Source organism: Echiichthys vipera, assembly GCF_963691815.1.
Source record: "Echiichthys vipera genome assembly, chromosome: 10".
Taxonomy (NCBI): domain Eukaryota; kingdom Metazoa; phylum Chordata; class Actinopteri; order Perciformes; family Trachinidae; genus Echiichthys; species Echiichthys vipera.
In genome coordinates this window covers 15,279,584-15,351,672 of record NC_139835.1, presented here as the reverse complement: position 1 = coordinate 15,351,672, position 72,089 = coordinate 15,279,584, and the positions used below count along the sequence as shown (strand labels likewise).

At 39.3% G+C, this 72,089-nt stretch overlaps 1 protein-coding gene across 2 annotated transcripts; it reads left to right on the top strand.

The window, feature by feature from the left end:
• The first annotated feature begins 33,117 nt into the window (after window positions 1-33,117).
• ikzf2 (IKAROS family zinc finger 2) lies at window positions 33,118-61,073 on the top strand. 2 transcript variants are annotated; one of them, XM_083922167.1, is made up of 9 exons: window positions 33,118-33,297; window positions 34,547-34,627; window positions 36,059-36,105; window positions 42,751-42,852; window positions 45,557-45,727; window positions 50,426-50,593; window positions 54,361-54,498; window positions 54,931-55,062; window positions 55,994-61,073. In XM_083922167.1, the coding sequence occupies exons 3-9, from the start codon at window positions 36,078-36,080 to the stop codon at window positions 56,803-56,805; spliced, it is 1,551 nt and encodes a 516-aa protein (XP_083778293.1). In that variant the 5' UTR covers window positions 33,118-33,297; window positions 34,547-34,627; window positions 36,059-36,077; the 3' UTR covers window positions 56,806-61,073. The 2 variants fall into 2 exon arrangements, with proteins under 2 accessions (XP_083778293.1, XP_083778292.1); XM_083922166.1 differs by lacking the exon at window positions 33,118-33,297 and having other exon boundaries at window positions 34,221-34,627.
• The last annotated feature ends 11,016 nt before the right edge of the window (window positions 61,074-72,089 follow it).

Here is a 72,089-nt window from a genome sequence, read left to right as displayed (position 1 = left end):
GAAAACAATATCTGTAGCGTCTCTTGTGTTTGCCTTGCATACCTGTGTGCACTCATTAGTACGGGACACACAGTGGTTGCATCACTGCTCAAAAACAACAAAAGTGCGACGCTTGTCGTAGTTTATCAAATGGCTCCAACACAAACACTCACAGTCCTCAGAGGATCAATCTTAATGACTTTGGTGATCCTCAGACATTTCCCTAGGACCACAATATGGTTGACTGTTTGGGTATTGAATTGAATATCTGAAGAACTATTGGATGGATTGTCATGAAATTTGGTACAGATATTTGAGGGCCCTAGAGGAATTATTTTTGTTTTAACAGAGGCCACCAGGAGAACAAATGTATGACATGTCCATTGAAATACATTCAATATGCTAGAATGATTGACACAATATTTGGCACAGACAATCCTTGTCTCCTCTGAGATGCAGTGTCAAAATGTGAGTACACTGAAGATAGAAAAAGAACAGGCTTGTAAGCCATATAATACAAAAAAATGAATTCAAATTAAATCTGTGTAATGACTGCTTGCTTCACCTGCAGGTTTTGTTACTCGACACACAGTTCCCACACATACATCAGACAGTCTTCATTCTGTAATAATTGTTTCCCAAGGGTTAAATGCCATAGACGAGTATCTATTCAGAACTCCGACTTTAGATGCAAGAGTAAGTAAGTAAAAGTCTTTCTTCTTAGTTTCAGTATATCTGTCAAGAATCCTCACGCTATTTATTACCCCTCTTACTTGTGACAAACTTGGCAGCACGGACACAAAGGAAGAAGCCCATATCTCCTTTTCCAGCCGTGGTCAAAATTTGCTCAGTGAGCAGAGACATCATCATTGTAACTCCGTGCAATGTGCTCCTCGTGATGCCTTTGCTTGCCTGCAAGGCTATTTACAGTTTGTTTTTTTCATTTCCAAACAATCTTATTTTGATGTGTTCCCATCACTTTGTCCAGCACTATCAGAACATTACTTAAAGGACTGTTCCTCTGTGGGGGTTTTTTTGGTTTGTGTTTTTTACACATGCAGAACACTGTGACGTGTCCTGCAGAGTATGACTGCACCTGTTATAGCAGTTGTATAATGTTTTGGCTCTACAGAGAGTTTTCCGAGGTGGTGAAGAGGATGTCATCATAAAAAATTAAATCTCAGAAACTACACATTTTTGACAGAGTGTCTGCATTATAAACTCAGTTTGAAACACATGGGTGTTTAAAGAGCAGAAACACTATTGAGTTTCATTAGAGGAAGTGTAGAATTCATTACTTTTGGATACTGACCCACCCATCGCTTTTGGACATCGTTTTTTTATTTTTTTTTATCTGTGTCTCGGAAGCCACATCATTTTATTGAAGTGCAACATTAAATCACAGAAGTACCTTTAATGTCACTGTTGGATAATTCAGGCAGGGAGCTTTTTACTTTTCTCACCCACAATTTCACAAAGTAAAAATTGACCTTCAGTTAAACTGAATAAAATACTTGGACAAGAATGAGCAATGGAGGTTGAGTTAAATGTCACTCCTACGACTTAAGTCCTCCACAGAGCCCCTGTCCTTGTCCAACAAAGACCAAAGCTACTTATATTATCTTTAATTTTCCTTTTATTGCCATCTTCATTTTTAACACTGACTTTCCCCTGTAATATCTTATTAATACAAACTTGCAGCTTGTAAGAGCAAACCAGCTTTTTACTTAATTTAATGCATTCTGATTGACAGGTTACTGGCAGCAAGATGGCAACGCTTGTCTAGTTTATGAGGTTATCTCATCAAATTATTTTTTGACAAGCAAAATAAAATTACTCAGGAAGTATCTCACCCAAGATGTGGGAGCATTGTTGTTTGATATGCAACATTACATAACTGTAAAACTTGGAACATCTCATTGCTTACTTTCAATGACAAATCATTTCCCCTTTCCTCTATGACATTCTCTGTAAACCCTCCACACATGAGTCTGGGTATTTCTCACAGCTGGTGTGAGGTCATTGACTCTGAGACACTGGACCAATTTTGCCCCCTACTGACACATTTAAAAGATGCTCCTGTCCTGCACTTTATTGGCATTTTACCAGGCACATCTCAGCCTTGAAATGCAAAACCAATAATGCTTCATTTCAGATACAGCCAAAAGTTACCTTTCATTTTTTGCATGGTTCTAAAGCTAAAATGCTTATTATCACAGTGAATATGTCTACTGTCCTAAAGGGTCATTTGGTGTGCCATTGGCCTGAATGACTTTGAGCCGGAGGTGCAAACAAGGGCAGAATCCTATAGTGCACCTTGGACATTTAACAGAACAGCTGGCCATGAAGAGAACCGAGGCCAATAACTTCCACTAAGCATCACAGACAAGTGGCAGTCAAAAACATAATTGATGAGTTTTCACTGTTAAGGAACATCAGGATATTATACAGCAGTTTACCAATAGTGTCTTGAACTTTAAGCAGTCAGGATTACACATAAAATGCCAATTCTTCTGCTCCAGTCTGTCCTTGGTGTGTGAGTTGTGACAGCATATTAATGACAGTGGCTTGGTGCTGCTGGTTTGGTGTTCATGAGTTCAGCCGTGGTGTCACGCATGTAGCACCTGATCCAGGAAGAGTACCACAACAGCGATAGATCACATGCTAACAACCAGGACAGAGAAGATGACTCTGCCACGACCTGGGCTTAACAATGATCTATCGTTTCTACCAGCTTTGACAAGGGTCGTGATTGAGGAGTAAAGAGTCTATATGGAGCCCTCAGGGACAGGCTACATCTGAGAGAGAAAGGGAGGAGGGGTGTCTGAGGCAATGTTTCCTTCAGTGAGCTGTAAGAAGAATGGTTTGAGTCAGAATTGTGTAAAGGCTTGCTGATTGAGTCAATATTTCTGTTTTATCGTAATGGGGACCTCAGTGTCACCCACCAAATAGTATAAATACTATTACAGTATGTGTCTCAGAGGCTTTTATTGGTCTGCTAGAATAAAATACTGGAGAAAACACTTAAAGGAGATATATCATGATTTTTTTCCAGGTTTCATACTTGCAGTTTGAGTTTCTACTATGTTATCTAAGCTGATTACATGCTTTAAATGTTCTGTACTCAAAATACTGAAAAAGAAAATCAGTATGGGCCTTAGATTGCCTCCACGTGGTTCTCACAAAGAGTTTGATTAACATTCAAATTTTGGGCAAAGAATGGCTGCACATGACTCTTGTCTCTGACGTGACAAACAAATACGGAGCTGGCTGAGCAGTGCCAGCAATGTTGCTCCCACTGGTTATCATCCCTGGGAGAGCAGTGCTCAAATGGAGCTCTTATACCACTGAACAGGGGATAACGAGGGGAGAGCATGAACATACAAAAAATAATTGACAGAGGACAAAAAAATGGCACCCATTAATTCCTATGGAAAGCTGCTCAGAAGAGTTGTTTTGCTGCCAGAGCCTTCACTGGGCTCCACAGAGACGGGACCTAAGCTGCTGAATGTGTTTCATTATGTTTAGCCGTGCACCCTCCTTCTCCTGTCCATAACTTGGTTTTGGTAGGGTGGATGAGAGATGGTGGAGAAAATGGGGAGAACTAACAGCTCAAATAGCTAAAGTGCAAACAGAGAATTAATTAAATCCATGGTTATATATCCATTATTTGAAGAAAAAAAAAGTTAGTGAGCTTTCTTTGAAAAGCTTTCCAATGCCGCCCAGGTTTTCAGAATGATGTAGCTATTTTAAGATAATATTTTTAAAGAGCACTTTCCTACCAGCATGTAAAGAGAAGCAACCTTTACAGACGTCACTACTATTCTCTTTTTTAGTGATATTAGCTTATGCAGTGTAGATTATGAGAATAAGAATATCAGTGTACTTAGGTATCTCAGTAGCACATTGTGGAGGTGGGCTTCTCTGTGACGTTCTGCTGGGCAACATGTTAAAAAGATCTCGACTCTACCATGCTTAACAAACAAGTGAGTAACTATACATTTTTCATTTAAACAAAGGGAAGCATGCCAAGACATGGCTCTAGATAGCATCTGACAGCGGCAGTCATGTTTCTTTGCAAGCATCAGCTACAAAGCCTGATAAGGAAGCTGCTAAAACAAACCCACTTTGTCAATTTCATATAGTAAGAGTGCTATTTGCTGTAATCCCTGTTGTCAATCATGCAGCAGAGTGTGTAGAGACCGGGTTTTTGAAACACTGAGCAAAGATGTACACATTTTTACAACACAGGGATCTTTAAAACAGGATTCCGACTTGAACCATTCAAATTGCATGGAAGTACAACCCAAACAAAAGACCCCTTGAGGGACCTTTATTTCTGAAATGACACATAAGTCTGAAAGAATAGAAGTTGAGTTACAAAAAGTACTTATGAAGCTTATCATCTTAAGCCCTTCATAACCCAGTGTTCAGGCCTGTAATAACTTGATGTGATGTACTGTAACATTTGTCAGAAGTGCTGAGGTGCTGGTAATAATAGGAATTTTCAAGAAATTCCATCCAGTGAATGATTATGGTGGTACTGTGGGAGATAATAGTGATTTTCTTCCCTATGTGATACAAAAGTCTTTATTGGATCTTCTTTTACCTTCAGGGGTCGGTGCCACTAGTGGTTTTCCTAATTAGCCCTTCCACTCTTCCTGGCTCAGCCATCAATAACATCTCCTCATCGCTCCCTCCATCCTCTTCATCAACTCATCTGCCGCTTTTTAGCTGTCAGGCAGAGATAAGAGTCCCCCCCCCCTTTCCTGGAGATTGACAGGCTGACACACCATCTTTAAGGTCAGCCAGCCTAAGTGGTTTGTGCACTCCTTAGATGGACCATTAGGGCCACACAACTACTAAACTAAAAACCTCTCTCTCTCTGTCTCTTTGTGGGTAGCTAACAGAGCCTGTGATATTGGTCCACTAAGAAGTAATAACGGCCACTAAAATCTGTGGCTCACGTATGTGTGTGGCTGTCTTTTGATCCTTTTCCTTTTTATTTCCTGTTCTAACAGAGGATATAGTGTTGTGGATTGGGAGTTGGGTGTGCTGTGAATTAAATTGAAGCTGGACTTATACTTGATGCAAGGGGTGAGTTCTGTATAGCTTTGGTGTATGTTTTGATTCATAGCAGTGTAACGTTACGGGGGGGGGGGGGGGGTTCTGCAGGCTGTCTTTTTTTAAAGTCTAAGTCAAGTGAATAACAAAAATGCGGTCGCTATTGATGGTAGTTTTGCACGGTATACCGATACTAGAAAACTACCGCCGTACCCAGCCGTTAGAAACAATACTTTTTTACATTTTATTAGTATTGGTACTGTATGAACTTTGTGCAGCTCCTCTCTGCTTCCTCACTGCCTGCAGCCAGAGGGGGCCTTGTTTCATAGTAACAGACAGTCAGAGAGCGCGACAGACATGAGTGACAGTGGCTAGAGTGCTCCTGCCGACCATCCTCGGCTTGTTGAAAAAACAGACACACGGAGCGAAATATGGAAGTAGACTTTGCTGTCAGAAAAGGCAAGCCCAAGGACACCTCTTTTGTTGGTGGAAACGATGTCGGCTGTTGGTTTTTCCTTCGTCACTCATCAGTGTCACGTATTGGTTTCGATGTGAGTGGTTGAAGTAGCACGTCAATAAAATGACGGACAAGTGGTTATTCCAATCAAATGCAAGGATTTTTGATAAGGCCCAGCCTCCTGAAATCGCTTCCCAGTCGAGAGATCATAGATGGATCAGTGAAGCAAAGCGGAACGAAATTCATCTGGCTAGAGTCAGGTTATGAAATGTGCTATATAAATAAAGATTCCTTGCCTTGCCTTGGTGACATTAACGTTGCCATAATGTGCTGGTGTTCAAGTATGCTAATAGACAACTAAACGCCAATAACCTTACATTGGCCAAATAATTGTCCAGATAGTAACGAACATGTCCATATTCTGTGACAAATCTAATTCAGCAGCTTTAAAAAAATACATGTTTTGTTTTTACTTCTTAGGTTTAAGTGTTTTAATTAATTAAAATAAATAAATAATTTTAAGTTCCATATTCTGTTGCAATATTTTATTCCATTACTTTTGATGATATTTTAGTTTTACGCCGTGGTATCGTTTCAGTATTGGTATCGAGATATGTTAGGCAGGTATCATAACCTAGTCATATTTTTGGTATTGTGACAGCACTAATTGATGGCAGTTTAGCTATTTAGAGTAACACAACTGACAATTCTAGTGACAATTCTCTCTGACCAATCAGTGATCTGCAGTTTTTTAACTCTAGTGGTTTAGTGTTTTAGCTTTAATGGAACTGTGTATCCGGAGTGTTAGGATCAATTATTAGCCACTAGCCACAGCTTCACTCTGTCCGCTTCCAAAGGTCACATTCTAGTTTATGAAGCTGCGCAAACTGTAACTTGACATTTTGTTGGCACGACTCAGAAATGCAAAAACACAAACCATTGTTTTTTATTAAAAGTCTTTAGATACAGTAACACAGATCTACACTTTTTGTACTCCAACACAAAAAAATTATCCCCAATGGCGCTCCTCTCTCTTCCACTCAAGTTCTGCCATTTATTCACCACCAATTCACCATCTTTTTATAATATAGTCAGATGTTTAAAATAACAATCACAACCTGCCAAAAAAACAAGCCCTTTTAAAGAAATTCTTACCTTTCTGGCATTTTTACTCTTTTCTTTTGTAATCTTCAGATGCTCCTAATAGGCATAGGGCACACTAAAATGTAAACTCATCAATATTAAATTCATATTTATTTCAGATAAATGTCTGACCAATCATTTTATTCAGTCCGAATAAAATGATTTGCTGAGCTTCCTACCGGTTATGTGTCGCTCCGTTTCACTTGCCCTGCTCATGCTGTGTTCCAGTGCCATGGGAAGTCTGAAATTTTGGACCTCCAACTGGGCAAAGTGCACTGGAATACCTGTCAAAGTGTAACCTCCTGCTGGTCAATTCCGGGGAGATTGACCTACCACACATTCGCTAGTAAGAGGTTCACTTTGACAGGCCTTCCAGTGCACTTTTTTGCCTAGTTGGAGGTCCAAAATTTCAGACTTCCCATTGCACTCGAACACAGCATTTCTCTCAGTGCATGTGTCTGGGGAGCGTCAGAGGTCAGGCAGGGGGAAGAGGGTGGGACTTTGGAGGGAATTGCTTTGAGACATGCAAGAACAGTAAGAATTGCTTTAATTGATGTATATTATTGGTTTGCCTTTAAAAGGTTGTTTCCATATGCCACTTGGACACAAATACATAGGAAAATAGAGTCCAGGTTGACAAATACAGAAGTTCTCTTTAAGAAGGCAGAATACTCAGGAAAGTCACTCTGCAACAGCTGCTAGTGTCCTTCTACTGCTGCTCCATTGAGAGTTTCTTGAAACATGGGATTTTATGTGGGTATGGCAACAGTTCTGTGGCTTACAAGAAGACTCTGCAGAGAGTCATCTACACAGCCCTGGAGAACACCAGTAGACATCTGCCTGCACTGGAAGAAATCTATAACTCGGGTTGCCTGCAAAAATCATCCTGCATCTTAAGGACCCAACTCACCCTGCCCATCACCAGTTTGTCCTTCTGCCCCCAGGAAAGGGCTACAGGTCCAACAAAGTGCAAACCACTAATGATCAGTTTCTACCCTACGGCCATCACCACACTGAACTCTACACTGAAAGCACACTTCCGCTAGACAATATATGTACTGTACAATACTGCAGGACCACACGCAGGCTTATAGAAAAAGAGATACAAAAACTGAGCTTGCAAGGGGGCAAAGGTAACTTACCTAATCTCTATTTAGGGATTTTAAGACCTTTGGAGAGCAAAAATTAGATAATAATAGCTTTCAAACCATGTCATTGGGCACTAGTATAAATTATCTGTAGAAACATTAGAATCAGGTTAAATGTTGCAAGGAATAATGCACAATCTGGAAGTAAAGAAAAGGCTAAAAGGATTACAAGCACATCTGCAAATGAATGTTGACAATGACTTGTTAAAATGTTCAAGTAAAGAGAAATTATCCCTACTGTCTGCCCCGTTCTCTGGGATTCCTCACTTGTCTCTCCAGCCAAAGTGTATAAAAAATAATTCCCATAAATGTCCATCTCTCCCCTTCAAGGAGGTTTAGGTTTGACTGAAATAGTACTTTTATACTGTATGTGTCTGTATGTGAAGAAAGTTAGGGTCAATTTATATTGGGGTACCTCCAAGACGCAACCTCTAGTTGGCATGATGAATTATGATAACTGTTCAACATAGCCGGACTGCACGGGAACTGTATTCACCAGATGATGCCTGCGGATGAATGAACTGTGAACATCCCACTTGTCAAATTCTCTAGTTAGCTTACCTGTCACTTAGATTCAGCTCTCTGTCCAGTTTCCTCAAGCCTGTGTCATGCCATGATCAGGAAGCCATCGTGTTGAGCAAAGATTGTGTAGTTTTTTTATTTTGTTTTTTATTTCATTTTTCTTTACATTTTATTCAAGTTATATACAATATAAACACAGCGAGCGGGTGACATGAATAACAGATAAAGAAAATAACAAATACAAATAAATAAATCACTAGACAAGCCAGACCTGAGCCCAAGCCCTGGCAGCAGTTTTCAAGCCCTGAGCCTGATTTCCATTGCTCATTTATAAAGGGGATGGCATTCACACACAGGGCTACAAAGGCCCACACATGACATTGACATGACGTTAAACAGACAATAAGGTCTGCATTTAAAATTAATAAATACAACAGGGAATTTGTGCAAAACTCACCCAATTCAAGCTTGAGGGAATTTTGAGAAATTAAAGTCTGACCGACGGGTCAAGTTGGGTCCAATTGGGTTCATGCAGAGAATCAATGATCACCAAATGTTATCTCATGGTTAATACAATGCATTTTGCCACACAAAAGTTAAGTTATCTTTAGGTGATTAGTTCACAGCTTTTATTACACCTTGGAAAATAATACCAAAGTCCAGACCTCAGTGACCTCAGTGGTGAGTAACACCAAGACGTTACCTACCACCTCTGTGTAATACTGATATATTGATGGATAATGTTTTTTATAATTCTTAGTCTGTGCAATATCTTATAATATGATAAGGCGGCATACATAGGCACATTGTGTGCATGTGTGAATGTATGAACAGTTTCTATGTTTTTTATTATTATTTTATATCTTGTACATTTGGCAGCAGGTGGTGTGGTGTGGTTATCACCATCACCTCACAGCAAGAGGGTTCCTGTTTCGAGTCCCGGCTGGGGCCCCACTGTGTGGAGTTTGCATGTTCTCTACATGTCTGCGTGGTTTCTCTCCTGGTTCTCTGGCTTCCTCGCACAGTCCAAAGACATGCACGTTTTAAGGTTAATTGATGATCCTAAATTGGTTACCTGGTCTCTGTCTATGTGATCGTCTTGCTTCCTGTCCAGGGTGTACCCCGCCTCATGCCAAATGTCAGCTGGGATGGGCTCCAACCCCCCGCAACCCCGTTAGGGTCAAGCAGTTGAAGATGATGGATGATGGATGGTTGGATCTTATGCATTTGAGAGCCACTATGCATCCGGAACAATGACAATGAAGACATACTATGTTCAACTTTTCACTTCCTTATGTATAGTTATTGGTTGAGCACATTGTTTTTCTATGTAATGAGGAATAGAATTTGAAAATGATCACTTTTGATTTTTCCTCCAAGAAATCTGGCTAGATGTCAGCAATTACTTGAGTAGAATGTTATAAATTACATATAGCAGTTGTAATAATGCCAGAATTTTCTTTATAGAAAGTTTTAGGCTGAAAAAGGAGGAAGTGAAACACTTGCATGCAAAATAAAAAGACTACTGCTCAGGCATTCCTTCTGGCAAACACAGCCAACCTAGTGATGGGTATTATCTTTGACAGGCCGCCACTGACCATTGGTGCCCTATCATTGGCAGTTTGAGCCGTGCCTGGTGGCCATGAGGAAACACTTCTCTTGGGGCAGCAGTAGCTCAGTCCATAGGTGACTTGGCTGGGAACTGAAGGGTCGCTGGTTCGAGTCCCTGTGTGGACCATGAATGGAGCGTGGAATTGTGGCTGGAGAGGTGCCAGTTCATCTCCTGGGCACTGCCTCGGTGCTGTTGAGCAAGGCACCGAACCCCCAACTGCTCGGGGCGCCGGTCACTGGCAGCCCCCTTGCTCTAACATCTCTCCATTAGTTGCATGTATATAGGTCCTGTCTGAGTATGTGTGTGTATTTCGGGCCTGTGTGTGTAAAATTAAAAAATAGAGTGAAAATTGAATTTCAACCCAATCTGTTGCGTTACACAGCAGATAAATGCAGCAGGACAGATGCTCTTGCTGCCTTCACATTCAACTTCTACAAAAGTGAGTAAGCTAATTGATTAAATTGACAAGTCAACAATGTATTCTGGGTGTTAAAATAGTTCTATACTAAAATCCTGAGGCCTGTGTCGATACTGTGGCATAACCACTTTATTAAGTTAATAGTTTTATGGGGGTATGCCACTGATATGCAGGTGTGCCTGTATTTGTCAACCTCACTCTCAGTTCCACATCAAAGACTAATAATACTGCACTCCACCACCCCAGCCTCGCTTCCCCCCTGGTCATCCACCTCAGCCCATCAGGGAGCTGCAGCCTGTAATTGGGTGTGGAGCCTGAGATGCCATGTAGTAGACGGTGCAGCACAGACTGCAAGAGTCAATTACCAGAGCTGACAGTGCTGTGGAGAGAAAGGTACACCAGACACACTGTAGTGATCTATCTGAGCAGGATAAAGAAGACGGGGTGTGTGGTAATGTGAGACCCACATGTTTCATTTCTCAGTAGCAGTGACAGCTGTGTCGTATTTCTCACTAATGCTCAGGGGTGAGACACAAGACACAGAAAAGGAAAAGTCATTAATACATGGCCATCTCTTTCAGTGAATCCAATTAGTCCATGTGGTTGACTAACATGCCGATGAGAAGTTTTTCAATGATTCACAGGATACAACAGGTAAATATTTCATATGCCCTGTCTCAGTGCTGGTGTTCCCTTGGTTTCAAAATAGATTAGTGTGCCAGTGATTTAACATTGCCATCATTTTAATCAAAGAGGAGCCAAGGAGTCTCTGGTTCAATTCGCTCCTATCACATCAGACAGAATTTGATTAGTGAGGTCTTCATTCTCCATGTGCTCAGACAGGAACGTGAAAGTGAATCTTGGCTTTCGCCGGTCACTCTGACATTGTCTTCTCCCTCTTGAATTTGCGTCCTTTCTGGGACTGCGGTACAGTATAGCTGCAAGCATTCATCCAGGTGTCATTATCTCATTTTCTTTTTTTTGATATTCTCATATTCAAGCAAGCTGCTGAACTACATGTACAGTATGTGCATCTTGCATCAGTTTACTGTGAGGTAAAGGTCCACTGAATATTTTCAGCAAATCAGTAGACTTCCAACCAACCATCAGCCATCAAAAATATAAAAATAACTGAACCAGTTTGGACACGCTTTCTCATTCACTTGAATGGGAAACTTTTGACTGGTACTATATATATATATCTACCTATCCATTCACTATTCTCTATCTATCTATCTATCTATCTATCTATCTATCTATCTACCTATCTATCTATCTATCTATCTATCTATCTATCTATCTATCTATCTATCTATCTATCTATCTATCTATCTATCTATCTATCTATCTATCTTATAGGTCTATTGTTTTATCACTGACAGCAGTGGAAACTCCTTATCGTTATTTTTAAATGACCGGTGGTCGTCTGTTATTCACCCCACCCCTCCCATCCCTTCTTAACTTTGATGCAACCTAAATGCAATGTAGCAGCACTTGGCATGCAGCATGGCTGCTGACCGTTCTGTCAGTTGAACCTTCATACCCTTGTCAAGACAGTCCGTCCAATGCCTGACAACTAGGTGAAATGAACTGATCTGAAACTGAACTGATCTGTTTTCACGATCACTGACATGATTGCAGTTACAGGTGCATACAGATCTGAAACGTATTAAGCCTGTAGAGAAAAATACATGTTTTAATCCTGGCTTCTGAAGTCAGGTCTGGCATGTTGGTTCTTGCTGAAGCTGAAGCCACTTTCAAAATAATGTACATTTGAACAATAAGATCAGGCTGTGTGGAAAATGATCTAATGTGGCAATGTGACATGGCCTTTAATGGGTGTTATTGCTCACAAATAGCAGAGCATTTGTCTGGGTGGTGTTTCACTTGAGTGTTTGAGAACATGTTTTCTCTACCATTACTGGTCAGCGAAGTGGATTTGTTGGTTTTAATGATAAATGTAAGCATGGGGTTCCTTTATTTTTATACTGTAATAAGCATAAAGGTCCATACAGGGATAAATAGAAACTTTTTCATAATAAGATGCAGCAGTATTAGTTACAGCATGGCCTGGCTGGCGTGTGTTTGACAATTCTTTTAATATGATAATGATTCCCTTTTGATAAAAACATGTATACTTCAATTATACTTAGAATGTATACTTGAAGTGTAAATAGTATGTTAAATTAAACAACATTTTACAAACTTTAATTGTATTAGTGAAAATCATGATTTGGGAGCATTTGAAACACTCTTGCAGTACAATTGAACATATTTAACATGAATTGAATGAATTTTAAATGCACTTTTATAGTAACTTTCTATTACAATTCAGGTATCATAGAGGCATGCACTTTAAGTATAATATTCTTTAATAATAAAAGTTAATTTGCAGTGTATTTCATCACTGCGAAAAAATGGAAGTATATTTTAAGTAGAATAATTTTAGTGCCACAGAAATATACTTATAATATGTCACTATTATAATTCAATTCAATTCAATTCAATTTTATTTATAGTGCCAAATCATAACAAAAGTTATCTCAGGACACTTCACAAACTAGGTATAGACCATACTCTATGACTTATTTATGTTTTACATAGACCCAAAAATTCCCCCGTAGAGTACGGTGGCAACGAAAACCTTCCCTATTACAGGCAGGAACATCAGACAGACCCAGCTCTATGGAGGACGGCCATCTGTCTTGACCGGTTGGGGAAGAAGAAAAGGAGAGAGAAAGAGAGAAAAGACGGACAGATGGACAGAGAGAGACAAAGACAGACAGACAGACACACTTCCAGAGAAGCAAGCAACCAACAGTAACTATAATAATATCTATAGTAGTGTGAATATTAAGCAGAACAAAATCATTTAAAAAATAACAACAGTGCTAAGGGCTCGTAAGCCCTAGCTGTAAGCTTTATCAAAAAGTTTTAAGTTTACTCTTAAATATGGGGACAGTGTCTGTATTCCGACTAACACTTGGGAGTTGGTTCCACAGGAGAGGAGGTTGGTAGCTGAAGGCTCTGCCTCCCATTTTATTTTTGGAGACTCTAGGAACGACAAGTAGCCTTGCATTCTCAGAGCGCAGCGATCTAGTCGGGTAATACGGTACTATGAGCTCTTTAAGATACAACGGAACCTGACCAATAAGAGATTTGTACGTAAGGAGAAGGATTTTAAATTATATTCTAGATTTTACAGGTAGCCAGTGCAAAGAAGCTAATACAGGAGAAATATGTTCTCTTCGATTTGTTTTAGTTAGTACACAAGCTGCGGCATTTTGGATCAACTGGAGACTCTTAACAGACTTATTGGAGCCGCCTGATAATAAGGAGTTGCAGTAGTTCAGCCTAGAAGTAACAAATGTATGGACTAGTTTTTCTGCATCTTTCTGAGACACAATGTTCCTAATTTTCACAATATTACGCAGGTGAAAATATGCATTCCTTGTCGTTAGTTTTATGTGAGAATCAAAGGACATATCCTGATCAAAAATAACAGCCAGATTCCTTACTGTGGTGCTGGAGGACAACACAACATCATCCAGAGTAACAATGTCTTTAGCTATTGAGTTTCGGAGGCCTTCGGGGCCAAGTACGATAACTTCAGTTTTATCTTAGTTCAACATCAGAAAATTGCAGGTCATCCAGCTTTTTATTTCCTTAACGCACATTTGAAGTTTAGCTAACTGATCTGTTTCTTCTGGTTTGATCGACAAATACAATTGTGCATTTACTCCATAAATTTATGGAGTGCTTCCTAATAATATTTCCTAAGGGAAGCATATATAAGGTGAATAGAATCGGTCAAAGGACAGAACCCTGTGGAACTCCGTGACTAACTTTAGTGTGCATGAAGGATTTGTCGTTAACATGTACAAACTGACATCTTTCTGATAAATATGACTTAAACCAGCTTAATGCGGTTCCTTTAATGCCAATTAGATGCTCCAGTCTCTGTAGCAGGATGTGATGGTCAATAGTGTTGAAGGCAGCACTAAGATCTAGTAAAACAAGTACAGAGACAAGTCCTTTGTCTGAAGCTATTAGAAGGTTGTTAGTAATTTTTACCAGTGCTGTCTCAGTGCTATGATTGATTCTAAATCCTGACTGGAAGTCCTCAAATATCTCATTATTATGTAAAAAGTCACACAGCTGATTGGCGACTATTTTCTCAAGGATCTTAGAGAGAAAAGGAAGGTTAGATATAGGTCTATAGTTGGCTAGAACCTCTGGATCAAGACTGGACTTTTTAAGAAGAGGTTTAATTACAGCTACTTTAAAAGACTGTGGTACATAACCTGCTGACATGTTAATCATATCTAATACAGGAGTGCTAATGTTGTGGAAATGGATTTCCTCAATAAAAGATCAACAAACAGGATCAGCTTTTTCTCTGTGGTTTATTTTGACAAAGCATTTTCTTCTGCAGACAAAAATACGTTCATCCCTGCCTCCTCACAAAACCCAGAGCCTAACAGAAATGACACCGACCCAACTCGTGCCCTGTCTTTTAGAGGAAGAGACAGGACGCGCTAAGCCTTGGTTGGGTGACGTCTTTAGACCAAACAAAAACATGCCTCAGACATTACAATTCTGAACATTCTGAACCTCTCTCATCACAAGGGGCCTCATTTATCAATCTTGCGTAAAAACAGGCGCAGATCTGAGCGCAGAATTGGTCGTATGACAGGACCCACGTGTGATTAATGAAACATTCGTATCTGACCAATCTCAGCGTACGAATGAGCGGGCCTTGATAAATGCGGCGGCTGAATTTGATCGTCATTAACATGTTACGCCCTTAAATATTCCTGTTTTGGAGGCCTCGCCCACTGAGGTCAAACATGGAGAGAAGAAACACTGGGAAGAAAAGAAACTTTTCCGACACAGAGATCGGCATCCTGACATCCGAGATGGAGCAAAATAAAGATGTGCTTTTTGGCAGTCTTAAGAGTGGAATAAAGGGCCCATAAAAACGCTGTATGGAAAAGAATAACCGAGGCAGTCAACCCAAAGCAGTGCTCCACTGAGACCCGTGTGCGCAGTGTTGGACAGGTGTTGTGCCGTATTCAGCACCCCTGCCGTGAAATGCACCCCCTCGCATTATAGGTGATATTCTGGATCAGAAGGCTGTTGTTTCCACCTATAGGAGTAGTTTATATATAGGTAACCACATTAAAAGCACACACTTTTGAACCCTTTTAGTTGCAAGAAAAACTGGAATTATATTTAGGAAACGCTAAGTCAAATACATTCAACTTGCTCAAAAGATCCATTTATTTCATTTTGTAATTATGGCTGCAGTATATTTCCACAGAACATACAAAAGGTGTTGTATTGTGTTCGCTATTACCCAAGTTTGTGATTTTAAACTCTTTAAAATAGTTTAAAGACTGTAAGTAACCAATGTTCTGACCGTTGTGGGTTACCTGTATATAAACTACTCCTATAGGTCGAAAAAAACAGCCTTCTGATCCAGAATATCACCTATAATGCGAGGGGTGCTGAATACGGCACAACACCGGCGCTCTTGCTCTGTAGCGGGGTTTGCCAACAGGGTTATTAGGTATTCTGTTAGGGGATAACTTTTGTCAACTAGAAGAACCATATCAAGATGTTAATCATCTGATACCTTGTTTGATTTAATGCAATTTATCGAGGGTAGCCACGAACCGAGGAGATGAGTTTGGCTCTGCAGTGCGTCTTGCTGCAGCCGCGCGCCAACACATTAATACATTAATTCATCTTCAATCGCTTGTCCCTGTCGGGGTCGCGGGGGGCTAGTGCCGAAGAATCGTGTTATTGCTCCAACCACAATTTTTATTTTTTTTATTCGTTTCAAGAATCTGTTTTGATCTGTATTTAATATGTGACTATTTATGCTTAATGACAGCTGAGGTTTGTTAATTATTTTCAGCCAGATTTTTCTGCACCGCAAATACACAGGCTGAAATTTGCGTACATGACCTCAGACCAGAGGTGAGATTTGATCGTAGCTCCCGCTCACGTCCAAATTGATAAATGCCGAAGTTTGCCAGGAAATGGTCGTACGCACGTTTTTCTGCCATACGTTCGTTTGATAAATGAGGGCCCAGGTCTCTAACACAGAGTGCAGATGCACACATATGCCATTATACCATCATGAATTAGATATTTGCGTTATCCATTAAGAAGGTTAGACAGAGGAGACACTGAACTGTGTCTGACCTGACAAAACTATGATTATGAATTACAAATATCCAAAATTCCCACAACACTAACTAAAGGTAACACTTCTTTAAGTAACCTGGTTAGAATCGAGTCTAGGAGACAAGTAAAATATACTTCACATGCACTCTATTACTTTGTGGTACTAGTTGACACTTGAATAGAGATTAAAATAAACGTATCACAGTGCACTTTCTGTATACTTAAATACCGTACAGGCTTTATTAAGCATACAAATAGTGTAATACAAAGAACTCTAAATTACTGTAAGTATTTGAAGTATTTACAATACGCATACAATAAAGTACACTTTTCATAAGTACACTGAAATACCACTTTAAGTAATGCAGACTAAGAGTATTTATTTTAGTACATTAAGGCTGAATCTATTTCGAAGAATAACTTTTGTATGCTTAAATACTATTTCTAATACACTAAAGTATAGTACTTTTTGATCTTGTTAAACAAAGTTAATGCACTTTCTAGCTAACCCAAGTCTGTGGGTTTTGTTGGTGTGTGTGTGTGTGTGACCATGTATGGTCTTCATATAAAATTATTTCGTCAACATCTAGCCTAACTATAGTGAGTGGGGGTTTCATGCATAAACCTACATTTCATGATATACAGCACTGATAAATTGTAAGTAGAGCTATTTTTATTCTTTAGCTAAAATCTCTATCTCTTTGGAACAAAACTGGAAACAAGTAGTCAGTTTGGTATGCTGCCGTCCAGGAATTATCTCACCAGGATTAAGATTAGTGGAATGTAATGAAAGATTACCTGAGCAACCTGGATTTCTGAATCCATTAATGAGATTATCCGCATACAAATCAGTATTTATTTGCTAATCCATCAGGGCCCAGCAGCCAGGTACAGCACAGCACAGAAAATATCCATCTTAGAGCTGCACACAGCAAAATGTCTGATCATCATTTTGATATCTTTTGGTGTAAAGCCCTTTAAACAGGCCAAGGCAAATAAAAGTGTGGCATCACATGGTAATATTTTTATAGATCTATATGCTAGCTCAAAAGGTTTGTAAACAGAAAGTGGTTCAAAAAGCAAGCACAAGGAAGCCTTAAAGTACTATTTTCTCTGAAATCCGAAAAAATGCTTTTTGTTCATGGTAAAATGACTGAATGATGTTCTTGAAAACAGCTTTTAATGATGAAACAGACAGTTGTTTAGAATATTCTAGAGACTTGCTACTTGTTTTTTCCCTTTGGATTAAATTTGAATTAAGGTACATAGTGCTATTTTCTTTGCACAGTTACCATTTGAGTGTCTCATTAGAACTGAGAAGAATATATATTTTGAAAAACAATATCAATTTACTTCTGTTTCTCATTCTACCTCCCTCTGCACACACACACACACACACACACACACACACACACACACACATACACACACATACACACACACACACGCAGGCACACACACACACACACACACACACACGCACACACACACACACACACACAAACACACACACACACACACACACACACACACACACACACACACACACACACACACTAATATGCCTGCAGACCACAAAATATCTTTTATGTCAGGTGGTGTTTTTTGAAAGATTTTAGGATAAAATTGTCATGTGCAAACCCGGGTGTGCAGGGGAAGTCAAGAGAAGGTGAGAAGGTTTCACTTGTCATCACAGTATATCTCCCAGTTGTGCACTAGGGAAAATAATCATTTACTGTACAGGAAGTGGTGGTCCACATATTGTCAACACCCCCACTTGACAACATTTCCAGCATGGTTTCTGTGGTTAATGAATGCACAAGTGCAAGCATATTTTCTCTAACCAAAGATGTGTAGACATGTTATCAACTTTTCTAAGCCAGAATCTAACCCCTCTTACACGCCTACACAGAACAACGCTGTGATTGTGTAGAACCAAGACATTATCATCTGCATTATATATGAAACCTAAGAGAAGATACATTTTATTTCAAGTTAGTGCCCACTAGTTTTACAAAAGAATGGGAAGAATAAAACATGTTTTTTTTCAAAGAATGGGGAGATAATCTATTCATCTCCTCAGAGACTTCTAACCCATTTTCAGGTATGATTGCATGGTAGTTGATTGCCAAAATAAATGTATGCTGAACGTGAATATACTGATGTTACATTTTTCAGCTAGTGATGACTTTTGTGCTCCCCTGACTTCCCATCATTAGGTCAAAAGTTGTCCAGTACTTTGGTTTATGATTAAACATTTGCTTAACGTGACCTTTTCATCATCACACTCAGCAGCACTTTGTATTCAGCAAATTAGCAAATGTTAGCTGTCTAACACGCTAAGCTTAAATGTAAGACAAACTGAGGATGCACTAGCATGTTTTAAATCGGAAGTGTGACAGCATTTTGACTTGAATAAGTCTGAAGGTGAGAAGACAGCAGAGCAGACCAAAACAGTGTGCAAATATGCCACGAGAGTAACGAACTGCACAAGCAACTCAACCAACATGATGCATGATTGCCACTGATAAGCCAATTTGCAACCCCACTCAGCAAAACAAGTGCAAGATCCAAAGAGATTAGGAGGTGCATTGGTGTTCTATATGAGGCTGTGTTCTATAGTTGACTATGAAGGATTTCCATCTTTGTCCCTGTGAAAGGTTCGACAGTGGGAACAGTGTGAATGTGCAGAGATATCAGTTTCTATATATATATATATATATATATATATATATATATATATATATATATATATATATATATTCTAAACTAGGAACAAATGCCAAACTGCCAAAGTTTGTTTGTTTTTTAAACTCAAGTATTTCTTTTGTTTTTTGAAACAAAAAATTTGTTCAGTTTCACTTTTAGAAATAAAAGGAAATGTTCTTTAATTCAAAAAAGATAAGAGAAAATATATTTTGAAGATTTTATTTAAAGGGATTTTTTTCAGTCATAATTTGTCTTCAGTATCACGAATCGTATTTTATCGAATCGTGAGTTCAGTGTATCGTAACATCCCTAACACTGAGTGATCTCTACTTTGGAGAACAAAGTGCTGTTTTTGCAATTCCTTTGAGAAAATGTGTTGAGTTTCATCATGTACATGTTGGATAAATGTCTTTCTTTTTCAAGATGTAAATGAAAAGCGGATTAAAACTTAGCACAACATATCCCCGTACATGTATAACGGCCCAAGCTGTGATTTTATGGCCCTATTCGCAAATATTACTTATTAACTTACCTAATACTCTTCACTCTTAGGGGAACATAGGGTCTCAACAAGTTTGGTCCAATTGACTCAGTTTTGAGATGCCCTCTTGATTTGTTCCCCAATCTCTGATGTTCTTCCTTGACAGTTCTCTTCCACGATTTCTTAGGCCGTCCTCTTTTCCTTTTTTCCTTGAAGGTAAGGGTTCCACTCTAGGGCCTGCCGTGTGGTGTTGGTCTTCGGTTTCCTTAGATTGTGCCCTATCCACCACCATTTCCTCTGCCCTGATGGTGACTTCGACCCTCTTATGTTCTGTCCACTGCCACAGATCGTTGTTGGCTATTATGTTCAGCCAGAAAACACCTAGAATGTAGCGTAGCCTACCATTGATAAATGTCTGTAGTTTCTTTATAATGTTCAAGGTCAAGTCGCCATGTTTCAGATTTCACATTGGAGTGTAAATATTCGCAAATATAGACCTACAACAATACGGATCAAAAATAAGTATTTCTTGTTTATTTACTAACTGATCATAACTTGCTAATATAACTGATACAAACGGCCACATCGTCCTCAGTTTATTGCAAATGCACTGTAAATAATACTTTTACATAACAATAGTATGTCATCCCCATGGTAATTCCCTCATTTAAAAAAATCATTGATCTCATTTAACCCCAGTTCAAGCCAGTGCAGCACTCTGATGTTGTTTTGCCACATATGTGGTGTGACCAATCAGATTCACAATGCTAGTGTAATGACATCGCTTATCCCGTAACCTTGAGCGACTGCAGATGACTTGTGCGTGCTAAAATAGATTCTTCTCAAACCTTTTGAAATGTATTTCCCCTTCACTGTGAGCCAAACCTGATAACAGAGTTACAGCAAAATGAATGAAAAAAAGTAAAAATGTCTTTGGTCTGTTGTTTATATCTATAATGGAATAAAGTTCTGTTGTGCGGTTCAAATGTAATTGTTAAATTTAATGGATTCATACATTTACAAGCTCCAGTACTTAATTGATCACAAGCCGAAGTCTTCTCCTATCATTGTGAGAGAGAGTGCAGTGCTCTGTCTTAAACTACTGCAGTACTCTGGCACAGTGGAAGGTAAAAGTAATACTCTGAGGTGGGAAAGCAGTGATCAACAGAAATGAAATGGTCATGCTGTCATCTGTGAGTGCAGATCAATCTGGGATGTACATTGCTAGTGCTGTATGACAGAGAGGTGATGAGATACTCCAAAGCCCCGCCAACAAAGAAAAAGACTACTATTAAAGTTGTCATTTCACGGAGTTGGGTGGAACACACATCTTTCTTTTTTTTTTTCTTTTTTCTTTAATTTGGTGGGCTTCTTGACCTTGGCCACAATGAAGAATCTGCCAGTTACCTCACCATGGTAATTTCTGTTTGTCTGACATCTAAGCCTCTCACTTGATTTGCTGAGCCCCTGTAGGGGCACTGAAGTTATGATTATAAATAAACAGTGGGCATCAAAAAGCCATAACAAATCCAGAGAATTATTGGGGTGGTAATACGAGGCCATTTGTGATTGGAGTCTGATGTTGTACAGAGTCAGGTGATATGTCACCCCTTTCTCTAATCTGTAAAGCATTTTTCCACAAGGTCAAGGATGACTGACTGAATGTCTGTGCATGTGTATGTGAATTTGTATGTGTGTATGTGTGTGTGTGTGTGTGTGTGTGTGTGTGTGTGTGTGTGTGTGTGTGTGTACAGGGAGGGCCTCTTGCACCAAACCAACGCCCACATACAAAACACAAGTCAAAACAACAACAAATGGCATAAATGAAGGGGGCCAGAGCGATGCAGGGCACACTCTCCAGGTAGATGTGCTCTCTGAATGTTTTCAAAGTCTCTGTATTGCTTCAGTTGCCGTTCTGCAATTTCACAGCTCAGGGTGTGCAGACACGGTTAGAATAAATTAAACAGTCTATTGACCTTACTTTGTCTGCATCCAAGTTCAGAATTGCACTCAATGAAAAATAAATCAGAGAGCACCAAATAAACGTCAAAGAAGGACTTGATTTTTATTGCAGGAAATAGACAGGTGCTCTACAAATTGACCAACAAATGTACAAATAGTTCTGCAGAGATCTGTCTGCGCCTTGGCTGTTTCTTTCCCCTCTCACTAATCACAGGCTCTTTTTCAAAAAATGTGAGCAGATTTTGGAGGACATTTTTAGTGTGACAATCTTTTGCATAAAGTCGCATGAAAACAGTAAGGGTTAGAGATTAAATTCAGAGCAAAACAGTGTAGCAAGTCAGTTCTGTTACATTTAGCTGGGGACATTCCCAGCACCTCTCATACAACCTCAATGAAGGCCAATGAGGGGTAAATTAACGGTTCACAGAGAGCTTGAAAAGCCAACCAAGTATTGAATTCCAGTTGAATCATATACAATATAAACATAAATCACAATCAGCCTTTGTACACAGTTAATAAAAAAACAGATGTAACTGAATTGTTATTGTATTGCAGCGGTCTCCACTCCACTGTATATCGACCTCTTGTTTTCAGTTAATAGATTCAGTAAAAAACCCTGGTGGGGCTTTGAGAGGTGTTGGTGTTATATGGGGTTGAGTGGCTGTCAGTGACTGGGAACAGTAAGTCAGTCACCCGTGCAGGTGTTGCTACTGAGACTTGGTACCGGTGGAGAACCCAGTGATTGTCTGTCGGTAACAGTAACGTCTTCTTGCCCTGTATATCTTGAACCTTCTGTCTAAGCATTTATCATTATGGAGTGTATATACAACATACATCCATTGACATTGCTATTATTTAATGCTCTTGTTATGAGAATTGATGACTTTGTCGGTCAGTCGGTTTGTCAATCCACCACTTTGGTCCGAACTATAAACAACTGTAGGACAGCCTGGCATCGTCTCTCAGTTAATTTCCAAGGGGAGTCATCAACGGTGCAAAGCAAAGTACCTCTGGATGCAATTAGACCTACACAGAATCACAGCAACAAAACAACGTAGCACTGCACAGCAAATTTGTGGAAATCCATGTATTTTTTTCACCTGTTTATAACTAGGAGCAAATACACTGCAATTAGTGTGTTTTCCACATATTTATTCTATGTGTATTCCATGTAATAAATTTAAGTGCTGTGATATAAGATATGCATAGTGAGGAAGGCCGGGTGCGTGGATGGGTCCTAAAACACAGGACTTTCACCTGGGGCACCACTGTCTATGACCCGGTAATACTTAACCTACCCACAGCCTTTTTTTTATTCTAACCAAGTCATCTTGATGCCTAACCCAAATCGTCATCTTTTGTCATGTCATGGTAGTTTCTTTACCCAAACCTAACTATCACCTTTTTGTTTCCTAAACGAAACGAAACGTAACTATTGCGATCCACTTCCGGTCGCTGTCTCAGGCATTAAATAGAGCCTCATATTTAGTAAGATAACATACAGGTTTTTGTGCATTCCTTTTCGTACAATATCTTACGAATCTGTTGATGAGAATACACTTGGTCTGTTTTGATGCAGGAAAAAATGTCGGTGGGGTCACAATCTTTCCAAGTTACACCTAAACAGTACACTAAAACACCGTGTTTCTGGATACATTTGAGGCTTGAAATAGGCAATACAGTAACATAATCTTGATTCATATTTGATCCGAGCTGCCTCGTTTGAAAGTTTCACCCGCAGGGCTCCAGACTAACTTTTTTCACTAGGAGCACTCTGGTCCCCAACTAAAAACTTTAGGGGCGCAACCAGAAATAGATAAGAAACGGTGTAATTACCGCCATTCACTCATCTCACAGAACAGATACGTTTCCATTTTATTAAATCAATCCACTCACCCGAGTTTTTTCCCGCTGTGTATGCGTCTTAAACATATGAACCGGATTAAGATTGACTGATCAACTCAGTCTGTGTGTCACCAGCTGCCGGCTGATAACCTGTAGTGATTGGGCTGCCCTAGATCTGGCCAGCTGAAAATCTGTCTGAATGTGAGACGAACCAGACTTATCTTCCAGAGCAAATGAAACATGAGCTTGCATATCTTGTCTGGTTTGCAGGCTACTTATAGATATAGATGGGGGGCAGTGACATCTTCCCTACCCCCTACCCCTGACCCCCCTACTTCCACAGCCCTTGCCCGGACCACACCTGTCATTGAACTCAGCTCTCATTTTGATCTCAATTACACACACAATTTTTGTGACTGTCTGTGGTAGTCATAACATTTTTTAATAAAACCTCAGACAAGAAACAATTAGTGCTGGCAGTTTGTATAAATAGCCACTCACTGCAATGCTGTGGAATTAATGTTTTACATGATATGTGCACAACGTTAGCTGCAACATGGGTGGTTTACCTGACAAAATATGCCAACTCTGCATCAGTATGACTTGCATTTTTAATGCGTCTAAAGCTCTCTCCCCCTTTGAAATGCTGCACCAATATTCATGTGAAAATATGTTCACAGAGCACAGCGGGTAGTTCAGGAGGCCTGGGTGAACTATCACAACAAAAACAAAACTAGACTGCCTCTGCCTGTTTAGAAGTTCTCAGAAGTTGTTGAGTAAACAGAGGATTGGCCAGCATTGATCAGCCCCGATTTCACTGGTTGTCTATACCAGAATAACACATTGAGTGTGGGCAGCTTAAATAACCACCCCCTCTCCACCTACACACACACACATACACATAAACAAACACAAACACTGCCCCACCTCCATGATTACCAATGCACACACAAAGAGATTATCTTAAGATTTAAGATTGTGTATGTAAATGTTGATTCCTTTTTAATGAATTGATTTGTAGCACATGCACGCTGCCAACATGCTCGGTGCTTTCCTATACAAAAAATAAATATATATATGATGAAGTAACACCTGCAGTTTCTTACAATGGAAATTAATAAAATAAATGGTAAAATAGCATGTGAACCCAAATGTATCTAACCTATAAGTAAAAACATTATCATACCTCAGCAGAGGACACAAAGCTTAACTGAGGAGGGTTAATGTGGTGTTCTTCAGTTTGAATGTTTTTTATTAGTTTAATGTGATTGTGAGTTGTTATTACAGCAGTCAGGATAAGATCTTTATAAGTCCTGCACTGGCCTTCTGTGTAGAATATTGGATAGACCACCAGTGCCCTCTGTCAGCCTCAACCAGGATATCACATATTTAATGTTTTCCTTCTGTTGGTTTTTACCTTTTATATCAGTTTTTGTGTTTTTACGTTTTATATGAGTTGTATTTTATTTTAAATTTCCGGCTTTTCATGGTGAAACTTATTTATTTGTTTTGTTTTGTTTGATAATGGGTTTTTCTCAGTTAAGTGTTTTAATGTAATTAGTCTTACCTTAAATTTGTTATTATAATAATCCATCTATGGCACTGATTAAAAAAAAGTTACCTACTTTAATGTTTGACATTTGAATGTGGAATACCCTACCTCAATTTGTACATTGTGTAGTTGTAATGTATAGGCTCCTGTATGTGAGAGTACATTTTCAGTAAGAAAAGACGCATTTCTCAGTATACTGTTACTCCTGTTAACCTTCGGTTAGCATCACCGAACCCAACACTTAACTCAATGCTTATCATCTTCCAATATATATTTATATAATGTGGGTTTTTTTTTTCAATGTAAAAGTTCAGCAAGATCAACGAACTCTATAAAGGACATGAAAATTAAAAATATGTATATTCAAAATAAAATATTTCTTGCAGTTGTAGATGAGGATATGACAAGTTACCACAGAGTAATGCAATAACCAAACTCGTGGGTGTAAAGGCAGAATGCTCATTTTGAGGTGAAAGAGTCCTGAGAAACATATTACGTAAGTGTCACGCTAGACATTTTCCAGCATGGGTCTGTTGCTGTCATTTTGACAGAACTTCTGACTGAACAGAGTAGTCAGGTCACTTTTATAAAAACTGAAAAGTTTTTTTCCACTGAAAGAAGAGGATGGCACTGAAGGCTTTTTTGATGAAAAATATGTTTTTTCTCTCATCCCTTGAGTGACTTTGGCGAGAGTTTGATAGACAGATGGTTCATCACCTGCTGGGTACGTTTTGAAAGCGCCTTCCCTTCTCAGACAGTTCCGTGCAACAAAGTTAATGGTGGATGATCAGTGTCATTTGGCTGAGGTTACACATATGAAGATATCTTAAAGGTGTCAGGAGGTTTTTACAGTATACAGTATAACTATAGCAGACTATTTACCACTTTACTGTAAGAACATCACGTAAGCTGAGATACAACGTTAACATAACATTAAAGTCTAAACTTTGGCAAAATATCAGAAGACACTGGCAACACTTTTCTCCGACTTCTAAAACTGTGTACCTCGCCTTTACAGAAACAATGGTCAACTGATGCTGTCTCTTTTTTTTTTTTTACCACAGGAGGGAGCTGGAGTAAAGGACAAGCGATCTGCAGTGCAGCATATCACTCAACATAAGAAAAGTATACAAGGAAACATGGAAGATGGCAGGGATGGACACAATAATGAGAGGGGTCTTACTGTTCAGGTTACATAAAACATCCTGTAGAACTGAATTAATAGTCTTCCCTCTATCAAACAGCAGGCCTACTGTTTACAATGACTATTACTAATGACACAGCACTTCTCAGTTGTTCTGCTTCCCCTTTGATTTGTACTATCTTGCTACAGTTTTACAGCTACAAATGCTGTAAGGCATTAAACACCGTTAAAACAATATTCCCACTACTATAAGTACAGTAGGACTTCTGCCACTACTGGTAAATTACTGGAACCTTGTGCTTTATAGATGAGTAATTTAATTAGCACCAGTAGCCTACAAGGGAAACAAATTCATACTGTAGATTAAATAGGATATTTTGTGTCCAGCTCGCTTTGTATCAATTTAAAACAATAAACAATATGGATAAACATTAAGTTAAATATATGGATCCTGAAGTAATATATGTGGGGTAACTAAAGTCTCCTATTTATATTATTCCATTGGCAGGGCTCTGAGAAGCTTCATGCAGACATAGATGCACTCATACTCATAAATAATGCTGCCCTCTAAGTTCATGATAAGTTTTTGAAATGTATTGTTTTTTTCCCCCAACAACAGGGTTTTAGCAACAATATTTTTAATAAAAAGATGTAATTCAAAAGTAAAATTACCTTAAGGTGTTGCTGAAGTTTTTTTGATCCATGGAGGGTTCAACTTCTCCGTTGCTGGATGCTAACGTACGCTGAGGCTGCTGCAGGGAACATGGCTACCAAACATAGTACATTCTTTAGCTTTAAGATATATTTTGTATTTGACCAGGTGTATCTTCAGGAAAGACATTTTGCCCCGGCCAGCTTTGCCTTTCGCATGACAAACACTGCAGCAAGTATTGTTTGTGTCCAATTTTAAATAGTGTTAGAAGAAGATAAAGTGCATGCAGCATGAAATTCCCTGCACTGTTCTGGTGGAATTTAGCTACTGCATGCTGGCTATAACTATGATGAGTTATAGCTTATCCATAGACTGTATAAAATATGGACCTAGTCTCAATGACGTCACCCTTAGGTTTCTGAAGAGACAAAATTAAACTCAAAGTGGGCGGCTCCTTCTTGGAAGCGCCATTACTCCGCCTGCTCCTGGTTAATCCAAAAATGGACAAAGAGGGGAGTCCATTAAGTCAGTTTAGTCTTAACTATGCATTAACACCAAGGCAAGGGAAGGGAAATTTATTTATATAGCACCTTTCAGCAACAAGGCAATTCAAAGTGCCTTATAAATTTCAAAAGTAATTACAAACATTTAAACTCACATAGGAAATAAACTCAAGCTTAATTAGAATAAGACAAAAAATGCAAGAATAATAGTTACAGTGCATTCTAAGAACTTAATGATAATTATTTGATTTAATAAAATATATCAAACAGAAACGTTTTCAGCCTTGATTTAAAAGAACTGAGAGTTGCAGTGGTCTTTGGGAGTTTGTTCCAAATATGTGGTGCATACAAACTAAACGTTGCTTCTACATGTTTAGTTCTGAGGGACAGAAAGTAAGACCTGACTTAGAAGACCTGTGGGAAATTAGCTATACAGACCAAAACATTTTTTTGGACCAAGCTGGAAATATGTTTATTTCTGCTGCAGAATTGGGCATTTTAACATGAGGCTCTATTGGCATTATAGTGGCTGCTCGATGGCCTGCAGTTTTTGGCACTTCCTTTTTCAGACCTAGTATGTCAGTATGTCACTCGGTTATAACTGGGCTGTCTGATATGTGTAGAGGTCTCAATGGTGATGCTGTAGAGCCTGGTGTCATTTTTACTTCTAATTCTATTTTATACTGAAGTAGGATATTGAATGAAGAACTATTACTTCTGTACTACTGAACTATTGTGTTGGTACTTGGTGAATGAGTCAAACAAAGAACTCAGGGGACCTTTGTTTGTGTTCTATGTGAAACCAAAAGTCAATGGGGACACTTATTGTGTTAGACAACTTAATCCGTGATGTAGTTATGTGAATGATTCTGATGATTTTCCCAACCCTAACCGAGTGTGTTTGTTATCTTTAAGATGTACTCCGTAAGATTGTCATCTATTTAATTGTCTTTTAGGTTACTATCTATCAAAGAGTGAGTTAAAAAAATGAGGATTGATCATATGAGCCACTAATGAACACACTTCTACTTGCCTTTTTGCAGAGTATTACAATATTTGTGTCTGTGGAGACATCTGCGGGCTAGATGTAAATAGATCAACCGCTGTCAGCAGCATCACTTACAGTCGGTGTAGCTCGTCTCTGCCGGTTATGCTACATTCACTTGTAATCAGAAATCAGGAACTTCCAACTTATGAGTCAGGCTTGCAGTATGGCCAGAAGTATAATAGAACATGTATGTGTGTGTATGGATTTAAGAGGGTAATGGATAGGGGATGGGCTGGAAGTAGAGAGGTGAATGTGTTTCAATAAAGTTTACTGAAGAGCAAAAAACAACAACCCAACAACACACATACCGTGAACATGACAAGATGGAGGGCTCTAAAAAAAGAGGCCCACCTGCAATTACATCTTACCACCAAAGAGGCAGCTAAAAACAAGGTATCTCAATTCTTATGGAGTACAACTTTAAGTACTATGACTTTAATATTTCACATTGAATATAATGATCACATGTGGTCACATGTTTAAAACTGTCACCATGCAGCACAAAATTAAATAAAACAATCATACAGTTTACATTGTTTTGGGAGTCATTGGATATTGCCCTAGTCTGTCATTTAAGCATGAGGATGTGTTGCCGATTTGTGCCGCCATTGCCTTTGCTTCTGACCTTTAAAATTAAAGATCACGATGGTTCATCTGAGAATGTAGTATTCTAAACGTATCCACTAAATTAAATAAGTGTCCAACTACATTTGAGGAGAGAAATAGGACATTTAACTACAGAAACCTTTCTTGCTGATTTGTGTGGTGCATATCTGACCGGGCTTATTTGAATCTTGAGTTGTTGTTTTCAGACGTAAATTTCATGGTGACAACTGAGCTCATGAGGTTACCTCTGGCTGGGTGTCACTTCCTCACAGTCTGAATAAAATTGTCCCTTTTTTAAATCAAGTAAAGCCTTTGTTTTCATCCTATAATTTCTGCTGTATTATACCCTGGCCTGCTACAGCCAACTCAACCCCTATTGCCAGCATTAACACCAATACAACTGGCTGATGCTTACTACTACTGTTGTCTAAACAGTGCTTATACATATTAAATAGTTGAAGTGGAATGAAATTGGAAGCTTATTACCATAATTAGTTACACCTTGCTAAAGCTATACTGCAAACCCTGATTTGTGGTACTGAATTCATTAACAAAGACCATGCCAACAAAGATATGGGTTAAGAATAGTTTAAGGCACACTGTAGGTGGAGAGCCATGATGATGTAGGACTGATGGGTTAAGGGTTTGGATGGAGGGATAAATGGAGGTTGGGATGAGGGGTTGATGGGATGAGATTTAAGGGCTTAAAGGCCTATTCCCACCCTATGGTAAATACGGATACAAACCCTTTCGTCCGGTCCTTGAGGTTGTTTCGTCCGTCAGTGGGTTCATCGCCAGATATCTTATTAATCCGGAGTGCTCTGGACGAAACGGAGAAATACCACTGGAAATTGAGGCTGCAGTATAGAGTCAGAAGTCCAACCAATTGTGAAAATCGACGAAGAAGAGAGTAGTGGACAATTAAAATGGCGCATAATTTGGAGGAGAATATCTGCGAGTTAGCGATGGGGTACATCCAGCGCTTTCATCGGCAAAAGCAAAGAAAATAACTCGGCATTAAGCTGTCCGTTGTGTCACATGCCACCGCCGTGTACAATTTTTGGGCCTTTTTTGCCGATTTCAGATGACACAATAAGTCGATGAGAGTAATTTGCGACAAGGCACCGCCATTTAGAGGATGTAGAGCTGCCCTAACCAAGGATTTTCTTGGTCGACCAGTGGTCGTCATTTAGAAGGATTAGTCGACTAATCGACGCATATATATATATATATATATATATATATAGATAGATAGATAGATAGATAGATAGATAGAGATATACATATATATACAGTATATATGTAGCGACTGAACAACATTATTATTTTAAGTTTTATTTATTTTACAAGTGCGCACAACCGAGCTATAAGTCTTCCGCCTGTTAATGACACCAGCAAATTATTTCAGATTCTAATTCTGAATGTGTCAGAAAAAATCAGCAAGGAGACTGTTGAAACGGGCTAACGTCACTTACTGTACATGTTTAAGATGGAAGGTCATATTCGTCGTGGACGAGTGATGGGGCAAGTTTGTCTTACAAAGTTTGCATGTGACCTTCTTGGGGACTATCCTTGTTCTTTTCAAAGTGATCCTATACTTTAGACGTTTTTCCCGACATGAATAGCTATCAACTGTCAACTGTCTAACCGGGATGTACAGCCAAGGGAGCTGCCATGTAAAAAAAATTAAGAAAAAATAAAAACACTGACAGTGAGTGAGTGTCACGACTTCCTGTACCTTGCCCTTCAAATTAAAAGCAATCAAGCCTTTTAGGCCAATCACCGGTCACTGATTTTCACATAATTTTGACAATAAACGGCTCCACATGTTTTTGTTTTTGTCCTGCGACTAATTGACCAATGGACTTTTGGTCTGCTAATGATTTTTTGGTCGACCAGTGCTTGGTCGACAATTTGGGGGCAACCCTAAGAGGATGTATTGTTTAACATCCATAACAACACTAAAACCGAAAAGTGGTATGAAGGGTAATATTGGAGACAACGTTTGGATGAATTTCGTCCGGATCCAGAGATATGAATCCACCTTAAGGGAAATGGGGATGAAGCGACGAATCAGGGTCATGGATTGAGATTATGGACTGGTGTCACAGAAGGTGGGAAGACAATATTGAGATTCCCAGTGGGCACTTACATCAAAGTGTTTCCTTTATTCATAGAAAGAGAGAGAGAAAAAGAAAAAAAAGGGTGTGTGGGGGGATTTAGGTGAGAGGGATGCAAAAACTGAGACAAAAGAGAAGGGAATGGATGAGGTGATGTGATTCTGTTAGTAACCAACAGCAACCACAACGGTATTACTCCAACTATCTGCCTACATGTAAGAACTGTGTCTATCTCAGCCAAACTCAAATTGATTAATAACATTAAAACACTAAGTGGATCTGATTCAATTTAAGTAAAAGAGGATATGATGGATTTGCTTTGTGTTGCGAATAAATCCTGTTTTGTTCATCTCTCAAAGGGTTTGATTCAACTGAACTTCTTGGTCAAGGCGTCTCTGTACCCTGGCCACACTGGTGGCAGGAACTCCCCACTGAAGTCAGGACAGTCGTACCACTCTGTATTTATTCATTTATTTATTCATGTATACTGCTTTGGTGTGGATGGGCTGTTTTTAGGTGTTTGAGGTTGCTCATTGCAGTGGGTCGACCAACCATATCTGGAGCACCTGCGCACAGTGCTCCATCGGATATGCAATATAAGCCCCATTGGTCAGCATGAAACTCTCTCCCTCGTCTACACTACATAATTCACACACTCCCATATTTAAACTGCTGATGTCAATTACTACTAGAACTCACATCATCATTTACTTCTTGGGTCGTAATTCATATGTGCTGCCATTTCCTTTTCTATGGACCTGATTGTGACATGAGTGCACAGATAACTGCACTAAAATTCACTGCAGCCATTCTTTGCAAAACCCAGCATGTGGTCAAAAACACAGACTCAAGCCCTGGCTGACTTAATGAAAGAAATAGATTCAAGTCTGCATGACTTTTCCCAACTATTTTGCACAATTTTTCAGTCTTGTCAGATCTTGTTGAATTCAATCATATTTTTTTTTAATGTTGGCCATACCTCATTAATGAGGTGCACCAGATAGTGCAAACTTGACCCGACTGAAGAAAACTGGTTTTAAACTTACTTTTGTTCAAATACTTCTGTTCTCTGTGGCTTTTCAGTGGCCTTGTATGACCACCACAGTCACTACTGCAACTTATTTTCTTTGTTTATGATCATCACTATTGTCATCATCCAACAGGGCCGACATTATCTGCTGATTTTAGCTTTTGCAACCATTACACATGTTGTCCACAGGTGGTTTATTCACATAATTCAGACATGCTCAGTACATAAAAGAAATGAAGGGATTAAAAAAAAAAAATTATGATATGCATTAATGCTAAAAAGCAAACACCTGCAGATATATTGTCATTATCTGTTTAACTCTCAAGAAGATATTGACATTGTCCAGTAGCAGTCTGGCTCTCATTATAACAACAGTCAAAATAATCTGCGTGACAAGACAAGACTTATCTTAAATCATTTTAATGTCTTTTTTTTCTTAAACTGCATACCTGCCCAGGGCAGAAAATAGAAATGTACTAAAACCCAGTGCATTACATCTGTTCTAGTTTTAAATAAGGGTAACGTTTTTGTGCAGTGTCCCTGTTTAAAACATGTTAATATGCGTAATTATATTTTTGTAAATATTTTGAATTAAATTATAACAATATTATTAACAACACATTATTGCAATATTACTCTAGTAGGTGAATCAAACGGTAGCCCGATTTTTTTCAAAAGGCACGTGGTCACTTTATATGTCCTTGAGTACACAATAAAAATACATTAAGACTATCAGAGGTATGCTTTCGTCGCCACGGGGATATTACCCGACTGCAGCCTAAGGAATAAGAGGCCCTTTGTAACCTAATCGATTGCCGAGCAGGGAGGCAGACTGGGTCCACGTTCTGATCGGTTTCTCTGTGTCAGATCAACTCCCAGAATAGCAACTCGGGTTGTCTGCCGCTCTGCTCTGGAGGAGATGGAGGAGGAAGTCAGTGGTGGATTTAACAACTGTTGCTTTTGTTGCCGCTGCGGAACTAAACTACCTTGCAGTCTGCGCTGCATGGCGCATGTCGGACTATAGAATGAAGTCTATTCCAAACCGAGACATTCAGTCGGGATAAATGTGCAAGTTCAAGGGATCATATAAACTCCTACGTGTTTAAGGTAAATAAAAAAGAGCGAGAGAAACATAAGCGCATAAATCGGTTTCCTGTGTAAACGAACCATTCTGTTGTTGCTTTAATGAAACCATTCAATATTATTCGACTACCTAGAGGCTCAGAGCTGGAGGTGCATGTCTGCGGCAAAGGCAGACAAGGAGCGACTGTCTGATGAATGAAAAGCCAGACGAGCTCTGCTGTAGACTGCGGTGATCGGATAACCTGTTGAATTGCAGCTGTCAGTCAGCTCCAAAACCATGCAGGCGACACAGCCGGCGAAAATCACTTAACACGCGAAACACGGCGCGCTGCCACAATAACTACAAAACTGGCTTCACGGTTTTTTTTTTGTTGGGTTTCTGTTTTTGCAGCTGATGGTTATTCCCAGAGATGTAATGTTGCCTCGTCAGGTAAATACATGCACCCTGTCCTCACTGCTTAACCTGTCTGTCTGCAAATATACAGTTCTCCGACGCGTTTGCTGCTGACATCTATAGGCTTATTGGGCCACCTAAAGTCATGCTGTGTAGACTAGGAAGTAGTGTTAAATATAACATAAAAGCAGGGGAAATTATTTTAATTTCGGAAATTTCTCTCATATTGTTGGTTGAAATATCACTTGAAGGTAGCGTGGAATGTTTATGGACCACTAGGCTACATGTCATTTTTTCCCATTCCCCGCAGTATCAGTTAAAAGCATGTAAGGCTCTGCCGGTCCGACCTTGAGTCTCATCTCCACAATAGCTTTTCAACACTGCCTACCCACGGATTTCCAGTCTCTTGGTTGTTGAAAATAGCTTGGCTGCTCCCTGTCGCTATGGCTAATTCCTTAGGAACCGGTGGATCCAGTTTGATCCATCCCTCTCTTTCTTTTCCTTCACCAACTTGTTGAGTCTTCCCCCTCTCGGTGTTCCTACTGTTGAAAAAGTGCACTGAGTATACGCGGCTCCGCTTGCAGTTGTGTGACTTCTGAATAAATGTCGGAAGTTTGAATCAAGTTGAGTCCTGAGCTCGATGGGACGGTGTCGCTTTTAGAGTGGAAAAGTCGACAGGACGCGCGCAGAAGAGGCTTTGACGCAGTCACCTGTAGGACACTATAGATGCGCTCCTCTTTATTTCTCTTATTTTCTCTGATTAATTATCAATGTTCCTTACAATGGACTACTAAAAAATGCTGACCTTTGTTACAGACGTGAGAGATAACTGGACCAAATAGGTAATTTTTTTAGCCTTTTTTGTTTGTTTGATCTAAGGGAGGTGGAGACAACTTCACCTCCTCCCTTAGTCCTTGACTGAAATTACCAACTCATTGGGCACAGGGGAGACACTTGAAGGTAAATATGTGAATTCACCTTTTATTGCAAAGCACTTTCTGTTTTCTTTACAGGTTTCACTTTTTTTATTAAAGCACATCATGAAGAAATAACTAGAATCTAAAACACATTGGTTTCCAACTTATCATGGCTGTGAAGTGGCCAAAGTTTGCTCCATGCACCTAAAGACCAATAAGGGAATTGTTGCTGAGTCCAGTCTGAGTCAGATTACCATCATATGTGTTATACAGTAATCTAGTATTAGGAAATGAGGATGTGGGACCTTCTACATTGGGCCTATAAGACAGACGAAAACGTTTCTGCAATAACACCTTTCTTTTAATGAAAGCGTTAAGCTGTTTCTTCGAGGAAACCAGCAGTTGTGCTGTGACATAAAACACAATTGCTGAAATGCTATTCGGAATTATAATAATCACAACACACTTACTTTATTGTTTTGACTTTACCAAATTTTCTACTCAACAATAAGAATGGGTCATGGGATAAAAAGTGGACACAGACTTTGATTTGCAATTTTAAAGAAATTACAAACAACTTGCATTGTATTTACAACAGCGGTTGACATGTATTATCGACTTACCCATAAATGTTTGCCAAACATATGAAGTTTAACAATGAGGCGCGTGTTAAAGTGTATTTCTCTGCAGTTGAATGCCTCATGTTTCATTTTAAGTTAATGCTATTTATTGTGTTAATTCCTTGTATTATTCCATACCATTTATCACAAAATGTTCAAATGTAACCTGAATTTAGTGATTTAATATCCCTTTTTTCTAATTTAAAGCATTACAGCCATTTTGCTGTCATTGTAGTGAATGGCTATATGTATATATTTTCGTGTGCCTGTCTTGAATAAGAAGACTATGGCTTCAATAATCAATCACATCATTTCTGACTCAATAAGGGTTTGGTCTTGTGCATGATATTGAAACCGTAAATGTGTAAAATGCCAAAAATATTGAGAGACGATGTTAGCTTTAATTTAACTTTTGAAGAACAGTTTTCATAGACAACATGAAACTAAAACGCGTTCACACATTTAAAATAGTTCATATGGTAGCTTGCAAAATATACATGACTGCTTCTCTAATAAGAAAACTGTACAAACCAGTCTCTGTTGTAATGCCCGTCTGCAGTGAAATCCATGCATCTGAAGCTGCTTAACAGCCTTGAATTTGGATGTTAACATGGTTTTAAACTATTGAATAGTCTAAATGTTTGTGGTTTGGATGAATACTTCATCAAGGTTAACTCAGGTGCATATTGTTGCATGCTATTATATATGACACAAAGCTTAGGCTCCACAGCTTTTGAGATTCTCATATTCAGTTTAAGATTAAGAATAAAGACAATAAATATCTGCATTATGCAAAATAACCCTTGTGTTACAGTAATGTAAAAATTGCAGTAATTTATTTTCATTCCCTGCAGCACTCCCAAAGCTCTTGAAATGGACGCTCCTGATGGCCACGGTGCTAGTAAGTCCTCATATTGCTTACAAACTACATTCAGCGTACAATGACACTCGCCTACCCATACTTTATACCCCAGGTCAGAGTTTATTCATCATCGGAATGTGTGTCCGTTTTGTTGAACCTCTATTTGTTGAATGATGGTAATAAGGATTATGGTGATTGAGAGTATGTGTTGTTATGTTATAGCAACTTCAACATTATTAACTTATTTTGACTTTCACATCTCTTCCATCTTTTTTTTAATACAATGCAGAGACAAAATAAATCATAGTTTTTGCAATCAAAACACCATAAACATTTCAAGGGATTTTCCCCTTGTGTAGCCTTTTCCTGTTCACCCCTTATAGGTAGAGAAAACGATGCATTACCAACATCCTGTTGAGTGCAGCAGATACTGGATATGCACTTTGTGGTGCTCCATTGCCCTTTGCTGGTTTCCTCTGGGCAGGTTGCTTGAATATATCTCTCTCTCTTCCCTGCACCCACTTTTATTTTGCCTTGGTATGCAGATCTAAAAACAGGTAGCATGTTGTTTATGACATCAGTGAAGATGCTAGGTCTCCATTGGGGGTTTGTGCTTATAGGAACACTTGGAGGTGGAGCAGGGGTGGTGGGGGAAGAAGAAATGGAGGCTCCATTGTCCGTCTGTGGGTCGCTTCTGAAGTGATACTTTTGGAACAAGAAAAAGTCTGTTCCGTTAGAATGAAACAGCGGAAAACACACATCGTTGTGGAATGCAACACTTTGCATCCTCATTACCCCCATTTATTTTACAACATGCTCAACACGTTAGCAAGGCATTGCTGACTACGAGAAAATATTTAGTCAAACAATGTACAAAGATCGGATGCTGTGTAATATATATATAATAACAGAATAAAAGATTTGCATATTATTGCATGTAATTGAAGATAGCACAAAGACAACATTTAAACCGTGAAACAAAAAAATGTAATTGTTTTTGAAAATGATATACTGATTTAGAATTTGATGCCATCAACACGTTTCAACAGTTGGGACAGGGTCAGTTCAACCACTGTTGCATCACCTCTTCTTTTAACAGCACGGTGGAAGCATTTGGGAACTGAGGAGACAAATTACTGTAATTTTGAAAGTGGGATGTTTTCTCATTCTTGCTTTATGCCGGATTTAGCTGCTCAACAGTTCGGGGTCTCATCTCTAGTATTTTAAGTTTTATAATGTGCCACCATTTTCAATCGGTGACAAGATGGGACTGCAGACAGGTCAGTTTACGGCCTGGACTCTTTACAACAGAGAAATGCTGTTGTAATACGTGCATGATGGGGTTTGGCTTTGTCTTGCTGAAATAAGCGAGGCCTTCCCTGAAAAAGTAGGGTGTACTTGGCAGCATATGTTGGTCCAAAACCTGTTTATATACAATATTTTGGCATTAAAGGTGCCTTCACAAATGTGCAGGTTACCTATGCTAGGTGCACTGATGCACTGCCATACCATCACAGATGATGGCTTTTGAACTGTGCACTTATAAGAAGCCAGATGGTACCTCTCCTCCTAAGCCCAGAGGATGTGGCGTCCACGATTTACCAAAAAGAATTTCAAATTTTCACTTGTTAGACTATTGTTGCCAGCGCAGTCTTCACAGAGTGATGAACCCCTCCCCATGGTCACATCAGAAATACGCTTTTTATGCCCAGCCATGTTACTGGCTTATTGCCGGTTTACCTCAGTCGTTTTTCATTTTGTATTTCACAACTTTTCCAGTCTTTTGCTGCATCAAATTCATGTGCATATAATTTTCAAAAAACAGTGATTTTTCTCAGTTTTAACATTTGATACGATGTTTGTTCTAGTTTAAATTAAGTATGGTGTTTCAGTGGTTTGCAAATCAGCACATTCTGTTTCTGTTTACATTTTACAGTGTCTGAACTTATTTGGAGACGGAGTTGTACATGTTGTAACACATATAGTAATCTTGCATATACACCACTATACTCTCCCACACACACTACTATACCTGACTACACTTAATACTACCATCCCCCCCACATGCAAACTTATTCTGCTCACCATCATAGAAAACACAAATGACATTTCTTATCATAGTGTTTTGTATTGTGATCACCCAATACAGTATATGTAAGACAGAACAAAATAGAATGGTTTGTTAAAAAGAATAATTGTATATGTCAAAGAAAAACATCTGTGATGGACAATGTAAAACTTTGTTCAGACTGATCAATTTAGTTCACTACAGCAAGGTTTAAACTTCTTTTCTAGTCATTTTTTTATTTGGCTTACAGTGTTTAGTCCTGAGACAAAAAACTCATAAATGCTTGCATCTGTTCATTAAGCGATTACTTTTTATTTTTATTTTAATATTACCCCAAAATAATTGGTAAATGTTTTTAATCACTGTAACTAAGGTTTCCCGGTTTATACATAAAACAGAAGGTGCACTTTAGGACTGAACACTTTTTTCTTCTTTAACTTGTATTCAGCCTTAGAACATGAATGCGTGGCAAACCACTTCCCAGCACTGCAGGCCAAATCCATGCCCATCATGAAAGTTACATGTCTTTTACAGGGGAACGCCAGAACACAAATTCCAATGTTATTTCCATGGCCTAGGAAAGTTCATTCAATAGATATGAATGTGAGCTACTGTCTCAAAGCCAGAAACCAGATAAGTAGTTCTCAAATTTGAGATATCACCAAGTATAATGCCTGGAGCTGCTCCGTAGACAATGAGTTTTCTTTTTATATCCAAATTAGCTTTATTCTATTGTCACATTATCAGTTCTAAAGCAGACAATTCAATTTCCCCATATACTCAGAACATACTTGGGTGCTCTTACTGTCATCTATAACATATTTCTGATTTATTATCTATGGAGCAGTTCCACTCTTTACCACATAACAACTTTCAATTTTAGCACACAATTTTTATCTTTTCATTTGAGAGATTTGTTCACTAATATGTGTGGACTGTCTGAGACCATAGGAATACCATGTAGGAATTGTGAAAATGGGCATAGTTCTTGTACAAGGTCAAATGTTTAAGCTATGTTATAATCAGGAATAGAGTATTTAGGATGCTTTTTGTTTGATGAACCAACCTTCCTTTTCATGTAAAAACACTCTTCTCACACTATTTTTCATATTCATTCTCTCTCTCACCGGTCATCATAGTCACACACAGTTATACCTTTTCACAACACTACTTTTCCCCATCACACACACCATCATAATTATTATCCCACTCCCTCACATGCATGCATGTACTGTATCTGCATTTGAATGTCATGATAGTAATTCACAGGACAATGTTAAATCACTACTCTACATACACTATAATAATAATAGTAATGATTATTATGGATGGATTTATATAGCGTCGCTCTCAGTGCTCAAGGCGTTTTACAGAGTCCAGGTTCCATTCATTCACACGGACCTACATGGTGGTGGTAGACTACAATAGTAGTCACAGCTGCCCTGGGGCAGACTAACGGAAGTGTGGGTGCATTTCAGCACCTACGGCCCTTCTGACCACTAACTCAAAGATACAGCAGTCATAGACGTTCACACATTAATATAAATTAATACATTAATACATTTTGTAGAGTTTTCTAAGAAAACATGACAATCACTGCTATATTACTATACTATACACTATACTATGATGGATGAAGATCAAAATGAATAATGAATTAAACATTAAACAAATTCAGTAAGATTGCATGAGTGGTATACTTAATAGTATGCAATCCTTCTCAAATATAAACAACTTTCAGACGTTTCTGACGAGTGAGTTTACACTAGCTCAATATCTGGCTTACAATCCTTTTGATATGTTTTAACAGCTTTGCATTTTAGTTGTTTAAGCTAGGGCAGGTTTACATCACACAGAGAAAAGACACAGCCCACTCTAGTTTGATGTGTGTTTCTTGCTCTAGTTGAAAGTTGACATTAAATTACATGGACAGGTGTTAACATCTGTTATGCGGTATGCACCATGAACTCTTTATTATTTGAACTTATTTCTTTAGAACTACTCTGTAGATAATTTAAGATCAGTTATCTACAGATGCAGATTGTTTCTGGTTTCCCTCCACTCTGGGTCACCCCCACATACACAAATATAGATGACCACGAATGAAACACACCAGTGCAGTCTATGGCATGGTAACAGCAAGTGCTTCTGTAATACAGTACTTCTGCATGAGGTGTACAGTATGCACGTAACTGTATTCATTTATTTATTTATTCACAAGTGAAATTTCCTCGCTAGTATATCCAATACAACAAAACCTTGTAAATGAATGCTCTCTAGTGTCTATCTCTATATTTCTTGTTTGCTGGGTCATTATGTTTGTGTGTGCATGTCTGTGTGTTGTGAATCTTTGTCTTGAGGAAGGTTCAGGGTTTGACAGGAAAAACCAGCTCCCATATGATGTGCATCCAGCAAGCCAGAATAGAGGGCCTTGTCAGTCCGGAAAACAATCTTATTCAGTTCCCTATACAGCTAGACATACTGTAGGCGCTATTTAGCCATGTTCTGTGTATTTTATTCATTTCTGCCATCACAAGCAGTCAGATGGAGCTTCAATTTTAGTTTGACATTTCTCTTCCCGAATCTACATACAATTTATAAGTTCTTGTGCTTTTTTTTGAATAACTTGTAAGACCAGAAAATGCATTGACCCTTGTTTGCTGCCTAGAGGATGACTAGGTGAGAAGCTATGATTTAATTTGTATTACTGACTCAGTAATTATTGCACCCACAAGTTTCATGTGTACACGTTTGTTCCTTTTCATTAGCCACAATGTTTAATTATGAAATTATTCAATATACCTTTTTCCTGTCAAGGCTCTACTGTTTCTAGATCCTCATCTTACTGTTCATACAGAATTGACTCTGCAAACGCACGTAAACCTATGTGTGCAGTTTGGAGCAGTTTTAATTCTCTACAAGTTCATAAAATATAACGTGTTTTCTCATATGAACCCTGGACAATTTCTGAAGAATCCGGTCCTGTTTTCCTATATGTAGCACACAAGAATAGACTGTCCGTGCAAATGTTTACTGGAAATATTATGGTTTAGGCAAGGGGTTGCGCCTTTGTAAAGCGTGCACAAAGGCAGGACATGATGCAGATTACACAGCAGCATGTGGCTGGATGGTCCTGGCAGGGTAAAGTCTGTTTGATGTCCGATCCAACTGATTTGGACATTTGTGACATTCTAACGTACAGCTCCCCCGGGTAATGTGTTAATAATTTCAGGTTTGCAGTGCATACAGTATGTGACTTCTGCCATCATTATTTATTATTTAAAAAAGACAAATAAAAGATACATCATCATCAGTTGATAGCTTTTGAATAAAATGCTAGAGAGTCAATTTACCTTGACCCTTTCATTCTTTTTCACAATAACAATCTGTTGAAATATTGAATGGAGTGTTTTTTATTAAAATATTTGAACCCAAGCAGCCCACAAATATTATTTAGGCTTGAGACAAGCTAGCCACAGTGCTGCTAGGCAGCTGTCAGCATCTGCTACAGTAATGGAAAATCCTTTATGACAAATCTGGGCCACTCCTGTCTCCAGGACAGCATTGCCAAGGGAGAGCCAGCGTCGGTCACCTGAGATTTCCTCCAACCCCAACCTGTGCAACCTGAGCCCTGGCCCAGGGATTGTGTCATGGACAACGTCTCCCAGTATGCCCCACTCAGTGGGGCCGCCACTACAATGGAACAATACCATAGAGGAGGTTGTCAAAATAAGTGGAGCTGTCACAGCAATTGGAGATCTGACACAGATTTATTTTTTCATGGATGATGGATCATTGCAGACATGTTCGACAAATTGTAACAAGGCCTTTCACAAGGCAGTCTGGTGTCATCATAATGGATACCTTCCAGTTTATCACAGTTGTCCGTATGCTATAGGTTAGAACTTAAATTGTGCTGGTGGTGAATGGTGGCTCACTTTGGTTCCTAAGGGATCTGACACCTAGGTCAGCAGGGGTGTTTGCCTGTTGCCACTGTATTGTTCTAGTGACCCTGATGGGCCAGGGGTGTAAGGGGATAAGGGATTGGTTTGCTCTCCCTCAAACCACACAGGACACAAGACACAGGGCTATCCATAGCCTGGGTTCTGTACAGACTGCTGAGAGGATGCAATCTGATCCACATTTGCTGGACATTAGGATCCCATAGATACATAAAGACAGTTTAGTTAGTTGCCTTGTGCATTCTGCATGTTGACCTAACCTTGACAAGTCAGGTTAGTCTTTAAAGGAGATCTCGGAGTAGGAGGAAATTAACCCTATTTAATCTGAGAAGGAAATGCCAGGGCTACTGTATATTATATTAACAGTTTGCTTAGCAAGACATTTGGTTTACTTTTTATCTGTATGAAAGAGAATAGACCTGATTTTTTTTTAGGTTTAGGGTGATGTTGAGTGTATCTGTCTGTATCTGTGTGTATGTGTCTGTTAGAATTATATCCTCTAAAAAATCATCTTCAAATTGCAGAATTTTGAGATAATCTTTGTTTTTTTGATAATCTTATTTTTTATAATATATAAAAAAAATCAAAAGCAATTTTACAACTACAATATGGTACAGCACAATGTAGACATCTATGTTTCTGCTTGTCTCCCAGGTAACGGTCAATGCTCTCCCGGTAAGGAGAACTCGAGAATGCTGGTGGATACATCAACACCTAATGGACAGACAATTCCGCAGGGTCCTAATTCCCCCAGTGGTGAGTGCTCAATCAATAGATACACATTTATGCAGTCTGCATAGTAAATTCACATGGGCCGATCAGATGGTTAGGCTGGTGCCTTTAATGGTAGCTCACCACTATTGATTTTGTGTGCGTGTGTGTGTGCATGTGCGCGCGTGTGATTATGTTAGACTGAGGTGCAAATTGCAAAGTATAAAATCAGTATAAAAATGCAGTCCAAATACCATACCAAAAAAAAAACAAAGAGAGGTAGAGATAGTCATGTCTCCAATAAAGAATTATAAAGAATAAAGAAAGTGATAAAGTGAGAGATTTTGTCCAAAAATGTCATACTGTACAACCTTCCCACCCAGAAGTGTTGCTTGGTTTCTTTCAGTCTATTGACCTGATGTGCAAGATTAACTCTAGCAATGTCACTGTGAAGCTGCAAAGTAAGAAAAGGGGAAACTAAGTGAGACGAGGTAGCTGAAGGGTGAAAAAGGGAAGCTTGTTTCCCACAAGTTTAGAGAGACAGGGAGGCGAGCGGGCCATGTTTTTCACAGGGAGATAGTCTTTACAGATAAGAGTTGCTGTCATTCTGGAAGTTGCCCAACATGATTTGCTATTTGAGGTTTTGTTACAAAAGAAGGGCTGCGTCATATCATTTCTTGAGAATAAGCATGAAGCTGTCAAATTTCAGTGCCAAACTTGTTAACTTAGAAGCTTTAACACATGTTGTACAGCAATTGTCTGGGTATTGTGCACTGTCCACTTAGAGTGGCAGAATACCTTCTTCATAACACCGTGTTGCTTTTAGTCAACCTCTAAATCATTTGTGATCTTTCCCCTGATTCTGGATGGATTACAGGAAACTCAGATAATTCAGAGACTATGCAACGTTTCTGGAAGGGGTTTCAATATGTCAAAACTACATCACAATGATTTTCATCGCTGCTTTTGTCGTGGCAACCATTTCAAGTGTATCCTCATCTGACCACTCTTTGCATTCCACTCTGCCACACTGGAGAGACAGATGCAAAGATGCAAGGAGCTGAATAGCAAGGACATTCAGGTCTGCTCCGTGTTGCCAGGATACAGCTGGTGAAAGCAAGCCTTGATCGCAATGTGGGTATTGGGATGTGTTTCTTCTGTACAAATGGGCATTGGAAACATACAATATCAGTTAAAAGAATGCAGTTGCTTTGTGGAGATTTCTCTCCATATAGCCTATCACAAGGAAATATTGCCTGAATATTTAAATTTCTTCTACTAACCTCTGAGATTTAAGTGGCTGTAGTTCCAAAAGCCAAAGGGATGGGATGCTTTAGTAAAACAACCACATAGGCTCACACTGTGATTATTGTCCTAGTAAGTCCCAAAACAGGAACATCTGGATCAGTAAGGTTTGCTTGCATGAAGTCCAAACGTCTTTTTCGTACTATGCCTAAAGCTCTTTTCACATCCATTTTAACCCATTAACAAGAACAAGAGTTTATTTTTAGTGTAAGGCTCATAACTTAGTATGATTCTTTAAAACGTTTTGTCAAAGCTGTAATGGAAACAACGTCAAGTATACAATAGGAGCTTACGTCAAGTTTTACTAAATGGCCCAGAATCACCAGTTTGTCTTTACGAAAAAAGCATTATTCAAACAACAAAAGCAGCTAAGTCCCTGTGTGTAGCATGTAAATGGTTTTGATTTTGTTGCACATGACGTATCTTCAAAGACGAAACAAGCCAAGCACAAGAAACTGTGAATATGACATAATGCATTTTGCTTGATCACAGTGTATACAGTATGTACAATCCAAATGATTATTGTGACATGACTTTAGGTGAATGAAACTAGGTGTAGCTGTGTCAGTTTTGTATTGCTTTCTTCTGGATAGCTATTTTTGTTTACACATATTACTAATTGCTGGTGACTGATAAGTAGAGACTGCAGGTGGTGAATAGTTTTCCGCCACAGCCACAGCCACCCCCACACACACACACGTATGCTCACACAAACACACACACACACACACACACACACACACACACACACACACACACACACACACACACACACACACACACACAATTATACAATCTTTTGCCCTTGTCATCCAGCCAGTCTCCCATTGCCAGTCAAGTGTTCTAAGATACAGGGCCTCTGACACTCCCTTTTCTCCCCAGGGACAGCCAGGAACCAGAACAGCCTGTTTCTCTTTCTTGTTAATGTGTCAGTCCATCCTAACGCTGCCTACAAGTTGAGATGATAAATTGCAAGGATGCCCCCTTCACATGTAATTATATAAGATTTTACACAGCTAATCATCAGAAGTCCCCCAGTGTCCCTTGACGATCAATCTATTATACCACCAACCAATCCAGTCCATCTTGAGACCATGGTACATCTATGGCCTTTACAGTTTAACTCATTTCCTTAGAGGCTACTCACCCTAACCTCAACTTTAACCATGAGCTACATTCTTGGGATGTAGACTGCTTCTCTTCACACCTAACCTACTTCAATCCACTGCTAATAAACAGACTATTTTGGTGTAATCAGTTAATTCTTGACCATGTCATGCAACCCGAGGCCAACCTAGGCCACATAGTTGTCGCATGTTTGTGGTTGCTGGAGAGCATTTTGTGGTAGAAGTACATTTATGGCACTAGATAACCATAAATCCTGCATTATCTTAATTTGACACTTTAAGATGTGTATATCAGAATTACTGTTTTTGTTTTACAGAACTGACAATTAAGCAAGAGGAAGAAACAGTGGAAGAGGCTGACAGAAGCCCAGCACTTGAAGAAGTAAGACAAACAGGGGTAGAAGGAGAAGCATTGGAGGAACCCATGACTGACAGCCCAAGCAATGTACAGGATGGATTATCTGATGCAGGAAGTCGCCAACCAAACGGTACCAATCAGTGTATTTCCAAATGCCATTCAAATTGTGTAACGTTTCAAAGAAGCTGCCTGGCACATCTTTGGGCATTGACAATCCACAAAGGATTTTGCTTTTTCTAATGGTTAAAACCAGGGCGGTGTGTATGTTGCCTATCTTTAGAGTGAGTCAGAAATCATTTGTTTTCCTCGAAAGTGGGTGTGGTGTGCTTTTCTGTTTTTTTTTATTTTTTTTTATGTTGAACGACAATAGCTTAGAGTTTGAATAATTATCAGGGAAAAATATCCTTGGAATCCCCCTCAACCTGTTCCAACTGACGCCATGACTGCTCTGGTTGTTAGAGCATTAGGATCATATTTCTCTTTTCCAAATAACTGCAGATCAAAAGATTTGCCATTGCAACAGCAGATAGTAGTACTAAGTCTATGTAAAAGCAAAAGTGTGTACAGAACTATATATTCTGCACTGCAAGAGAGGCATGTGTACACTCCTATCCATTACTGTATGAAACATTGCACTTACTGTAGAAAATGTACAAAAGTAAATATGATACAGTCTTCTTCTTGAGAATTGTATAGTATGTATAGTATAGTAAAGAAACGCACATCAGGTGAAAGGGAATGCTGTGGATACTTATGTAAAGACACGTAGAAATTAAAGTGTAATTTCAGCATAAAATCATCCCAAGGTCTTTTTCGGGTCTTATATACATCACATTTGCCATTGAGACAGTTTTTTCGTTGATCAATCATTAATGGAGAAATCCTGGAGAGTCACTAACAGCCTGATGTGGCTAACACTGTTTAGCTTGATGCAGTATAGTGAAGGCATTAAAACAGCTTTTAACTGCTAATATAGCTCAAAATAATACCAAACCTCTGCAGTAGCATTATAAGTATCCCTGCACATTAATCAAAGCACCAACAACGTAGTTAGCGAACCTGGAGTTTATTAAAAGTTTTTTGAAAGACTTACCAACTGGCCCTGGTACCATTCAAGTCGATTACCAAATGTAATCCAAAAGGAAGAAGCCTATTGATGATTTATTTGGGAATCAGTCGCCTCTTCCAATTTATTCTGGGGACAAAAGTGTCCAGTATGGTGCGGTTGATGAGGGATAGGGAATCCTCCATAGCAGTCACACAGCATGTATTCAGTATTCAATATTTCCAGGCCACGGTGAAAATATGTCACTCTGTTGGCATCATAAACATTCTTCTTCAGTGCCCATGAGCTCACAGTTCCAACAGGCACACCAAAACATGCCCACACACTGAGATTGTTAACGCTTCCTCTACCTGTAGCCCGTTCCGGCAACAGACGTCCCCACCCCCTCGCATGACATTTTAGCTGCAGGGAACCTTTTAATTTTTATTATTAACTTATATTTCACCAAACTGCCACCAACCACAAAGTTTACACAATTTGCTGGAATAAATCATCAGTGGGCTACTTCCTTTTGGATTGCATTTGGTAATCGACTTGAATGGACTTTACTACGAGAGAAGCTAGTACCGGGGCCAGTTGGTAAGTCTTTCAAAACTACGTTGTTGGTGCTTCGTTTTATGTGTAGGGATACTTATGCTACTGCAGAGGTCTGATGTTATTTTGAGCAATATTAGTGGTTAAAAAAGCCGTTTTAATCTCTTCACCGTACTGCCCCAAGCTAATCAATGTTAGCCACGTCTGGCTGTTAGCGACTCTCCCCGGATTTCTCCATTAAGAGTTGATAAACAAAAAACAACAGTCTTGATGACTTTTTTGATGTATATAAGAGCCGAAAAAGACCATGGGATAATTTTGCGCCAGAATTACACTTTTAGTTCCACGTGTCCCTACACAGATATCCGCAGCATACCCACTTCACCTTATGTGCGTTTCTTTGGAATGAAACAAACATGGGAAGAAGTTGTATGTTCAATTAAATATAGATTTAATTTTGAGTCAATTAATTTTAGGTTGCACGTTAATTGATGACTCTCAATTGCCCGTAGGTGCAATTTGCACACTGCAATGGTGTGCAATGGTGACAGCATTGCCTGTCAGGTGGGGGCTGGGATTCATGGCAGTTGGCCATCCAGTGGTATCGCTGGGGCTACCTGTTGTCAGTCAACACCTGTTGGGAGTCAACACCTGTTGACAGGAACACTGCTGGGACGTGTGACCTCCTGTGTCACAGTCCTCACAGATGCATCCCTGATGGTGAGGGGAGGGACTTGCCTGGGCAGAGCAGAAGTTGGTGTGTGGCATCAGACGGATGTATGACACATCAACCTCCTTGAGTTACAGGCAATATTTCTCATGCCCTAACATGTCCAGCCCCTGATACAAGGGAGGCATGTGTTGGGGAGGACCAACAACTGCTCGTTGACATGGTATGCAGAAATGGTAGCAGCCGAGCCCTGGACAATACCCCAGTTCTAGGGGGCTCTGTCTTGGGGGGCAGATGAGGACAAGAGCAGGATCCGCCACTACCTGTCACAAGGCAAAGTGGTCCGGGTTCCAATCCTGTTGCGGGGAGGGGAGACAACATTCCCTGTCATGTACAGTTGATTGTATTCTCTCCTTTTTTTCAAATTTTAATGGATAGAGGACTGTCTTATTCCACTATTAAGTTGTATGCTGCAGCCATCCTTTTGCCACCCTTTGGTTCCTGCAAAGGGTCAGGAGGCAACACCAGTGACACATGCCACCTCCCCTCAATGGGATCTACGGTTGGTGCTCGAGGCCTTGTTGAAAGATCACTTCAGGCCTCTGGAGCGCTCCTCTCTGAGGAGGCGTTGAATGTGTTGTCATTCAAGACTACTTTGCTGCTTGCACTGACCTTGGCTCAGCGAGTGTGTGGACTATCCACCCTGCCGGTGCACCCCATCGGCTTGCTGCTTTGCGGTGACAGCAGTGGGGCTATTCTCATACCTAAAGTCTCTTTTGTCTTGAGTCTTGAATTCTTTTAGGTTGAGGATCATACAGCCGGATGCATTTTGTCCTCCACCTCATGCAGTGGACAGAGTGGTGAAATTGCATCTGCGTCGCCCAATTCGTACTTTGGCATGTAATGTTGAACGTACAGCCCACATCAGATGTACCGAACAGTTGTCCGTGTGTTTCGTGGAGGGTGTGGCTGGCAAAGCCCTGTCCAAGAAACGCAATGCGGGTTGGCTTTGTGGTCTCTCCCAAGCATATAAGCAGGCAGGAAGAGACCTTCCCACTGTGGTCCAGACATGTCCAGGGCATGTTACACCTACATGTTCCAATGCTCCCAGTTTAGTTGCATACTACCTGGATTGGCTGGGACCCCCTACTTCTCTGTTGTTGTGACTCAGATTAGGGGCAAGTGTGGTTAGGTCACTGTTAAGTCTCAACAGGGTGTTCCTTCATCATGCTCCACCCACTGTACCCATAGTGTCCAGGAGAGTGCTCCACCTGTGCTAATAGAACTAGGGTTACAATATTATAACCTTCGTCAAAGAGGTTATCATACCAATAGATGACACTTTTATAATTTTTGCACAACAGCCACAAGAGGGCGCCCTTACAGTGGAACCGCCATTTTGAACTGAATGCTGACCCATTTAGCTGACATAGCATTAAGTAGGTCTGGCTATGTGAGATTAATATCAACATAATGTCCAAAGCATTAAGCATCATTTACTAAATTGTATTGATGAAGAACCAAGCCGTGTTTTTCTACTAACTGCTCAAATTACATGAGAATATTGATATGTGTGAGAATTGGAATGGCACTTATCTTCCATAATAATGCCAACCGGCTGCCGGGTTGGCATCGTTAACTGCACCGCTTGTCTGTACTTTCTCAACCTGAGTAAAGTACGGTGCAAGATGGGGGAGCAGCTAACCAGTGGGGTTTAAATACCTCATGAGCTGCTGCAGCAGAGTGGGGAGGGCATTTTGTGATGTTTGGGCCAAGAAAGAACTGGAAGGGTGTGTAATCTTCCCCTCATTCGTCTCACTTTGGGAGGGAGGACCAGTCTCCCCAACTCAAGAGACACCTTTTTTTGCTAACATTAACAATGCTATGCACATCAATACCAGAGATGACGTGGCCAACCATGCTAATCACATTTAAAAAAACTAACATAACAATTAAAATCACTGACACTAACACAATGACATGGCTAACTGGCTCACATCATGATCGACAGTGCTGTGAAGTTTAGGCCGGTTGAAGGGAGCCCTCTTCCCACCCAAGCGTACTGGGTCCAAGCAGCAACTCGGTGTAGAGTCCTTTAATAAAGATATACAGTATCCAGCCAAAAGGCCCACTGCCCCACCTGAGCAGCAGACATAGTCTGGCTGCTATTGATCAATCTCAGCTATCTCAGCCATCAATAACTGTCTTGGACGTTGTTTACTAGCAGTCTTAAGTGAATTAATCCCCTCTAGTAATTAGGAAAGGCATATTTTTTTTTGGCATATTTTTTTTTCTTCTCCGTCATTAATCTGAAGGCTTCATTCAGTCCAAAATGGCGGCAACTCAGCTCTGCATTGCTCTGTATTGATGGCCCAATGCAGTGTTGCCTCTTGGTATTATAACCTATTTGCCTTCCTGCACATGGGGAGAAAAAGGCAGCTGTCAGTTACAAACACAGAAAAGGTGAATGTGTTAAGTTTTCAGCTTGCAGGGTTGTTAATACTTTCTAAAAACATCTTCCATAATGAGTATTTACTTCCTGTGCCTGCCTCTATTAGGTGAAAGGCCGTTCCAGTGCAACCAGTGTGGCGTCTCATTCACCCAGAAGGGAAACCTACTGCGACACATCAAGCTGCACACAGGCGAAAAACCCTTCAAATGCCCCTTCTGCAGCTATGCCTGCCGGCGGCGCGATGCCCTCAGTGGACATTTGCGCACTCATGCTGGTAAGACTCTCTCTTTTACCTTCTTACTCATCCACTTCTGTTACCGAGAAGAAACTCAATTCCTTTCATCAGCAGTGCTTCAGAGATCTGTATCTTCAGAAAATAAGTCAGCCCATGATACTTTTAATGCTGCAATAGACTATCTACGGTATAGTTTTAAAAATATTATTATTCCTTACATTATGATTGTGTTGCATTTATTTATTCACTCCAGTCTGCCTCTGATAAAAAGTAATAACCTTGGAAAAAATACTTTTTGGAAATCTTTTTGAAATTAATGATCCTAGGCCTCTCAACATAATGCCAGTAATAAGTGTAATTATTACAATATATAAAAAAACTACAGGCTTTGAAAGTCCTCTTACATGTTCTCATGGAGATATTTTTTCTGCTACAGCTAGGTGTAGCTGAGGGTCTAATGTAAGAACTAGCAGAACAACGGTAGCCACAATAGCCATACATGCTGGTTGTTTTTTCTCCGTCTCATATAGTTACTAGATAGACACATTTTTTTTTCTTTATAAGTGCGACAGCTCTGTGAGTGCTTTGTGGTTAGGTACCAAGGACATGTTGTTCCTTAGTAGCTTCAGTCGCTTAGAAGGGAACTATTGTCTGTTGAGAAACATATGGGTAGTACTGGTGGTCTCTCTCAACTGTAACCCACTTTCCTATCAGAGAGGATGTGCTCTCCCCTCTTTTGCACCTTTGAAATCAAGGTCAGACAATCGCATAATTTCTGCCTTTGATGCTTCCATGGGGGTTACTAATATGCAGTTCTCTTTTTAGACATGAGGTAACGTGTGTTTGCATGCAGTTTTCTTATTTGCACATCTGTAATCTCTGTCCCAGTTGTTACTCAGAGGCTTCTTTTATGCATCTCTTAATATATATCACTCCACATCTGTCTTCCACCATTAACCATGACCATTTTCCTATTTTCACTTCCTTTAGTGTTCAGCTGAATTTGTTTGTCACATCCCCCAGCCCCCTTTCCTTTTAAAATCATAGTAGTAAGTTGACACTAGCCTACATTGGGTCATTCAGTTGGGAATGTGAGGAATTTGAGGTTGCCATGATGGGCTGTCATGACGTTATCTTACGTACAAGGAATCACTACTCTGGGTTCTGCAAGCATGGTAGTTCGCGCCTGGTGCCATGCCAGGCAACAGGTGTTGCCAAAAGAGGGAAATTAGGTCAGATGAGGGAAAAATGTAACCCAATACTGAGAGCGAGAGAAAAGAAAGAGTTGTAGAACAAAAGTGTGTCGAATTTGGTTGCCATCCCTAAGGCCAGGTTAAATGTTGTAAAATCCATTGAGGCACAGTAGATCGGTGGTATGCAGTAAATGTTTGTGAGGCAAGGGATTTCATATATTGTAACACAAGGGATTTAAATTTTGAGCAAATTCCCATTTATTAGCCAAATGCAATCAGTCAAGTGAATGCACTGCGCGGACCATTTGCATGAATAAGAATAGTGTCTGAAAGGTGGATTCTTCAGGTCCATCCAACATCTGCACAAGGTTGTGTGTGGGTGGTTATATAAATATGAAAAACTAATTAAGTAGAGAGAGAGAGAGAGAGAGAGAGAGAGAGAGAGAGAGAGAGAGAGAGAGAGAGAGAGAGAGAGAGAGAGAGAGAGAGAGAGAGAGAGAGAGAGAGAGAGAGAGATAGGGAGAGAGAGGGAGGTAGAGAGAGAGACTTAGAACATGGGAGTGATACTTGACTGAATAGTGCCTACTTTACTGTTTTAGGTTCACGGCTTGAAAGCAGCAAAGAAAATTGTTTCCATGATGAAGTTTCATTTAAAAGTTACTCTTCTCTTTCACTACCCAGAATGAATATTACTGCCATGACCCTGCAGGTACACCCACCCACACTGTAATAATATTGAAACCTTTTTGTCATTAGCCACCATTTTTTTGTATCTCTTCATACTCAGAAATAAATGACAATGAATCCTCCATGTAGTTTCGAGTTCAGCCAATGCAATGTCATTCATAGACCACAAGAATACTGAATGACAGATACAACAGGAAATCTCTTATTATCCCACATGATTCACTAAAGAGAAAACTGCCTGCTGATGCTGACATGTAGGTTTTATTGCCCTCACACAAATCCTCAAAAAGTTGTCCAGGGAAGAAAATCTAACACTTAAAGGAACATATTAAGAAGCTAAAGAAATCTTCATTTGTTTTCTTGTACAACATACTGTATTAAGGCCTACAAAAACTCAACTTTCTGTGGGGGAATGAGTACTATCACCTAGCTCTGTGTGTGTGTGTGTGTGTGTGTGTGTGTGTGTGTGTGTGTGTGTGTGTGTGTGTGTGTGTGTGTGTGTGTGTGTGTGTGTGTGTGTGTGTGTGTGTTACAGCCTTCATACCTCAGAGTGAAACATGTTTGATTTCTTTGTTCTCACAGTGACAAGAGCACAGGATCATCCGCACATCTTCTAGTAATAGCTCTCACCATTATCTCAGTGAATGCCTTACTACATTGCACATTGCTAATGATGGTGTCTGGGTCACATCGGTGTACTTATGTGGCCTCAAGTTCACTTAGTCCCTTTATGAGTCATTACGTTACTTTTCAAAAAACTCTACTCCAGGACGCAGACATATATCCTCAGCTGTGTCAGCCTGATGAGGATTTTCACTTTAATACACTATTTTGCAATGAAATTTCTACACATTTTAAAAACTTTTACGTCAACGTAGTTCTATTGTACGAGGGTGGTAACACTGGTGACCTTAAAAGGAAAGTTGAGATTTTTTTGAAGCAGGATTGTATGAGGTATTTATCCATAACCAGTGTAACAACTACAGTAGATAGCAGTCTGCATGCCCCCAGTTTGGAGAAGCAGGCAGAAGTACCGGCACAGACGCTACTGTGGATGGGTGCAGTATCTAAACATACTGAATTCAAGCCACCTTAAAAAAGTCCCCACCTAGAAAAATCTGTTGGTTCAAGTGTAGGCTTCAGTTACTTTAGTGCTTTGGTGACTTTGGTGTTTTAATAGTGTTAGGAACTAATAAAACTAACTATCTAACTAACTAACTAATGAGGGCAGTCGTACTCTTAAACTAACAGTAATTTTACCTCACAGACCATAGGAGTTGCCAGTCTACCCCCTGTGTCATCTTAAATAGGGTTGTTTGTCGACAAGGTAAAGCAATGAAAATATTCTTTATTATTATATGGATTTATTATTTCCACTGATTGATTGTTTAGCACTACAGCAAGTGGGATGGGTGAAATGATAGATAGGCTAATGGCTTGACCAAAATAGATGGTTTTCTTTATCTTTCCACTTTTCTAGGTAGGAAGGAATTGAATAGTTGAAATAGCACAATGAATCACACTCCACTCCACTCATCACTTACTCCATAGCAGGTTAACATTGGAGTTTGTTTCCTACCACCACTATGGGATGCATGATCAGCTCCGCTGTTCTTTCTTGCTGTGGGAGTTAACTGTGTCTTTCAGAGACCAAAGTGTTTCAGACTTAATTGTGCAACTATCTTTCTCGCCCACAACTTATCTTTCTGTCTGGCAACAGTTGTGTGGAATCCTCACACTAGTAGTGGAAAAGCCATGATCTCAGAGGCTTGCTTTTGGTTTGTTTGTACTACTGATACAGTATTTACTATTACGCACCGCCTGAACACATGCAGGAGGTTGCATCTCGTTGGTCGTTACCCACTCTCTCTGTCTGTAGCAGTGAATGATATTAATATGTTCTCCCTTGAATGTCTTCACTTTTAGTTGGCAAACCACACAAGTGTAACTACTGTGGACGGAGCTACAAACAGCGTACTTCTTTAGAGGAACATAAAGAGCGCTGCCATAGTTACCTGCAGGGTATCGGCTTGGATCCGAACTCCAACACTGGCCCTTACACAGGTAAATTTTTTCAGTACAGTCAAACAGTACAGAAAAGTGTACTTATGAATTATTAATTTGTTGGAATTAATCCAATTGGTCCAGTATGGAGCAAATCTCTCAAGAAACGATCTGATATGAAGCACACATTACTACAGTACTTTACAGAAAGACTATTCATTATTTACCTAATGTATTTTTTCTTTCCTATCTTTCTTTATGTTTAAACATTTGAAAAATATTTAAATTTGTTTGTAATGTATGTATAATTACTTACAACTGCTTTTATAGTTAATTAATTAAATAATTCATTCTTTAAAGCCAATTGAGTAACACAAACAACAATTCCTATGAGATGAGGAAGGCCTATTGGTGTTTAGGAGTCCCTCTAATTCAACATCCAGATATATATTCTCACCCTTTCTAACTCCCTTCCCTTCTCAACCTTTCAAGGTGAGGTCCCAAAAGAGACGAGGCACATGGCAGAGGCCAACACCATGGCTACCTTTGATCGACCGCCAGTTATTGAAAGGCTCCACAGCAATGTGGGCAAGAGGAAGAGCACCACGCCTCAGAAATTTGTGGGTGGGTATTTAAAAACATAGCCAGGCAGTTAACAGTTTTCTCTACTTTCTACTTACGTGTCCACAAGGATCAGCCTGATGCACTGTGTTATTTAATGTAAATACATTGCAACTCCTTCATTTACTTTTAATGAGTCTGATATGGAGGTAGATGGAAATATTTTGCTGTGTTGTGTTCGGAACTACCACACAAATCACATGAAAGAAATGTATTGTGTGTCCAAGCAGTTACTGAACAGTTTGGACTGTCTTGGAATGCATTACTTAAATTGTGATCATCTGGTACACTTGCACCTGATTTCAGTTTTATGCTAATATAATTGAAATGTTGTTGTTGTTTTTTGCATATACTTTGTTTTGAGTTTGAGTTTTCATCTCCTTTTTGATTCTTGCACCAATATTATATAATATCACACTACAGCCCCTCATACTTATTAGCATAGATCTTTTTCTGTATTTGGTTTGATTTGCAGCACTATTAGAAAAGAGATTTAGCAAGCTTGAACCAGCAGTTGACTGAGAGGCAAGGAAATGTTTTTCACTCTGTGGTTAGGTACACCTGTAACTTTGCCATTGCTCTTATCGAGAGAAAACAGCTCACCGCATCCCTGTTCTGGAGGGGTTAAACAGTGAAGTAGATTGATGGGGCTTTCCAGCCCATTAGACTGAAAACACTGAATATCAACTACAAAAATATGAAAAACAAGCCCTGACTTATCAGCAAGATGTACAGTATGTTTGAAAATTATTTGAAGTCACGGCATGCTCATATTAGTGCACATTCGCTTATTTGTATCTATAAGAAAGAGTGTTGCCCTCATCTTAAGCTATTGTATTTACATTTATTATGTTTTATGTCTTATGTTTTAAAATAGGCATTAAGTTGAATCAATTATTTCCACATAGTCAAAGTGCCACTCTATTTCATGCAGGTGAAAAGATGGTAAGCTACAGCTACCCTGAACTAGGCTATGAGATGGGCCTTAAGTATGAGAAGCAGGCTGAACTGATGTCGGCCCACATGATGGACCAGGCCATCAGCAATGCCATCACATACCTGGGATCTGACACCATTCGTCCCATGCTCCACCATCCTGGTCCCCCTCTCTCTATGACTGAAGTAGTGCCCATGGTCAACCCCCTTTTCCACCATGTCCTGCCACTGGGCCAACGAACAGAGCGTCCAGGAAACTGTGACACGCTGCCACCACAGCCACCTGGGCCCCATGACTTCCCCAGCCATCCCACCACAAATGGCCCAACTGCTTTAAGCAGGCAGGGCAAGTTGCGCCATCCAGGGCAAGAAGAATCTCCAAATAACAGTGGAGTTGAGTCTGCTGACTCAGCTCGCAGCAGCCCTCAGGAGAGGCAGGGCTACCACGGGAGCAACCCTACACCCGGCCTCAGGTCTCGGGCCAGTCCGGCGGTAGTCTATTCAGGTGAGAGGGTGAGAGAAACATCACCCAAAAGAGGGGCAGGAATGGGGACTGGAATAATGCGAGTGGTCACAGAGAGGCCTTTGAGCCGGCAAGGGGTGCGGGTGTTTGGAAGTGAGGGCCAGGAGTTGCGGGCCTTTCAGTGTGAGCACTGTCGGGTACTCTTCCTGGACCATGTAATGTACACCATCCACATGGGTTGCCACGGATACAGGGATCCACTGGAGTGCAACATCTGTGGTCACCGCAGCAAAGACCGCTACGAGTTCTCATCTCATATAGTCCGAGGTGAACACACCTTCCAGTAAGAGGATGGGTAGGAATTAAGGGAGAGAAAAAGAAGGGCGATAGCCTAATGTTCATCCTTACCCCCAGGCTTCTGAGACTGGACATTTTAATGGCACTGTAGACAAGTGTAGCACAATCATAGCATAGACTTCTTTTTAAGCTACTTATTGTGAATCTGAACAGTTGAACAATCATATGAAGGTACGGGCCAAAGACACATTTTCTACATATTTAATTATAGAAGAAGGAAGGTAAGTTTTTGTTGTTGTTTTTTCTTGAATAATACATTTTTCATGAATTGTATGACTCTGACTAGTATTTCTTTTGAGGATTTGGAAACGTCTCATGTTGTGCTTGTCATGCTTTTGTTACAGAAAATGTTTTCACTCCTTAGAAGTAATAAATGCAGTTCAACCAGCTAGAATCTCATAAATAACACTGATGACAGAGGTAAAGATTTCAGGTAGTCTATATTTCAATTAAATTATAATAATACCATTCATAAATTTGTTCATGGACATAATAGCATTATAGTGTTTTTTCTATGAACAATATACATAATATTATCTGGTCAACTGGTGCTGTGTGTTCTTACTGCAAGCAACTGGGTGTTCATTTGGACTTGATTGCCAGTGGTGTGGTTGTCTCTGTTTGCTGTGTATAACTGCAACATTTAAATTAGCATACAAAGATAACTATCAAGATTTTAGTAGATGAAAATCAACATTTAGAAATTACTTCAGACTTTACCATTGGCCCCCAATAATGGAAACAACAAGAAATACATTTGTCGCACATTTTTTAGACTTTTATCCCTGTAGTCCTGCGTTAAAAGAGCAAAAGAGGCTTTGAATGCATAAAGATAATTGTTAATAATAATAATAATAATAATAACAATAATAACAATAATAATAGTAATAATAATAATAATATAATATAAAACACAAATAAAAATTAGATTTACAGATGTACTATATAACAATCTGTAGGCTTTCAAACTCACAAACAAATGTAAGTAACTAAAATAAATGTACGTATGTACAATGCATTTAAAATGGTTCATGTTAATATTAATACCTAATTTGTGAAGTTGGTGAAGTTAAAGCCAAGTTACGTTTTAAAGCTAATGCTAAGATTCTAAAAAGGCTACATAGCCAGCTGAGAGCAGAAAACTACCTCGTAACAACCCCTTTGTTAATATTCAGCCTTCATCAATACACTTTGATTGACATTATGGTGCATGATAGGATTTATTTTATCATTGTGTTTGCTACACTTGAGTAATGGGTCAGCTATGCTAGCAGCCAATGATAGCAGTGCTATCTAGCTTATCACTTAATATTTATTTTCACCATCCATGTTTTTACAATTGTCAGTGGCTGGTAATGTAATCTGTGCCTGGTTTGTATATCTTGTAATTTAAAAAAAAATATATATATATCAGCTTGATGATAAATTATAATGAAGGAGCTGTACTCAAAATACTGGAAGAAAAAAAATTTCAGAGAAGCTCAGCTAAGAACACGGAGAGGGAGAGGGAGTTCATTCTCTGCTCAGGATGCCATTTCCCCACCATATGTTAACAAATGAGTTGTTTGCTGCTATATTTATATTCTGAATTTGGAGTACAGTGCCTTTAATAATTACTTATACTATATTGTATAACCCTCATGCAGATTTCACAGTTTGCAAATAAATGAAAAAACTAAAATCACATCAGACATTTTTTTTTGTCATATGCATAAAAAGCATTTACAATCAAAGTTTTATAAATAGGCCTAATCTATTTCGAGTTAATTAATCCAATGCAATGATAAAATATGCACTTAAAAATGTAATGTAGTCTGCATTTTCAAATCTTTATATTTCCATCTCGTGAAACTGCATTTCTTGCTTGTATAGGGACTTATTTTTTTCTCATATTAACCAGCCCCTGTTCAGTTTGCACTTACAGGGTAGAACACTTACATTTTTCAAGCAAATAACTGGACATGTATTTGTTTCCCTGGTTGCTCCATTAGAACATTATTAGATCCTGGTGACTCGTGGGTTTTGTTGCTTGCAGTTTGATCAAACAGTTAGATTCCTAAACTAGTATCACAATAAGTTTAAAACTGGCAGACTATGGAAATGGATACCAATGGGATAAAGGGGGGTAAGATACTGCATGGGTTGCTCTTCTCTGTTGTACCTCACTTTATGCCTTAGGCTCGTCTAAATCTACTTTTGGATTTATACTCTATGAATAGAGTGTTGTTTTTTTAACTGCTTGGGTACGGGGTCAGGTAGGGTCTGCATTATTGGTTCTGTTTTCTAGCACTGTAAATCCATGCTTATATGTCTGGTTCAATGACATTTATTGCAATGTTTTGCTATGCTGCCTGATGAACATTTTTATTCATTTTGCTTAGCTCTGCTTTAAATGCAGCTGAACGGCTACATTTACTGCATCATGGATATTGAGGGAATAGAAGGGTTTCTTGATGTGTATGGTGGGCATTAGTCCCATTGATTACTTGCATAATGTTGCTTCATTCATGTATGACTTCATAGAGAGTGCATTGAGAACAAGACCGCATGAGAAAGAGGAAAAGTAAGTGTGGTTACCACAAAGTTTTACTCTGAAGGCACTTTCCAAAACTGTACTATTCCTTTATCAACCTACTACAACATTGAAAAGCTCATGTATGCAAACTGTAAATGGTGAGGAAGAGATTAGCCCCTTCAAACCTCAGTATGTTGTAGCATAACAGATTTCGATCAGTAAGGCTAGCTGCAGCTCTTTCATAGTTACTGTCTCTCCCTATGAACGGACACAGATAAGATCACCACGCTCTATGTAGTTGGCCTCGCACTTTATGTCCAGGCCCTGACTATTAGGCAGCATTGTTTTTTTGTTTATGTATTTTACATTAAAGTGTAGGTAGAGTGGGAAACAATCATTGGCCGAACACAAGTTCGTCTTTTCTCTAAAAAAATCAATCTTGAAGATGCACATTGCAATGTTTTGCCATGCTGCCTGATGAACATTTTTATTTTTATTGTAACAGTACTCATAAGACGTTTGGCATTACTAGTTTCACGGCTTAACATTTGATTATTCTCTAAAGTTTAACTCTGATTTACTCTTCTATGTTCAATGTCTACTTGTGATCAAAAGGCAGCTTTTTCTCTGTTTACATGTTGCTTCTCTGCGCAACTGGTGCCCAGCTAGCATAAAGAAACAACTGTCTGTAAAGTATTGGCACTGGAAATTGTTTACACCTCGCAGCTGTGACATTGACTATACATTCCTCTATTATATCATTCCTGTAAATATTTATTATCCGAAGCCTTATGTGTTGAGACGGGTCCTCCTAAAACAACATATCCTTTTCATAATCCCATGATCAAATGTAAATTAATGCTACCCTGTTTTTTCTTCCATAATCTCTTTCAGAAGGAATACAAATAAATAGACCAGAACTAAATTACCTTGAACTGGGCATAATGACATGATGACCTATGACATGATGTTCAAAGGAAATGCTATTATCTCTGTTTTCATTTTTTCTCCAGGTTATATTTGTTAACACTTTGGGGCACAGAAGTATTTTTTTTTCTCCTAGTAATTTTGTAATGAGGACAGTCGTACACATTATTTAAATAAAGCAGCCATAATGAACAAAGAAAGAAAGAAAAAAAGGACTTCTGTCAGCCCTTCGAGTGAGTGAGGAGTTTACTTGAAAATTAAAATTTCCTATAGTTAGCTATAGTTTCCGATTGCGGGGATGTTTTTGTAAATTTTGAAAATGCGTGTGCTAAATGTCTATTTTTCTGCTGAAATGTTAATGCAACTAGTTTTGTGAACTTTTGTGTGTGTGTTTTTTTTAGTTTAAAAATGTTTACAAAAGTGTAAAAGACAGGGTTCAGGTGAATTGTATTTTATAAGAAATAATATATGTGTATATTTTGGCACTGCATATTGAAATTATCCAGAAGCTTGTGCCGATTGATCATCTCTGATATTGATAACAACTTTCTGATGTGAGGGCTCTCAGGTATTTGCATAGGTTGTGTATTTTTATGTCCTACAATATGTGATTTATTTATCAAAAAGATGCACAGTAACTGAAATTATTTGTTAATTTCTCATGACTTAAATCAGTCCAACACTCAGTGTGGTGAAGGAAGTTAGATGATTGATTAGCCCTGTTTTCAACATCAGTGACATAACATGAAGACACACTGCTGTGAGGAATACAATGTATATTTTTAAGGCATGGGTTTCTCTCTATTAAAGACATGATTTTACTGCCTTGCCTGTTTTGTGAGTTTTGAAACAAGTCCTAGATAGGCATGTTGTTATGTTTTCTGCGAAACATGCAAACTGTATCCAAAAAATACAATTAAAAGATTTTATTGTGAGAAAAAAAACAGTGCTTGAATCTTGTGAAGGACACGCAAGGTCATGAAACTCAAAAAGGTTTAAATGTCTGGAGAAGTGATTTGACCACGTATGTGTGGTATAACTTTTCTGCTTTTATATAGATTTGAATTATTCTTGTGAAACAGTGATTTTGAAATTAATTATTGATTTAATATTACGTCATCCCAGCGGTTTTTGCACTGTAAAGTCAAAGTCCACAGACAAGGATCCAGTAGTGAACTGACGACATCATCAGGGGACATTTAATGAGTTAATGGCTCTGTGGACTCACAGAATGTTTGTTTAAGATTCTGTCCCACATGTTTTTGTGGCTTTTATCAGATAATGTTCTCTCATTAGCCCAGGCCATAGTGTCATGGATGATTTACTGCCCATGGAACATGATTATCTCCCCAATCTGTATAATGTAAAGTAATGACAAACTTACTCAAATTCACCATCTACTCTGTACAATATCATAAAAGATAAGATTTTCCATTTAAACATTAAGACAGAAAAAGATAATCTTAGAATAGGTAATTAAGCCCTGATTGTGACACGCTGGTGTTACACTGACAGTGTAAGGGGCGGTACACATGCTGCATCTTTTACAGACTGGAAAAAGCTGTAGTAGTCGGTACCAAAAGTTGAACATTGTTTAACTCGGGGCATTGCGCCCTGAATCTGCCTGAAAAATAGACATAAATGTGTGTATAAATAACATCAGCAATTGGCAGCTCCAGTTCTAGTATTGTGACAAGCATACAAGCTATACATTGTTCTGTCCATACAATCTTCCATAAATACATAAAAAATATTTTTATACCATACTGTGCAGCTTTAAAGCCTTGTCTAGTTTGCAATGTAATGACTGGTGTTTGTTCTTCCAGTCTTTGTCTATAAGCAGGTGGGCGCTAGAACCTGTTGAAGCCTCTAAATGTCAGAGCGTTCTTCTTCACCCCCTTACTTCTTTAATCTGTGTCTTACACACACACACACACACACACACACACGCACACACACACACACACACACACACACACACACACACACACACACACACACGCACACACACACACACACACACACACACACACACACACACACACACACACACACACCAAACACACAAAATCAAAGCTGCCTGAGGGCGGTAGCAAAACTGAAAAGTGTAAAGCCTGAACAGACCCCAAACTGTATCTTTTCATCTTCAGATTCTTTTGTCAGTTGATTGTTTGTTCCCATCTAGATCATATATCTGTTTGACTCACTTGCCCTCACTTTGTGGTGCTCTTCTGATATATATATATATATATATATATATATATATATATATATATATATACATTGAAAGTATATATATGCAAGAAACAAAGACAATTATTGCACTTTGATTTAATTTGCTTTAATTCATTTTGAGCAGTTATTGACTTTTATTCTTCAAGGTTACATATTGTAAACCATGATTATAAAGCAAGTCAAGGTGCTGTTTAATTAGTGTATCAAGACTTTCAATCAACGAAAAATGTGCACAGCTCGTATTCAGAAACTGTGCCTTTAAATGAGCCGTCAGGACTTAGGGTTGTGATGTCACAACTATACTATACGCAGGTAGAAAGTGCTGCCATTATAGTCATTCACCCGGCTGCAATTATGGTGCAGAGAGGGCAAATGCAGATGTTGAAGACCTGCAACCGCTGACCAATCAGAGCTGACTGGCCTTATACAGGAGGAGTCTTAAAGAGACAGGCGCTAAAAGAGACAGAAAAAGAAAACCAATTTTTTAATTTAACATTAAATCACGAAAATATCTTGTAGACGAAGAATCCCGAAATACAGATGACCTGAACATGAGCATAATATGGGACCTTTAAGTTAAGGAAAATGGAAGCTTTTGATTTGGGAGAATGCAATAGAATTCCATCATCGCAGTGTCATCATCACTGAGGAGAAAATAACTTTGTACAATTTCATATGAACCTGTTGATGAGAATACATTGTCTTGGTATGTATGTAGGCCCTCATTTATCAATCTTGCGTGAAAACAGGCGCCGATCTGAGCGCAGAATTGGTCGTAGGACAGGACCCACGTGTGATTTATGAAACATTCGTATCTAATCAATCTCAGCGTACGAATGAGCAGGCCTTGATAAATGCGGCGGCTGAATTCGATCGTCATTAACATGTTACGCCCTTAAATATTCCTTGTTCGGAGGCCTCGCCCACTGAGGTCAAACATTGAGAGAAGAAACACTGGGAAGAAAAGAAACTTTTCCGACACACAGATCGGCATCCTGACATCCGAGATGGAGCAAAATAAAGATGTGCTTTTTGGCTGTCTTAAGAGTGGAATAAAAGGGGCCCATAAAAACGTTGTATGGAAAAGAATAACGGAGGCAGTCAACCCAAAGCAGCGCTCCACTGTGACCCGTGTGCGTGTGTGCACACTGTTGAACCTGCCCTCCTGCTCTGTAGCGGGGTTTGCCAGCGAGGTTATTAGGTATTCCGTAAGAGGATACCTTTGTCACCTAGAAGAACCATACCAAAATGTTAATCATCTAATACCTTGTTTGATTTAATGCAATTTATCGAGGGTAGCCACTTACCGTGGAGATGACTTTGGCTCTGCAGTGTGCCTTGCTGCAGCCACGCGCCAAAACATTCATTCATTCATTCATCTTCAACCGCTTGTCCCTGTCGGGGTCGCGGGGGGCTGGAGCCGAGCTGTTTTGAAATATAAAAGAATCGTGTGTGTCCCCCCTGGTCACCTGGCCGCCACGTTTAAAAACAACAGCTTGGCATCACAAATCACCTGTACATTTATCGAGTGGTAGTTTTTGCGATTGATGAATGCGTAATCATTCATGGATGGTGCCTTCAGACGCTCATGATCCAACCACAATTTTTATTTTTTTTATTCGTTTTAAGAATCCGTTTTGATCTGTTCTTAATATGTGACTGCTTATGCTTAATGACAGCTGAGGTTTGTTAATTATTTTCAGCCAGATTTTGCTGTGCTGCACCGCAAATGCACAGGCTCAAATTTGCGTACACGATCTCAGACCTGACGTGAGATTTGATCGTAGCTCACGTCCATATTGATAAATGCCGAAGTTTGCCATGGTCGTACGCACGTTTTTCTGCCGTACATTCGTTTGATAAATGAGGGCCATTGTTCTTTGTGGGACAGTCAACCATAGAGTAATGCATGTTCTTCCTTTTGCTCAGGGCTAAATCACCATCTCATTAGGAAATCCCTAACGTTAACTGCAGCTTGTTCATGTGAGGATGTGATGTCTACAGTAAGAATGGCAAAGGACAGTATGTGCTAAAGATTATTTTATAAGTGATTGCACTTTGCACTTAACATAACAAAGCTCTTTGAAATAAGTTAGCAGCTAGCTGTCAGCTAAGTTATTAGTAATTTACTGTTTAAGTGTGAAGTAAAAGATTATCTATTATTTCATGCAAAAATAATTCCCTGATTATTTCAATGTGCTTTGGGGCTCGAGTCTGAGTGAGATCTGAAAAATGAACAGTTGACTCAATGTCATGTTTTTGACCACCTCAGTGCAGATGATGTCACATAAACCTGCTGGAACCATGCCACCGTGTAGACTGTACCATTAAGGGATGCACACAGTCTAAATTAAATGTTCAAAGTAGTGGTAGTTTGAAAAAGTCTTGACATTCTCCTCATTCTCCACATTCTGCTTGACACAAGAGTCAGAATATTACAACAGTGAAGGATTTCTTGAATACTGGATGCATTAATTATTGTCGCAAGTAAATTCTCAGGACACGCAGCCGAGACTGCATTGTGGCTCTGGTTGTGAGACTTCCCTTTATTGGGTTCCACTGCCCATGACACTCCTTCTGCAGATCCTGTTCGACGATAAGAGTTGTCTGGAGGAGTCAAAAGCATTGGAAACAGAGACACACTTTACACACCAAAAATGTGACCTTTAATTTCCGTACTTATAGTGATTACAGGTCCTATCGCTTTTTTATTGTCAACGGGCAAACTGGTTGTTACGTAACTTAAAAAATGAGACCTTCACCAACTTTCTCAGTTGCCTAAAACAGCCTGTGGACTGACTTCAATGTAAAGTTCAATGTTTCAGGACAGATTTTCTGGAAATTCAGAAGGATGTGACGTTTTGCGCACTCCTGAGTCCTTCGTCTCTCTTCACGTCATGTACAGCCAACAGTGATAACTAAATGTTGTCCGCTAACATCAACAAATGGACTGGCAGAGTCCACACATGCTGTTCTTCCGACATACATTCTGCAGCAGCAGCTCGGAGATGGACCTAAGGTTGGTGGCTGCTGTTTTTAAGGCTGGTTAAGGGTAGGCCTATTTGGGTTTGCAGCATGTGCGGACTCTGTTGTGGGTTACAACAAAATGCTTCCCCCCCGGTGCTGACAAAATCAAAAATACATGAAACACTGAAACATGAAATATATTGTGGTTTTAGGTGGCTAATGTTAGCTTCCTTGCTAATGTGCTACTGCTGCCAAATTGCTAGCTAGCTGACATAGCAAAATGCTGCCCTGAGTGGATAACCTTGGCCAATTCAATTTTTTTTTAAAGTCTCCTGGGGCTGATCTGACTGGCTCGCTGCTTGCAAATGACCTTACCAGCTAACCTTACGAAGCAAGCAACGCCAGATCCATGCAGCTTAGCTAAGTGACAGCTAGCTGGCTAACAATAGCCTGCTTTCTAAAATGTGTCGCTAATAAAAAGGGTTGTCAGAAAGTTACACAGAGAACCTTAAATTTACATATGTAGTTCAGATGTCAGAAATGATGGTAAAAAAATAACCCCATGGATTGTCACTGTCATTTTTAAGCTCGTTAGAATCAATGTTACTTTCGTCTAAGCTACAAGTGGCGCAGCCTGTCCTCTGGGTTTCAGGTTACAGCACAGGGATCAGTTCCAGATCTTTTTCAGCAGAGTGTTTGTTAATCCACAGCAAGGTTGTGCAATTGCCTGGTGACATGTCCTATTCCTGTTTTTCCTGCCAGGTAGCGGTAGATGTTTGGACTGGCCCTTAAAACTTCACACACACACACACACACACACACACACACACACACACACACACACACACACACACACACACACACACACACACACGCACACACACACACACACACACGCGCGCGCGCGCATACACACACACACGCACACACACACACACATACACAAAACAACCCACGCTCACACAAACACACCCAGTTTGTTTCTGTTACACACACCCATATTTTAGAAGTTAGTGTGGCTAGTGAAGCGCTGCAGAAATGTGGTATCACATACTGTAACTTTTGTTAAGTGTTTGTGCTGCTTGTGTTTGATGTAATGTGAGAGACTGGGAAATTATTAATGGAATTCAGTTACGGACTGGTGTAATGTCAAGTGTTGAAACGTTGGAGATGAGATACAGTGGTGCTACTGTAGCTTGAGATTCTGTCGGGGAATACTATTTTCAATTTATGAAAATTAACAGATAAGCTCCCACAAAGCGGCTAAACAAATGAAGCTTTCTCTCAGTATGCTCTCATACATTCACAATATCTCTGTATCCCAATTTCCGGCTTCTATACTCCATCATCTGACTGTGGACATTCACGTACGTTAAACCAACCAGATTTTGCCATGGTTTCCCTAAGCCTATGACATCATTGCTGTCAAACGTTAAATATCTGCTCCAAATTTGCAAACAACAAAGACCTTAATGTGTTTGAGTAGGGGGAATATATGGAATATCAAAAAAATTATATGTAACAAAATTAAATGAAAGTGCACAAATTGGAAATAATATTAAACAATACAACAAATGATTTTAAATGATCTCCAAGTTAAAGTAAAGGTTAGTCATACATAATCTAAGAAGTTATTTTGCTGATTTTAAACTACACCTGTTTCAGGGGTGTTATTATAGGCAAAATCTATAGCAAAAGGTAATAATAATATGTGGGGTTGTCATACTGTATATTTGGCTTTGTGTATATAATATCTTGCCATGATAAGAACTGTGTTAATCATCAAATTATCAAATTTTTCTTTCTTAACTAGTCCATATTTTCTGTGGTTTCAATATTTGTATTGCAAAAAGAACAGACATTACTTTCAAAACTAAATCTTAATGTAAGGAATTGGCTGGAAGTATAAATATTATTGATTTTCTCCTCTCTGCTGCTGTCAGTCATTTCAATATAAACTAATGCAACCCTCCTCCACTCCATTCACTTCCAGTCTTCATCGGATAGTTCCCTATATATAATATACTACGTCACGATGGGCTCTAATTGCCAAAGACTCTTTACAAAACACTTATTGTGCACCATGTAATAAATGTATTCTTCATTCGAAATAAATTTCTCCTGATAGATATTAAATCTAAATTTGCAGATGTGCATGTTAGCTGAAAATAAAGCTGCTAGGTTAGATTTCTGAAGCCAAGCTTTTGACACACTGTGCACAGACACCATTGGTGAGATGTCATTGCAAAGACCTCTGGGTAATGTTGGGCAGGTCTGTGGGTAAAAAAGCGAGGTCGCAATATTCATGTGGGGAGGAAGTAGGACTGTGGGGGAACTTCCACTTTCCTTTCCTTTGCTTAGCTGCGTTATGCACACGTGTCTATTGGGGAGGAACTGTGGGGTGCATGCACAAAAGAAATAGACAAAGCAGAGAGGGGCATTTTAGACTAGAACAACAACAATGCGTCTCTGCATCTGACTCCAGAAAAGCCAGTGGGAAAGTTTGAAGTAGAGCAAAACTGTCAAAGAGAGAGCAAAGGCAGTAAGTGCAAGTTGGGAAAGTTAACCAAGAAAGGACATTAGCACACACATCTTGGTAAGTCAGGGTGAGAGAGTGGGAAAGACACACTAATAGAGAAACTGAGAGAGATAGAGTGAGAAAGAGGGATGAATGCATCTGATACAGGAAGATAGAGAATGTGACAGAAAGAGAGAAAGTGGGGTTTTGTAGTGCACTGCACACCTGCTGATCAGCTTGAACTGTGAAAAATATACTGGGAAGCAAAATACAGTTTGAGGGCTGTCATGAGGCAAACAGCCACAGGTTTAGGAACCTGGCATTGGGATGTGGGGATACAGGCACTGGTGGTTTGACATAAATGGATACACAGCTGCAATGAGCTGAACTGAAAACAGGAAATAAATGTCAACACCAAAACCTTTTTTCCCCCCACACAGACAAATAAAGAGAAGTAAGTTTCATAAATGTCTTTCTTTAATCTGCCTCATCTGTAGATCAGGCGTGGACTGAGCAGCATAAATGACAAGTGTCATTTCCAAAAATTGATTTGCTTGGACTGTAAATGTTGTTGTTTTTCATCATTTTCAGCATGACTGTGACAAAGCAGCTTTTTTTCTCCTCTGAATATTACCGGTTTTTCGGGGGTGGGACATAAAAGGGATTGAAAGAAGTGTTCAAAATGATCACAAGTGATTTAAAGGGCAACCACATATACTGTAAACCAAAGTGCAAAAGTAAATGTCAGTCCTTTATGTTAGTCCATTTGCATCAAGTTCACTGCTGAATGTGGGCTGGGGAGACACTTGCTTGCTGGCCCCTCCCTGTATTCTTATGCACTTTATCATCAGTCAACATCACATCAATCTACCGATATAACACCTCAGTTGTCTTTATAGTACATTCACTTTTGTGGTGACAGTAACAATAACATTCAAACTGAAATTAATTTTTGAATCATGGCACCTCTTTGTTCTACTTTGTAGTCAGCGTGTGTTCTACCATCTGTAAAGTTATCAACACAGTGGGTCAGCCTTGCAGTCGTTTCTGTACTATGATGCTGACGAGCTGTCATCGGTGAGTCTGAAAGGTTTGGCATTACTGTGCTTCTCAGAAGAGGCTGGGACAATACGATTACTCAAACTGAAGTTTTGTCACTGCTGGTAATCCTGCAATCATGATGTAAATGATTTCTCAAACGAAAGATGGGACTATACCAAATGTTCTATGCAAAACCATTCTTTTTTTGTTTTTTTTCTGCTTGTAGTGCTGTTCATTTCTCAAATGTATATATTAACACAATTTCAGGGTAATATTGAGTTATTCGAGGAAAGCTGTTAAATCAAATAACTCAGCGGTTACTGGAGGAGTTCTTGCTTTTGAACAATTGCTATTTATTTAGTGGAGAAGTTGCTTGACTGCCAATCAGTATTTTACACGTTCAGCTTATTTAGCTTGCAACTCAGGGAAAATGGAGAAAGAAAGTCAAGAATAAAGCAGTTGGTGCAAGTACTTTTGGCACGCTTCTCACCTTTTCTTCTATCTTCTTCTTTTTTTTTTTTTTAAATGTCAGCACGTTTCTTGTGGTTGCAGGCTCCTGGGTCAAGAGAGCAGTGGAGGAGACTCAGATGGAAAGATTGACACACTTCTAACCGGTGCCTAGCTGGCTGGGCCTCTTTCACAAAAAAAAATTGGCCATGATGTTTGAGTGATTATATGAGACCCACTTCAAAAGGGAATTCAGCAGAGGTTCCTTTCCTGCTTACCCAAACTCTATGTTTTCTTCATTAAATGTCTTACTGTAGCAATGTTCTTTGTTCTTAGGTTAAAATGGGAATATAGAGGTCAGTAAATGCCTTTCTATAGCCTTTTCTTTGTTCTTGTATTAATCACATCTACCATTACATATATTGTCTTCGTTCAGTGAGGTGAATCAATGTCAGTGCACCTTCAACACTAATGTGTGGCTCTCGTTATCACTATCTTCTGAGACTGGAATAACTCTCTCACAGGTGACACAACTGCAGTGCAAGTGAGAGAAAGTGAGCCGCAACAGAACAAAAAGAACAACCATTTATGTTATATGTATTAATATACGCTGTTCTCCATTCTCAATTAAAGTCTCTTTAATTACAATAATTTTGAGAACATTTAACAGGCATCATGTCAAGTCACCATCATTAATTATGTTTTAGCTCTACATTATTTGCTCAGTCCCGACACTCACAGCAGCATGGCTATGAAGAAATGCTGGAAAATCCAACTGAAGCCAATTTACGATCACGCTATCTTGCAAGTCAAACTGGTTTAAAAAATCAGGCCAATTTGTGTTTGTTTTTTTGTTTTCACTTCAGCCTAAATGTGAATGTAGCTCAAGTTCAATTACTTCTTGCCGATCTCGGCTCTTCTGTTCTTTAGTTCTTAGGAGGAGAGCATGGACTGTTACATTACATGCTGAATGGTTTTGCAAGAACATACGCTACTGCAAAACCTGTTTAATTATGGAACTATTTCACATGAGCAGCCATATATTCATCCACTGAACGGTGAGTTCAAGCTGCACACATTATCTCTAAACAGTTTAACTTTCTGTGGAAACAGGAAAAGGAAATCTTATTAGTTTAAGCGGTGAGTTTTCATTAAAGACAAACAAACAAACCCTTACATTTGTATTATTTGCAAAACATCTTTTTAAGATATTTGTTACCTCAAGACAGATGGAAACTTTGACTTTGCTTTCTTTGTGAATGTTCTTTTTCTAAACTCTAAACAGTTTAACTTTAACTAAACAGTTTAACTTTCTGTGGAAACAGGAAAAGGAAGTCTTATTAGTTCAAGCGGTGAGTTTTCATTAAAGGTGAAGTAAACAAACAAACCCGTACATTTGTATTATTTGCAAAACATCTTTTTAAGATATTTGTTACCTCAAGACAGATGGAAACTTTGACTTTGCTGTCTTTGTGAATGTTCTTTTTCTTTTTAATAGGAAGAGTTGACTGCTTCAAAGCTTTGTGTGGAGATCAGGATTTCTTATCTGGGCAGGACCTCACGAACACTCCATTTGTCTTGTTTTTTCTCTCAGTCCACCCGCGGAGACTAGAAACACACTTTAGGAGACACGTACACACACATTCAAAACATTATAACACCCCCCAAACTGATTTATTTTTATTTTTTATTTTTATTTTTTGCAGTAACTCTGCCACTGGAGCCACTTGTATTCAACTTCAGACCCTTTCTCATACTGCCATCCAGTGGTGACTTGTTGCAGTCGAATATGAGGAGTCAAAGCAGCCATCCATTTTAATATCTGTGATGCCATGGGTTCTGATTACAAACATGATTACATTTATATACTGGATATATATGTTTTTAATTGAAATAAAATATTTCAAATTAAATAAATAAAATATTTCAATTGAAAATATATATGTTTTTGTTTAATTTCCCACAACCTTTCAACAATTGACCCATTCTATTCTATTTTATGAAATTATTCTTTATAATATAATCTGTCTGTCTGTCTGTCTGTCCATAGAGACACCCCTCCCACCTCCTCAGCAGTAATGATGACATTCCACATTCCACTTCTACCCTGTAGATGGCAGCAATGTGTAAAGAAAACCCCTTACTCTCTCCACTGATCACCTCTCATCCCCATCAACTTAATGGTGCAGTAGCAAAGCCCATTCCAGGCAACCATTAATAACTTGAGAAAAGTTCTCTCTCTCTCTCTCTCTCTCTCTCTCTCTCTCTCTCTTTCTTTCTCTCTCTCTCTCTCTCTCTCTCTCTCTCTCTCTCTCTGTCTCTCTCTCTCTCTCTCTCTCTCTCTCTCTCTCTCTCTCTGCTTCATCCTCATGTCTCACTTGACTTGGCTGGCCTCATTTGAACGTTTGACCTGCCTGTAATTTGCAATGTAAGCTATCCAATTTACAACACCTTCACAACGGCGCATACTAACGATTATTCATCACTGCAGTGCATGCTTCAGAGAGAGAGAGAGAGAGAGAGAGAGAGAGAGAGAGAGAGAGAGAGAGTAATTCTAAATATGATATGTTAAAGTAGAAAGACTACTTGTTTATAAAGGAATTTAATTCTCTAAAATAGAATGC

Coding starts and splice junctions, on each gene's coding strand:
- ikzf2 (XM_083922167.1), top strand. CDS start 36,078: ATGGACGCTCCTGATGGCCACGGTGCTA. Junction 45,728..50,425: donor AGGAAGTCGCCAACCAAACG/GTACCAATCAGT, acceptor TGCCTCTATTAG/GTGAAAGGCCGTTCCAGTGC. Junction 50,594..54,360: donor ACATTTGCGCACTCATGCTG/GTAAGACTCTCT, acceptor CTTCACTTTTAG/TTGGCAAACCACACAAGTGT.